Source organism: Phyllostomus discolor, chromosome 13 (assembly GCF_004126475.2).
Source record: "Phyllostomus discolor isolate MPI-MPIP mPhyDis1 chromosome 13, mPhyDis1.pri.v3, whole genome shotgun sequence".
NCBI lineage: Eukaryota > Metazoa > Chordata > Mammalia > Chiroptera > Phyllostomidae > Phyllostomus > Phyllostomus discolor.
Window position 1 is genome coordinate 66,637,957 of NC_040915.2, and position 64,273 is coordinate 66,702,229.

At 50.4% G+C, this 64,273-nt stretch overlaps 1 protein-coding gene across 2 annotated transcripts; it reads right to left on the reverse strand.

Moving 5' to 3' along the window:
* Positions 1–23,756: 23,756 nt before the first annotated feature.
* KCNJ1 (potassium inwardly rectifying channel subfamily J member 1) lies at positions 23,757–51,931 on the reverse strand. 2 transcript variants are annotated; one of them, XM_036013964.1, is made up of 2 exons: positions 51,718–51,931; positions 23,757–25,328 (listed from the first exon to the last, which is right to left on the reverse strand). In XM_036013964.1, exon 2 carries the CDS (start codon positions 25,305–25,307, stop codon positions 24,189–24,191), a length of 1,119 nt encoding a protein of 372 aa, XP_035869857.1. In that variant the 5' UTR covers positions 25,308–25,328; positions 51,718–51,931; the 3' UTR covers positions 23,757–24,188. The 2 variants fall into 2 exon arrangements, with proteins under 2 accessions (XP_035869857.1, XP_028384323.1); XM_028528522.2 differs by lacking the exon at positions 51,718–51,931 and adding an exon at positions 27,518–27,768.
* Between the last annotated feature and the right edge of the window lie 12,342 nt (positions 51,932–64,273).

Genomic DNA, 64,273 nt, shown 5'->3' on the forward strand with positions numbered 1-64,273 from the left:
CAGGTCGCCACCGCAGAATCCCCGAGCACCATTCGCCCTTCACTAATTGCCCAGCTCTTGTCTTTTGCAAAAGGATCCCATTCAGAAATATCTATTGCGCTCAATTGCCATGCACCTGTAGCCTGGAACACTCCGATGGCCTTTCCCCGACTTTTGAGGCTTGGACAACACTGAGTATTACAGGCCAGTTACTTTGTAAAATGGCCCTCAGCCTGGGCTCTCTGGTTCTCCTGCATGATCAGATTTAGGCGAGGGGTCACATCAGGAGTCATACCGCTCCTTCTCGTCGCAGCCTGCATGTAGCCCATACATTCAGCTTATGTCATTATTGATGCAGTTTATTTCGGTGGTTTGCTTGTGGTGGTGTCCGCTAGACTTCTCCACGTGAAGTTTCTCTCCCTCCCCTTGTAAATCATAAGTACGTTGTGGGAATGTACTTTGAAATTATGTAAATATCCCATTCATCATCAAGTTTCAATGTATTCATTCATTTATTTATATCCCTAAAGACTTGTGGTTTCCTACCTTATTCAGTGGATATGATAGGTGCTTATTCTTATGTATTTTGAGGATTACATTGTCCCAGCGGAAGGCTACTCGACTTGGCTTCTGTGTCCCCCGCTGTGTCCCCATCAGTCTTTGAGCACTTCCACAACACGCTGGGAGCTCCCTGTCCCCACCCTGGAGTCAGCCACTTCTCCAAGGATCGCCGGTGCTTTTTGTGTGACTTCTGGTTTTTCCAAGAACTAAAATCACCTTTGAAAGGGGAGAGATTTCAGACCATCAGTGAGATTCAGGAAAATACAACAGGGCAGCTGGTGGACACTGGGAGAACTATGTGAGGTCCCAAGGTGCCTACTTTGAAGGGGACTGAGGTGCCATTGTCCTATGTACAATGTTTCTTGTATCTTCTTCAATAAATGTCTTTATTTTTCACATTACATGGCTGGATACCTTCTGGAAAAACCACACACACACACACACACACACACACGCACACACAATCTAGTTCTATACGAACAGTTATTAATAAATACTTAATAAACAATAATACAAGAATAAACTCTGCATTTCCCTTACCCACAACTGTAAACTTACTTTTGCTCCACCCTCTGTGTGCGTGCATACATATGTGTATATACATTTATTATAGAAATTGTCCAGAAAGCTCCACAGTCTGCCATCTACAAGCTGAAGAACCAGGAAAGCAGATTCTGTATTTCAGTCCAAGTGAGTTTAAAGGCCTGAGAATGGGAGGTACATGGAGGAAGCCCCGGTCTGGTTCTCAAACCAGGAGTCTGAAAGCCCAAGAACCAGATGTGCCAGCGTCCAAGGGCAGAAGAAAGTGCGTGCCTCAGCTCAAGCAGGGGAGGAGAACCCAGCCCTCCTCCCCTTTGTGTTCTGTCCAAGGCCCACAGATTGGGTGAGGTTTACCCACGTGGGTGAGGGTGACTTCCTTTACTCAGCCTCCTCTTTCAAACACTAATCTCTCCTGGAAACACCCTCACAGACACACCCAGAAACAATGTTTCACCAGCTATCTGGGCACCCCTGAACCCCATCAAGCTGGCACACAAAATTAACCATCCTATATACAGAGACACTTACATCTGCATTTATTTCTATATCTGCCTGCATACATTGAACACTGGAGCTCATGCTGATACATCCATTTCCAGTCTAACACCATGGAGTTCACCCTAGTTTTTCCCTTTCCCTATTTGTGATTCTTTTGTTTAACAATGAGAAACACGGTTTCCAGTCATCATAATTCAGTACTTATCAGTCCCTCTCGGCTGCATCGCCAGGCCCAGGTGACACATTCCCAGTGTCTTTCCCTGCCTTGGCTCTCAATTCCCACCCTGCCACCCCCACTGCATGGGCACCCTCCTCCACGCACCGTGACCTGGGCTGTGCCTCCACACGGGTGTCCTCCTAACCCTGTTCAAGTCTGATACCCACGCCAGGCCACCCCGCTGCGGGGGCACCCCACTCACCTGCCCAAGCCCTGGCTCCCATGGCAGGTCTCTCCCTACGCGCTGGAGAGCTCTCCCTGCTCCACTTGGGCACTCACGCCGCACTCCAGAGTCCTCTATGTGGGTGCCCTTGTCAGCCTCTCCAGGCCCTGAGACCACTGTACTCTGATACATCACTCTGTTCCACCTATGGATTCAGGAATAAATATTCCAGGATGGGAAGCAGAAGGGAAGGAAGGGAAAGGAAAGAGGAGAAAGAAGGGGTGGCGTGGAAAAAGGAAGATCCACGAACGTACATTTAAGACCTCACATATCTCGTCAACGTGTGTATGTGCTGGCTGTGCGTGGAGGCAAGGGGCTACCAGATTCCTTAAATTGTGGGGTTTGCTGCCTCTGCATCCCCGCATCCGAATGTGTGTGTGTACGCAGGGACACACACCTCTGTGCCTTTCCAGATGCAGAATCTGGAGAAAGGTTAGAGATAGGGAAGGGAGTTAGCCAAGGAGGCTAATGAACCAAGGGGCTATTTGGAGAAAATGAAATAAAGGTCTTCTAAGTATCCAGCGGAGAGACCGGAAGGAGGCAGAGAGTGGGATGCCACTGGTGAGCGTGGAAAAGCAGCGCTCTGCAATGCGCTGCCGGTGTTTGCTGGTGGGGGCTGGGGCAGAAATGGTGCGGCTTTGTGGTTGCCTTTGGATGCTGGGTGGCCCTCAGACACGGCGATTAGAGACCCCAGATCCATCACGTTTGGATGTCTGCATGCTCCACTAGACCTGAGGGACAAAAAGGGCAGGACCTGTGTCTAACTTTTTTTTTTTTTTTGAATTCCTAGTGCCAAGCAAGTGCCTGGCTTTAGAGAAGGGTCTGACCCATGCCTGCTGTCTGTCTAACTGCCCTGGCTGGGCAGAAACGTCCAAAGCCCAGCTGCCCAGCAGTTCTGAGAGGCAGGGCCAGGGGTCTGTGCTGCTCCGTCACAGTTAACTCCAGAGATGCGTAGAGAAAATAAAGCACATGGGCGAGATGTTCGAAGTGTAAGCCCAGAGCACTGTTACAATTTGCATGGCAATTTTTGCTGAGTCAGGATTTGGTGCTAGCTAATCGGTTTCCCCAGAAGACTTCTTGCCCCACTGATTGTGATATTACCTCGAGACTCCAGCTTTTGGAAATGTTTAATCAGGTGTCACATGTATTCTGGCAATATTTTCCAGACACCTCAGCTTTTTCTGACGGCTTTCTCTTCTTTTGCCCTTCCTGTCTTTTCAGGAACATCTATTTATCTGGTGTTTTTCTGAGTAGCAAAGTTTAGTCATTTAAAAACCTCATCATAGAATATATGGCCACCAGGATACCATTTTGCATCAGGCATGCATTTGAGAACCTTAAAATGTGGAGAACGCAAACTCTATCCAGAAGTACTTTGTCTGTAAGGAAGAAGTATAAACGTCACTTACTTCTGAAAAGTGCCATTAGTTGGTTTATAGCTTAAACATGCTTTCAAAAGAACATTCCTGATGATTTTCAATCTTTTCCTTTCACACTGAATCTTTACAAACAGTAGCAATCACCTGATGAGAATGCAAGACACAAAACTCCAATGGCTCTAATTTTTCAAGTGGCTTCAGCTAGCAACCAAATGCAAGGATGGCCACTCACATTCACAGCCAGCCCCGGAAGGAAGGCTGTGGGCAGGTGGGAGCGAAGAGAGTGCAGTAGAAGAAATCAGGGTTTCCACCTACGCAACGAATGACGTGGCCAAGGACCCAGGCATCACTAAGCTGCCCTGCACACTTCGGAGACTTGCATTCCTCGAAGATGCCAGCCCCGTCCTTATGGGGAGGTTTGGCTAATATTCTGAGCAGGGTTTCCAGAAGACAGGAAGTACCATAAAAATCACATTCACATGGAATGTGCACTTAGGTTAAGTCTTCCTTTACAAGAAATGTCTAGTTTTCAGGAGCTCAGTTATTCAGTTCATTGAGGGTTCGTTACAAATGACCCCCAGCTCCACACTGACGAATGCCCAGAAGACAACGAAGGGAAAGCTGGAGTCAAAACTGCGGCGGGGCCTGGTAACTCACGTGCAGCCGGTCCCTGGAGGAAGTCTGTTTCACCTCCAACATGTTGGGTAATTACAGCAGACGGATCAATGTCCTTCATACATGAAGACCTGCTGGCTTTCCTGGGAGAAACTATGACAAAAAGACAGGGGGACTGGTACTAGGTTTTCCAGGACCTAAGCATAACAATCTTAATGCAAACATACTAGTTTACTCAGACTCTCAGCATCTTTAGAAGGTGAAAGCCATCCCTCACTAAATCTTCAGTCATACTGGTCTCTGTGAGGAAACATGGAATTTCCTGGTCTTAGTGGATTTATGACCACAGATCCAGCTGCAGATGACCCAGGTCATCAGTGCTGGCTGTACAGCAAATTTAATTATCCTAAATTCCGACACGCCACCCTCTTCCTGTCCCTCAACCCTTTCTCATCATAACCTTTTCCTGGGCCATCAACCCCCACCAGGGTGTCTGAGCCCAAGTCTGGTCTCTCGGCAAGCTCAGCGCTGAGAATCAACGCTGAGGACATCTCACCAGAGGGAGAAGGCCCCGTTCGTGTTGAAGAGCAGTGACGTCAGTTCAGCCCCAGCCCGGCCCGCCCAGCACAAAGACCGAGTGAATCAGTCATTTCCCCCCTCTCTGGCCATCTCCAGGGTGGGGAAAGCAGCGTTGGGGTCTGAGAAGTTACTCTCCAGGACTTCACAGTGGATCTTCTGACACTGCAGAGGGACTTACTAACAGATAAAGAAGGAAAATTCTTGAATCAGTTTTATCTGCTGCAGCTTTAACACCATTGGGCACACGGCACACCTGTCCTTGGTTTGCTCTGCCCCTGCCCCCTGCCACATACAGTTAAAGAAGAGCATGCCTACTGTATTTAGACAGACTGCACAGACGGCGGGGTCTTTGGATCTTAAGGGACAGGCACTCCCTCAAGCTTCTTCAAGTACTGGGAATTTACTGTGAAACACACAAGAGGGGGGCCCTGGCACGGTAGCTCAATTGATTAGAATGTCATCCAGACATGCCAAGGTTGCAGGTTCAATCCCCTGTCAGGGCACATATAAGAAGCAACCAAGAAATGCATCAATGAGTGAAACAACAAATCTCTCTCCCTCCCCCTCCCCCACCCCTTCTCCTCTCTCTCTAAAATCAATAAATTTTTTAAAAATGTGAAAAACTCAAGGGGATGGGGGAGACAGGGACCTTGCAAAAAGGGAAGACAGACTCATGGATCCTGATCCAAGGAATTCAAGTGGGAAAGCTCCTAGCTTCCCATGACTAAGATTCCCTCTTCAGATCTCCTTACTTGCGCTCCCACGACCGCGTGCCTGTCTCCATACTTCCCAGCTCATATGCCCAGCGAACTGCTTGCTAAGCTAATTACTGTCTCCTCACTCCGATCACCTCCAGGTTTATTTGGAGGCCATAGACTGGCTGACCTCAGGTCAGGGCCCAGTGGCAGTGGACAGAAGGGTCACATGGTACTGATCTGGCTTCTTCCCGAGGGGGCTGGGGCACATGGCAAGGCTTCCCCAGACAGGCTGGCCACCCTACTGCCACATGACACCAAACGTGAGAAGGTGGAGAGCAGCATCTCCTGGGAAAGGAGCCCCGAGCCCCAGCTTCCAGGACTTATTTGGCCTCCCCGCTTCACCTAGAAATCTTATGTTACGGAAATGCCATGTGACACATGGCATTTACAACAGGATACTGCTTCTCCACCAGATAGACCCAAACTCAAACGTGGCACTTTGTGTTGGGAGGAGCTAACATAGAGCCAAGCGTGCTGTCCATTTTCCTTGGACCCTTCCAGCGACCCGGTGAGGCCGGCATCAAGCCCAACTCACAGTTGAGGATTCGGAGGCTCTGAGGTCACCTCATGAGGTGGGCTTGGACCTGAGGCGTCAGGAGACATCCGGAGACATCCGCACCTTCTGACCCTTCACCCTGACAGGCGTCCCAGAGGAGATGAGCTGGCCCAGTGGGACAGCTGTTTCTACCTCCGAGATGAAACGCTAAGCCCTTTACAGTTTTCAAAGCATCTGCACATGCTTCCTTTTTCCTGTAACACTCATCACGGAGTATTTTACCCCTGCGCTTGTTTATTGTCTGTCTCTCACCACTGGAATGTAAGTGCCGTGAGGGCACAATTCTCTCCTCTCTGCTCCCTGCCGCATCCAATGCCTGTGTGTGTGTGGGGGGGGGGGGGGGAGTGTTCCAGTAGGTGCCCCTGGTGTCACACACCCAGTGCAGGTAAGGTATGGGAAGCCCCTCTGAGGAGCCCCGGGGCCCAGTCCTCTGGCTGTGCCTCATCTCAGAATCCTGATTTGACGAGGTAGATGTTCTCTTGGACAGAAGAGGAAGCTGCTCTTGTTGTTTCTAGAAGTCTCCCTCAGCAGTAACACTTGATCATCAGAGAAAAGTTTTTTCATGTGTTTCGTTTTGAGAAAGGTTCCTGGAAACCCTCCTTACCTCCACCCCACCACCTTGGAGCAGCCCCACCCCCACTAAGCTGGGGTGCGGTGGGTGGGGCTGGTGGGGGGGGAGGGAACCAGAGAGCAAGAGAGAACCCTGCGCCAGGTCTGAGGAGAGACAGTCACCTGGCCCAGCCCTGTCCTGACCACCCAGGTCCGTGGGGCCCCTTCCCCTTTGCCTGCACCCCCATGCTGCGCGCCGTCCCTCCCCCAGCCCTCTGTGAATCCAGCCCATTTACAATTCCCTTTGAAAAGGTCTCTGTTTGGGTGAGTTCTGTAGGCTCTGCCTAGAGAGAGGCAGATTATCTGAAAATAGGTGTTATTGATTACAACCAGGTGGTCTTTATGGAAAGGGGTCCACTTGAACCAAAATAAATATTTGCCCGCACAAAGAACAAGGCGGTCCCTGTGGGGGCTGGGCCGTGCTCAAGGCCTTTTCTGGCCCAGGGCGCGGGCTTGTCGCTGCGCAGGCCGGATTGTGTTTCCTCAGTGGGGACAGACCGCGCAGGGGGTGCCGAGGGGAAGGGGGGCGCACGAAGGGCCCGCGGGTTCCAACGCCAAGGGCTCACCGCCCAGGCCGACTGCGGGCTCGAAGCCTGGTCGGGCCTTGCAATTGTATTTTCTTTGGCTTTCTGGCGCGCTCCTTATTATTTATTTCTTTTCTCTCTGTTTTATTTTTATTTTCAAGTTGCCGGCAGGACTGGATGCCGTCCATTCACCCCGCTGCCTTGGAGCGCGGCGCGCAGACGGCGGGAGCCGGCCCAGGCTCTGCCCCACAGCCCGCCCGGCCGCCGCCGGCTCCCGGGGAGGGCCCAGCCGGGGCGCGGGCGCAGGGGGCGGGGGCAACACGGGGTGGGGAGGTGGAGACGGGGAAGGCGTCGCAGAGCACGGCGGGTTGAGGAAGGGGGCTGCGTGCTGGCATTGGGGCGTTGGGGCGTTGGGGCGGTGGGGGGTGGGGGGGGACGGAGTAGGGGGGAGGCAAGTGGGAGGGGAGTCGGGGGGGAGGCGAGGGACAGAGGCCGTGCTGGCTGCATCCCTGCCTGGCCGGGGCAACAGGAGTTCAGCTCGTCTGAGAGTCCACCCCAGTTGAGAATCCAAGTGACCTGACAGTTATAATGTGGCTTCTTGAAAGGATGATAGTAATTCCGGGTAAAATTGGGGGTCAGTTCAAGAAGCTGAATCTTCTACCCTTATTCAGGTCTCCTCTATTTCGACCTCTGTGCTAACCGTCTCTGTCTCCTGCCCAGGGTCAGCACAAACCGCCCCTCAGGGGCACCCCCAAGCGTCCCTGTCCCTCCCCAGGCTCTGAGAAGTCCTTTCTTGCTTGCCCTTCCAGATTCCAAACCTGCCTGTCAAGAGCCAGCGGTGGCTGTGTGGGCCCAGGGGAGAGAAAGAGGGCAGGAGGGGGAGGGGGAGGTCCCTCTCCTCAGTGCAGGGAGGCCAAAGCCTGAGGCCATAATCTGCCTCTTAAAGAGGCTTGGGCAGGGTCCCCATCCTCACCCCACTCCCCCTTCAGCCAAAGCAGGTTGGTTGCTCAATGCCAAGGGCAGAGGTCTGAAGGCTGAACAAGCTATGGAGCTCAAGAAGCAGGAAAGGCCTAACTCAGAGCCACTGTGGAAGGCAGACAGAAGAGCTGAGGTCAGGAAGAAGGGAGGCTCAGAGTTAACCTAGGAAGATAGAAGGTCAAGGTCGGATCACAGGAGGGCAGAGTGGTTTGGGGGACAGAGGCAAGAGAGGGTTCAAGAACGAACTCTGCAGCTGTTAAGAACCTGTACTGCCTTGATAGTGTGGGTCGGTTGGTTGAAGCATCATCCCCTATACCACAAGGTTGTGGGTTCAATCCCCAGTCAGGGCACACACCTAGGTTATGAGCGAGATCCCAGGTCTGGGCACATGCAGGAACAACCAATGGGTGTTTCTCTATCAAATCGATGTTTCTCTCTCTCTCTCTCTCTCACAAATAATAATAATAACAACAACAATAGTGTTGGGAACTGTCCTGCCTGGTATCAGAAGCTGTAACCCCAGCCTAGGTTAAGGCTGAGGGAGAGGCCTTGGAACCGTAAGCCACCTAGGAGACAAAAGCTTATCTCCCTGGCAGGAATGCTGCTTTTGCTGCTTCATTCATAACTGAACCCCAAAGCTTGGTCAGTTAGCCAAAGACGGGTAAGATTCCCCAAGGGGGGAACGACCTAAGACAGGCACAATCACATGGGAGGCCCCCAAAAGAAGGACTTTGGGGGCTACAGCAAAAGGGGGTGATGGACCCTCGCTCCGCGGCTTTGACATAGCCTGAGTCCTCATCATCGGGGAGAAAATCTCCTTATCTCTTGGTTGCCTTACTTCCCTTGCTCCACCTAAGCCTGAAACAATGACAGGGTGGTGCAGCTCTGTGCTGGAAAGGGCAGATTCCCCGGGTGATCAGGCCTAAGAAAGAACATGTAAATTACTGTGGATCCTTCTTTGTTTAGAATGCTCTCAGTTGAATGAGAAGGGTCCAAGGAGGAAGTTAGTTTGTTTTTCAAAGTCTTACAGCTCTTTGACCTTGATTCAAAATAGACCCGCAGAGTTCCTTGTTATCTATTGTTCCTTACTTCCTTGTAATGAGTACTGTACTTTACCTGAATTATTATGCAAAACGAGCCCAATAAAAGCAGGTTTGGACAGTAAATTGTCACGCTCCCCACTAGAGGGGGTGGCCATCCCGTCCCTACTTCTCCACAGAAACTAGTCTGTCTCTGTGCATGTTTTTTCTCGCGTGTTTTTGACAAGCCATCCGCAGCGTTCCGTGATCACTGCTGGCCGGTGATGCACGCATCAGCTGGCGCCCAACATGGGGCAGCAATTCGGGGCCACAGAGGTAGGACCCCGTTCAAGACCACTTGGAACCAGTGGCTCCAAAAACCCAAATTCTCAAATTAAATCCATCAAACCATGTTTTGGGATTTAGCCAACTAATATTTTCATTAAGGGCTGGAAAAATGTCCTGTTTGGTTAAACGTTGAATGTCCTGCAGCTGCTGATGTAACTCCAACTGCAATTTATCATAATAATAATAATAATAATAAAACATATCCTCCAATGAAAATTAGGGGGAAAAAAAAGACCTTGCGCGTCTTTTGGACCTGGTACTCCCTCCTGTCCGGGGACAAGTAGATGGATCCCCAGCCCAGCATCCTCTCTCCTCCCTGAAGAAGGCGTTCCTGGAGGCGGCTGCCAAGCTAGTGGTCCCGTTGCTGGCAGCGCGCTAAGCATCGTAGAACAGACTTTCAGGACAGTGATGCCGACTTAAAAGCATCTCGGCTTCTGTCTCTCCTTGGCAGTGATTTCCTCTGCTCCCCGGATCACAGCAAGAGCTGCCATTAAGTCCCACGTGGCATGAGCCGAGTGTGGCAGGCCAGTCCCTGGGCAGGTAGGATGGCTCCCTAGTCCAGAAGGGGACCCGGGGCACATGAGGACGCCGGCGTTGCCTCACTGCTCCCGCGCTCCTCCATTTGCCCCTGGGAAGTCACTGCCGAAAGGCAGCCGTGGCTGCCTTGCCTGTGTTGCCTCCCAGCCCCAGCCTTACTGGTGAGGACCAGAGAGTTAGAGTTACAGGGTGCTCCCACCCCAGGATCCAGCTGCCTGAAGACTGCAGACAAGGAACTACCTTGTCAAGGTGGAAACGGCTCAGCAGGTTCAGCGTGGGCACAGCCCTGAGTCCGGGTCCCTCTCCCAGCTCTGCTGCCCCCAGGCGCTGGGTCACTTCATCGCTGTGGGCCTCTCAGGAGGGCCCAGGTGGCAGCAGCCCATTGGATGCCCCTCTCCCAGCTCTGAGTGTAGTGCCTTTGCCTGTGCTGCCTGAGATGGGCGGCGGGGCGGGGGGGGGGGGAGCGTTTATACCCTGGAAATCAGCAAATACGGCAAACATGGCCCTCCACTCCCACCTCCCTGAAGAGCAAAGCAGCCCCCAGATTCGTAAGAAAAAGAGAGGTGCACAGTCACCCACCGAGGAACACTCCAGGTGGCAAACGGAAGCAGGGTTTTCTACAGCTAAACATGACCTCTAGGGACGTGCAGTTCATGGACTCCACCGCTCATCAGAAAGCTGGTGTCTGGCACTCCGGACTCACCTAGGGCTCTGGAGGTCCCCACCACAGAGGTCTGCAGGAGGTGCCCAGAGTTTCTGCACGGGTGACGGTGAACACACCCGGCCTGGCAGAGACCCTCGGGGATGTCCTGGTGAATGTAGCAATAGGCTCTTCAGGGGGAGGTCCGGGTTTGCCATACTTGCTGATTTCCAGGGTATAAATGCTAAGGGTGTTACACCCTTCCCCCTGACGTCCATCTCAGGCAGCACAGGCAAAGACACTGAGCTCAGAGCTGGGAAGAGGGGCACCCAATGGGATGTTGCCATCTGGGTCCTCCTGAGAGACCCACAGAGATGATGTGACCCAGCGCCTGGGGGCAGCAGAGCTGGGAGAGGAACCCGGACTTGGGGCTGTGACCCTCGTGCCCCACCACGCCTCCCTGTGCTCTTATTAGCAGAAATCATGACCACAGAGTCCCGGGGTGGGCCCCACACACTGCAGCCGTCCACCAGGGCCAGGAAGCGGAACAGGAGGCAAACCTACGTCCAACTCTCCTTCCTCCTCACTGCATGTCCTGAAGAACATGGTGGGACCGGGGAAGAGCTGAGTGCCCAGCTCCTGGGGCTGTGTCCTTGGGGGGCAAAGGACAAGGGGCAAGGGAATGACTCCGGGAAATGTGGGTACAGTCGGTATGGTCTTGGCAAATTCCGAACGCCAAATAGAAGGCACTTTGCCAGCTGGCCTTGGGCAGTTCTAACCAGGGTCTTGGAGACCCCACAGAGGCAGCCCCATGATGGGGTGGACAGCAGGGTGAGGTCCTGCTGGGAGAATCGGTTCATCTTTCGGTGTCTCACTCCCAGCCCGAAATAAGAAAACAACAGAAATTAAGTTCACAGGAAAACTACATTAAATAGCAAAAGAAGCTGCTGGTAAGTTCCTCCCAGACCCCAGAAGTTTGGAGACAAGAGGCTGCTGCCGTGTTTAGAGACCCCGTCTTGCGTGATCAGACTGCTGACTGGTCAGGCCTCCGGTGCTTCTCTCTCCTCGCTCAGGGCTCCAGTTCACAGACCCGTGGATTTAGAGTTCATCCCAAAGGGGAGGACATCCCGAGGCCCAAAGAGGTAACATAACTTGCCCAAGATTGCACAGTTATTTAGTTCCAGCACTAGAATTCAAAGCCTAGTCAGGGGTGCCCACCCCGCCACCCGTGGGCCATATGTGGCCCTGGATGGCTATGAATGCGGCCCAATACAAAATCATAAATTTACTTAAAACATTGAGATTTTTTGTGTGATTATGTGTCTCAATGTATTTAATGTGTGGCCCAAGACAACTCCTCTTCTTCCAGTGTGGCCCAGAGAGGGCAAAATGTTGGATACCCCTGGCTAGATCTTTATCTAGAACCCTAAAATTATTATACCGGAAATGCATTGTTATTATAGAAAACCTGTAAAATACAGAATATTTTAAAAAACGACAATCAAAATGATCACAATGCTGCCACACAATGATGACTGGATAATTAACGTGCATTACTTACACTTGGTTCCACCCAGACCCCTGGAGCTCGGACTCACTACATATTAGTGTCACCAGGAAAGCTTGTCAATATCCTCACGAAGGACCCAGAAATCCCAGGGCCCAGGAATTAAATCAGAACCTTGGGGCTGGGGACAGCAAGCATCAGTACTTGATGAGGCTCCCAGGTGATGCCAATGTGGGCCCAAGGTTGGGGACCACAGGCCTGGGATAATGCCCTCCCATCACTTCGCACAGCTGACTGCTCCACTGGCCCGCCCCGGAGCAGCTCCGCAGGCAGCCTTTCCTCATGGCCTTCTCTGCCCCTCCCCCTCTAGTGTTCCTTGCGGCCTGTCTCCTGATTCTGAATTGTTTTAAGTGTATGTTGGTGTTTGTTTATCTTCCGTCTCCCTCCATTGGAAAGTAAGTTCGTAAAGGTGGGTCCTGTGATGAGTTTTTCATAGCTGAGCCCCCACTCCCCTTAACAGCCCCCAGCACCGCAGGCCGGCAAAACACACTTGCTGAGTCAGCGAAGGATGGACTTGTGGTTCCCTCTCTGTCTCCCTCCATGTGTATATAAACGTATGCATAGACGTACATATGCAACAAAATTATTTGTGTTAAAAATACTTCAATTTTAAATTTAAAAATATTAAATGAACAAATAGTGTTTAATATTTTTTGAGTCAAATAGTGTTTAGTATTTTCGAGTGGTTTCCTCTTGTATGACAATAATAGGGTTTATTTGAAAGGCCAACAAAACATGTCTCTCGGCCCACCAAACGCATCTGTTGTGCGTGCTGCTGAGTAGCCCCTCCCCGGAGCGCACAGCTCAGAGGAGCCTGGCCGCTGGCGAGGGGGCTCTCGTGGTGGAACGTGTGACGGTGGAACATGTGGGGCGGCCGCCCGCGTCCAGCAGGTCGAGCTATACTGCTCCTCAGGATTTGCTTGTCTGACTTTACTGAACTTGTAATGCATTGTGACTGGGAAATTATCAAGAGTTAATATCCTTTGCCATTGGCTGGATTGTCTCTTAATGATGCTTCCAAAGACAGTAGCGCTGATAACTACCCTTGAAGTCCCCACCCCCCGCCCCGTGAGCCTTAGTTAAGTATTTTGGAGAATGTTTTTGAGGTCATACATTTCACACTACTAAAATATATTTATTTTCTCTATTATTTATTTATTTATTTATTTTAGAGAAAGAGGAAGGGAGAGAGAGAAACAGTGATTGGTCGCCTCTCGTACGTGCCCAGACTGAGGGCCGTGGGTGGGGACCACAGGCTGTGGGTGCCTGAATGGGGAGTGGAACCTGCGACCTACGTCCGTGCCCTGACCAGGAACCAAACCCGAAGCCTTTCAGGTACAGGACGACACCCCAACCGACTGAGACACCCCAGCCAGGGCTCTATGCCTTATTTTCCAAAAACAGAAGCCCAATAAGATAGTTTTGATAAAACCTGATTATGCACAATTTGAGGAAACATTTAGAATATGTTGCTGTACCCGTAAATTAATCTTGAGGCTTACTATTACTATAGTACTATCTTCTGAATGTTGTACTGCCATAAAGTTTATAGCCTAAAAGAGATTTAAAGATCATCTAGTTTTTCTGTATTTTTTTGTTTTTGTTTCTTAATGTATGTAAGAAGAACAGGGGTCAGAGAGGTCAGACACTTGGCCTGAGATGCTCAAGAGAGTTTGAAGCAAAACAGAAAACCGAAGTCTCTCTGGCTTCCAGTCTAATGTTCTGCCCACTGCACCGCCAGCCTCTCAAACCTGTCACTGCTTCTTCAGAAAGTAACCCCATCACCCAAAGAGGCCTCACATCCACAGAAGACAATAGTGTTTGCTTTCTAAACAGTATTTAATATTTTTGATTCACACTCATTTCACCTCACATTTTGTCTAAAACCATCATGTGTTTTGACATGTGGTTTGCGATGTGCTGTGCTCTGCTATCCTGGACTGTGGGCACATGTTTCCTCTTCCTGAGTCGCCCCCTCTCTTGGCCCTCACCCTCCACGCCCCCCACGCACGGCTCACTCTTTCTAACGCCTGCGGTCTCACCTTGCCCTCCGCTGCTCAGGCAGGCTCCCCTGGGCGCCCCGGACTAGGCTGGGTCCCCTTGCACCCCCTTTGACAACTGGGTTCCCATCAGCTGTTCCTACAATGCGAGTCCCGTGGAGCCTCTGGCGTGTTTTGTTTTCCAGCGTGTTCCCAGGACTTTGCCGAGGGCCCGAGTATTTGTCGCAAGTAGCACAGGAGTTTGCCCTGTTGAGTGGTCCATTCTGCACAGGCACGATTTCCCTACTGTGGTAGGTACACTCACGTTGTTCCTCACTACACATGACCCTGTGGCAAACAGCTTCGTGAATGTCGTTATGTGAATGAAGCTATTAGGAGTCTGCAGTAAAGATAATCCCGTAAATTGGAATCTTGCTTTATGATTAACACGTTTTCCCAAAGGAGCTTCTCCACAAGCTTGTCTGGTTATCAGCTCATCTTCCAGGTGAGACAGCTAAGACACAGAGAGCTTAAGTGACTTGCCAAATTCCTAAGAAAGGTCGGCGGGAACCCAGGCCTCCCGGACACCGGAGTTGGCCTGTTACTGAGGAAAACTCAAGAGTTCTGACACAGCATGACCTGTGCTTGCGTGGGTGGGCTGTTCCTGCCTCCTAAGGTTGTGATGAGGCTTCAGTAAGAAAACATATATAAATGTTTATTTTAAAAAACATTTTATTTATTTATTTCTAAAAGGAGGAGAAGGGAGGGAAAAAGAAAGGGAGAAAAATATCAATGTGTGGTTGCCTCTCACATGGCCCCAGGCATGTGCCCTGACTAGGAATCAAACTGGCAGCCCTTTGGTTCACAGCCTGCACTCAGTCCACTGAGCTACACCAGCCAGGGCTAAATGTTTAATACACAGCTGTATAACCAGCTCTGCCCTTGCTAGCTACACAGGGAACTTGGGCAAACATCTTAATCTCTCTGAGCCTCAGTCTTCTCATCTGTGATAGGGGAACTGTAATTTTATTTCAGCTTTTCTGTAGAGAAAATGTAAAACACCTGGACTCTGGCAGACTCTTAACACATTGTGACAACTTTCTCTTCGGCCATTCTATTTATTTTTCACATCCTTCACAGTCAGTTTATCAGCCCAGTGGTGATGACATGACCCGGGTATTTGGTCTCTCTTAACGCTATAAAGCTCTTAGCTTTCTGAGGACACCAGAGCCCTCGCTAGCACCTAAACCGCTGGATGCGGAGGCAACTCCTCTCCAATCAGGGCCCTCTCACTAGTGTGATCTGGAAGCGTATGGCGCCACCTCCTGGCCAGAGGCGCGCTGCAACAATGGAAAGTGCCGACTTGCTCAGGATTGAGACTGCTCTTGGAGATTCCCCTCCCTCTCACCGTCCTCTCAGGTAGGTTCTTTACCTACACCTGTTTCTGCTCTCCTAGACACCTGGTGGAATGTCTGGAGCACAGACTGGCTCAACAATCGACGCTTTCTGAGGGCCATTAATTGTTATTCACAACTGAGGCAGCGGCGGGGGGTTGGGGGGAGCTCAGAAACATTAAGAATTAGTTTTAGACAACACAGCTAGCCAATGGGAAGCTGAGTCTGACCAAGTCTGTCATCAAGCCCTAACGCTGCACTCCAGCCTTACCTCCCCTCCTTCATTACCTGTGTTTTTTCCTTCATGTTTTCAACAGCGTGCACCCTTAAGAGGCGGCCCAGGTGCAGTCTGGCTCTGCCACCACCGGTGATGAGGGGAACCGAGAGAGTCAGCAGGATAATTATGGCCTTTCAACCACCACTTTTAGTTTAACTGAAACTGACTTGCTGGTGGTCCAAACAGCCCACTAATTAGTGAATCCCCTCCTTTCCCCTTCACAGGTGTAGATGAAGTCACCTCTGCGACCCTGGACACAAGCCTCTCCCCTTTTTCTCAGGCTCCTTGGGTGCCCAGTGCAAAGGTGGGTGCACATGGCCTCTGTGTCCCTGAGGAACCAGTTTAGGGATGTAGTGCCTTCTTCCTTCCCTGGACTCTAGCCCTCGGTCCTGGCGCACAAGCCCCCGACTCTGGGTCCCTGCGCATGTTTCCTCTCTTGAAAAGTGGGACCAGTAACACTTTCCCTCCCTCCCCAGCAAGCTTGCTTCCATCTCTTGTTGCTTCTCCTCCCATCCTATACACCAGCACCAGATATATGTCCATCAAATACTTGTTAATCATGCCGTGGTCCCTCAGAGACTCTGGTGATCACTGCTAGAGCTGGGATCCCAGCTCGGGTCTGACCTGGAACCTCCTCAGACCATAGAGTGCCATGACCCCCGTATGCTAATGCACATTCCCTCCTAGAAGCCCCACGCACATGCACACCCTGTTCTTCTGCGAGTCTGGAGTGTGTGCCCACCTGCTGAACCACCTCTCTACCCACCCCCTTCCTGTCTTCCAAACCTTACCAATCCATGAAGCCCAGGTCAGCGGCCATCTCCTCCATTTGAAGCCTGCCTCTGTCTGTCTCCCGAACCCTTTTTATCTTACTTCAATTGTAGCATTTTATCGATTTAATACATTTCATTAGTTTTAACTGTAATACCTGTACACAAGCTTTTGGACACAATGGTGGGTTTGGGGCTATAATCAAAAGGCGATTATCCAGAAAGCCCCAGGAAAGGAATCTTCCTCTCCCTTGCAGAGACCAACCCTCCAAGCTATGTAGTGGAGTGAGGGGGGTTTCTCTTGAGGACACCTGTTTTGACTTTAATTTCAATGAGGTTTGATCCTTAAAGAGCGGCCAGTCCCCAGCAGATTGTCTCCCACTGAGAAGGATGGTTCTGAGATCCCAGCTCCCTCCCCAGCTCAATAGGCAGAGCAGCCCTGCAGGCACTCTGCAGAGGGAGGCAGGCCTTCAGGAATGCAAAACAGGCACAGCCACTATCTCTCCTGCTCCCAACAGCACAGCAGGGCATGGGCCTCCGGAGCAAGACCCCAGCAACTCTTGCAGAAGCATTAGCTAAGAGAAAGGGGGGGGGGGGGCGCTGGTGGGGGGGGGGGGGGGGCTGGGGGCGCGAGGAATCATTGGTACAACAGATGTTGGAATTATACCCCCATACAGTGATGGGCAGGATACAAGGAAAGTGAACAAAACCCTGCAGGTCAGTGTTTCTGGAATGCTACCTTTTGTGTAAAATTGGGGGGATATAAATAAATACGTATTGCTTGTATTTTTCCAAAGAAACAGCAGCTACATGACAAAATTAATAAGAATGATCATCTTTACATAAGAGGGGTGGAACAGAGAGTAGGAATGGGTCTCCTAAACTGTTCTATGATTTTTGAAACCATATCAACTCTTTGCATAATTAATAAAAGAAAACAGTTAAATTAAAAAAAAAAAAAAGGGAAAACAGCCCTGGCTGGTATAGCTCAGTGGATTGAGTGTGGGCCTGCAAACCAAAGGGTCACCAGTTCAATTCCCAGTCAGGGCACACGCGTGGGTTGCAGGCCAGGTCCCCAGTGGGGAATCTGAGAGAGGCAACCACGCACTGATGTTTCTCTCCCTCTCTTTGTCCCTCCCTTCCCCTCTTCTAAAAATAAATAAATAAAATCTTTTTTAAAAAGGGAAACAAAAAACAAGCTCTAATAATTGGAAATAAACAGAAACAAATGAACTCAACTCCATGTCGAGACAGTGCATAATCACACAGGGAAGAGAACTACTTCAGGTGACTTTAGATCGGTTTGTGGACTGCAAAGGCCTACGAGGATGTATTATAAAGCATTTTTTAAAAATCCCAAATAATTTTAAAACTATGATTAATAGTTTTATTGCTAACCGTAATGCCCATACCATTTTGGGGGAAAACAGTTATAGGCATGTTGTATTAGGCAAAAACATGACTTTCGTCACCATCAGCAGTTCTCCAGGTTGGCTCTGGCCCGCCAGCCTGGTTTGAGCCCTTCAGTCTCCTTCACTGTAGCAGCAGAAACCAGCCTGGCGTCCTTGTTCCCATGTCCCAAGGACCTGATTCGTGGTAGGATTCATGAGCACCTGTCGGGTCGAAGTGAAGTTCAAGGCACCAGGATTCTCCTCGCATGGCCCCAGTGAGCCAGTCCTACATGTGATAACCCTCTGAAACCTGTCGCCTGTCCCCGGAGGCCTCCTCTGTTCGTGGTCCCAGTGCCACCCAGGACTCCGCTTCCTCGGCCTCTGTCTACTGTGGACCAGGGTTCAAACCCATGTTCCTGCCCTATTCTGTCATGTCAATAGTCATTTTTAAAAAGATTTATTTATTTATTTATTTATTTATTTATAGATAGAAGGGATGGGAGAGAGAAAGAGAGGGAGAAAAACATTGATCTGTTTACTCTTGCATGCACGCGACCGGGAACCAAACCTGCAACCCAGGCACGTGCCCTGACCAGGGATCGAACCCACGACCCTTCACCTTGTGGGATGATATCCAACCCACAGGGTGATCGATCAGTCATTTACGTTTTACACAGGGATTTTTACACCGATTATTTCATCGACTCCTCCTTTAACCATACTTTAAAGCTCTGTTTTACAAATAAAGAAACAGAGTTGATGAACTTGTCTGTCAAGGCCCCGCTGCTAGTGCGTGGTGTAGCTCTGTCAAAAGTTTTGGGGACAGAGGTGGAGTCAAGCCCGTCGCTGACCCAGCTGGCTGAAGCAAGCCGGGGATCACCTCTTTCCCTCGCTGACTCGGAGACCACTTACTGACTAGGGGATCCTGAGCTGGTGCTGTGAGCACGAGGTGAACAGAGAAGGCAGATCCTGTTCTCCATTTTCCCATCGGTCAAAATGGGAATGACATGTCTCCAGGTCAAATGAAGGATTGCTCAGAGATCGAAATAACACGCCTATGTAATTAGAATGCAAACAGTACACATGTGATATAGGAGGACAGTTTCCACCAACGGACTAGGCAGAGCTTTCGGACACCCGTGCCACTTCCAGATGCCAAAGGGGCAGACGACCCAGAGGCCCCCGCACAGCACTGCCTCTTCCTAGAGCACGGAAGTCCAGAGCTGTTTACCAAGCACCCGCCTGGGCTCTCCCCGTGCTCAGCGATGAGGGGCTTCTCCCAGAGTGTAAGACAGAACCAGGAACACGTGTCAACCATCCAAGGGTTCTAGGTAATTGATGCCCCAAGAGTGCTCTCACGGGTGATCTGTGGTAGGATGTAGACTCGGGTGATTTTAAATTCATGGGCTCTCAAGACACACAGATCGGGGCTGGGGCCCTGCCCTGCCATTTGCTAGCTCGTGACTCTGGATCAGTTCCTTATCTGAGTTGCTTCCAGTCAAAAATAGGTGGAAATGACACCCTGGCCAGGTAGCCCAGTTAGTTGGAGCATCGTTCCACACACCAAAGGTTGCAGGTTCAATTCCCAGTCAGAGCACACACCTAGGTTGTGGGTTCAATCTCCTGTTGGGGCTCGAACAGGAAGCAACCAATTGATGTTTCTCTCTCACATAAATGTTTCTCTCTCTCTCTCTCTCTCTCTCTCTTCCCCTTCCTCTCTCAAACCAATAAACATATCCTCAGATGAGGATTTTTTAAAAAATAGGGATAATACTAGTGCCTCAGAGTGTTTCTGGGAGAATTAAGGGAGGTCATGTACGCCTAAAACAGAACCTACCACCCAGCAGGGACTTGGGGAGTAGCCCCTAGAGCCAGTCTCTTCTGCTATCACAAGTCCTGGGGTTTCTCCCTCGCTCGGAAGATACGACTGTCTTCTAGAACACCCAGTGCAGTGGAGGGTCAAGGGTGTGTGGGACGGAGACGTGGAGCGGCCCGCACCAGCGCCTCCTCTGCAGCCCCGGAGCACATCTCCCCCTGGAGGGCTCAGCTCCAAGGAGTCCAGCTGGGTGCATCTGGCTGGGGAGATTAAATTATTTTTGAATTCCTAACTGAATGTTCTTTTAATGGAAACTTAATGACAGGCATTGAAATAGATTTCCTCCATAACCCCTCCTTGCCGGGGAGCCCCCCCACCGAGGCCCTGTGTTGCGCAGTTCCCGATAACCTTTATTCCCTACCCCTGGACTTTTATCTCCCCAGTGACAAACAGCCCTCGCTGGACAGAAAGAGGAAATTCCAGTCATTGTTCTCAAACTTCTGGCTTCCAAAATAAAATGCTCTATCTCCCCTGTCAAGCTTTGATTGACACACACTTCCTGTAATGGCAGACAACAACGGCCCAGGGGCGGGGCCGGGGCTCCTTGGCCTTCTTTGCTTCAGAGGTTTGCAGACCTTTGTTCTAAACGGGGGAAGACTCCCCGTGCTGTTCACTGCATCACCCTGTTTAGGACGCGTCTCCCATTTTATGGAACATCTCCAGGGAAGGCGCCCCTCCATGGCCCACACAACCCGCCGGGGAAGTTCTGTGCTGGCCCGTCACACACCCATCAGCCATGCAAACAGACACTCTAATCGCCTCACTTCTTAGACTTGGCAACTGAGAGAGGATCTTTCCCTCACCCTTTCTCTCTTGAGGAATCAATTGTTCGACGGCCTCCCAAATCTTAACTCTTAACTAGTGGGGCTTGAGCCAACCTAAGTCCAGGAAGATAAACCAGGATCAGACTCTCCAAGTCAAAATCCCCATAGCAACAGAGATAGATGAGGCCAGTCGAGTGGAATCAGCACCAAGGGAAACTCGGACTGTGGTAATGCATCACGGGATGCAGTCTGGTTTTTTTTTTTTCCCCTGAAAGGAATAAGCACTGCTGCATTCCTTGTAAAATGGATAAATCAGTAAATTTAATAACATGGCCTGTAGCAGTACGGATGTAGTCAGATCCTACTGGGAATGATGGTGCCACATTAGAACAAAAGGCCTGCCTTTAGCACTGCCAAGTTAGCCTTCTGGAACCTTCTCGTTCTCGTGTATGTTGTTACTCACCGAGCTCCTATGCCCTTGATAACCCTTTCTCTTTAAATGCTCAGGGATTTTATGATGCTTTGAGGTTCCGGCCACCCCTTAGAACTACCAACAGGCACCTGGGGAAGGGTACTTCCCAAGGGCTTTTCTGGATGTCTGTTCACAGTCGCCAGAGGGCCAGTGGGAATTTACATTAAAAAGGAGACTCCAAGGGGCAGAATGCCTTAATTCTAATAAAGGAGTATTTGGAAGCAGGCAAGCTTCCATCAAATAACCCAGAAACAAATGCCAATCATAGAACTTTCGGTTGTCATTCAGCATTCATGACAAGCAAATGAAACAGATTGTTTTGGATCAGTTCATCTCCAGCAGCCCCCAAGTCCGCTGCTAATGAGAAGAACAGACCAGGAAGAGTGTGTTCTGACGTGAAGGACCAAGTCCGTGCATCTTCTCTCCAGCTTACAAAGGGAGGAAAGAGTCATAAGCCTTGTTATGGTGGGCCAGCAGAGAATTCTAGCTCCTCCAGCCTGAGACGCCTGATTTCCTTTGTTTTCATCAGTAGGTTCCAATGTGATGCTGACACACAGGCACAGAGTGATCTTCTGTGTGGGCCAGCTGTGTCTGCTGTTTTGACCACTGACTAATGGTCCAACTGTGGACCCACCAGACTTCCCACTGGGCTTGGTCCAAAAGATCAGGCTGTGTGGATGGATCTGTACAAGTGCAACCAACCCCAGGCCCAGCCCAACAAAGCCACCCCTACCGACAACTGCTGGCCGCTGCCCCACCATGTGCAAAGACTCACACTGGAGGGATGTGCTGGAGCTGCTCGGGAAGGGCATGTCTGCAGCCAGGGTCATTTCCTCCCCGGGAAGCTGAAGCCCAGACAACATATGCATCCTACTTGCCATCTCCCCACCCCTTCCACCACTCCCAGGAGAAAGCCCACCCTCAGCAAGGGGATTTCCATCAGCTGGTCTGTCGCAATGGATGCACAATAACTCACAGCTTTGGAAAGAACGTGCACAGTTCCAGAGATTTAATATATTAATCAACATACTGAAAACATTTTGATTCCTAAGCAGCTTTGAGTACCATCCTTTCTAGAATACATTCAAAATAACAGGTGGGGAATTAAATAAGACATTCACAGTAAAACCTTCCCCTAGAGGTCAATCCTAATATTAAGTTGGTTCCTTGTAGAACACGCAGTATCGGCCTTACAGAAAGGAAGGCCTGGCCCTTCCCTCACAGTGAGGCCACATGCCATTCCTTTCCCTTTCATCCTCCTCCTTTAGAAACAACATTTCAATGCAAACCCCAGCAGAAAAAGACAAGACACAGTTTTTTCCCAGGAGCCTCAGAGGCACTTTCCCTTTTAAGCTGACATTACTCCGTCAAACTCCTCATTGCTTTCTTGGAAGATCAAGAGATACCGTTTTAACATATTTGCAGCTCCTTACCCCATAATACAACTTAAAAAAATATCACTACTATTTTCACATCAACCATTCTTTCTTGCAGGGACAAGTATTCATTGAGATTCTGAAGTGGTGACTTAGCTTCTGTGTAAATACACCATGAGAGTGTCTGGGCCGAAGCCCAACTTGGGCAGCAGTGTGCGGGTGCACCGCAAGGCAAGCTGGGCTCACTGCTCTTCTCCTCGGACTGAGCCTTCCCATACTCTTCCAGAAATGCAGCATCACCCAGACTGAGGTGGAAGCTTCAAGGACCAGGGCTTGAAAAGGTCAAAGTCACAGGTATTTTTTGTGTAACAGTCTTTTCTTATTCTCTTTGATTGGTTCAGCTCCTCCCAACTCAGGAGACAATTTTTCCTTTGATAAAAGTCAATGTTAAAATAAAAATCACTTGCAGATGACATGATATTGTATATGGAGAATGCTAAAGATTCCATTAAGAAATTAGTGGAACTGAACAATTAATTCAGTAAAGTAGTGGGATACAAAATAAATACCCAGAAATCAGTTGCATTTTTATACATCAATAACAAACTATCTGAAGGGAAAACTAAGAAAGCAATCCCACTTACAATTGCATCCAAAAAATAAAATACCTAGGAATGAATTTAACCGAGGATATAAAAGACCTGTTCTTGGAAAATTATGAGAAACTGAAGAAAGAAATTAAAGAAGATACAAATAAGTGGAAGCACATACCGTATTCTTGGATGTGAAGAATTAACATCATTAAATGTCCATACTACCCAAAGCAATCTATAGATTCAACAGAATTACTATCAGAATACCAGTGGTATATTTCACAGAACTAGATAAAATATTCCCAAAATTTATATAGAACCATAAAAGACCCAGAATAGCCACAGAAGTCTTGAGAAAGAAGAATACGGTTAGAGGAATCATGCTGATATCAAACTATACTACAAGGCCATAGTAATCAAAACAGCATGGTACTGGCATAAAAACAGGCATGTGGATCAATGTAACAGAGTAGAGAGTCCAGAAATAAACCCAAAACTTTATGGTCAATTCATATTTAACAAAGGTGGCAAGAACATGCAATGGGGCAAAGACAGTCTATTCAATAAATGGTGTTGGGAAAATTGAACAGATTCATGCTAAAAAATAAAACTAGACCACCTTCTTATAGATGATGTATTATAGAATTATACACCTGAAACCTATATAATTTTATTAACCAATGTCACCCAATAAATTCAGGAAAAATAAAAAGAATAAAATTTTTTAAAACAACAAAAAAACCCACAAAGTGACCTATTTATTATTTGTAGAATCAAAATGACAATATGGTTTTCCCTGATCCTATGTATACCTTCTTCAAGGAGACTTTTAAAAAGATTTCATTTGATCTCATGAAACTTTTGATGATTTTGTCTGTTCCTATCAACACTGCATGATTTCAAATGCCAGTAATCATATTCAAGTTCCAAGTGAGCTCCCATGACTTCTGCATTCCAGCCCCCCGCACATACAATGCATGTTCTAATGCACTAGACTTGCACAGCTGCGTGTCTTGTAGGATCATGGTTATGGACTCCAAGGGCATTGTGCTGGTGGACTCGGAAAGCTTTTCTCTACTCTCATACCTCCAAAATGTCGATTGCTTTGTAATGCTTCTAGTCACCATGCATGTTCAAAACATCGCTGTACTCATGTGGAAAAGCCACTGTTACATTTTAGTGTCATCTGTCTCGTTGACTTCTGACAAAACGAAGTTGGGGTTGTCATAGCCTCTCTTCATCTTGGCTCTAGCATCTCTCTCATTATAAAGGCACATGGCACAGTGAGGGGTATCCACTTCCACTGTCTTACTAAAGTTATGGAAATCGACTCGGTACTTGCCTTCCTTGGTCTTGGATACTATGGGAGCGAAACGGTAGCCCCAAAGCACCTCTTCTGGGACATAAGATGTCCGGACTTGGCAGGTAGCGCTGGTTGATTCCACGGTGCCATCTAAAAACACCACTAATTCAAAGTCTTGCTGGGGAAGGGTTTCTGCTGCCATGTGGAAGAAGGGGCTATTGTGATCGATGATGTGGTAAATTGTCAGTGGGGAAATGAAGAATAAATTTTCATTCCCAGCGTCAACTACGAAGTTGATATTGGTCTGGTCCAAAATAATGGTCTCTCCCTCGGGAGTGACTGTGGTCTTCAGAAGCTTCCCATATATGTGACTGCCAATGAGGAGGCTCTTCCTAAGATTAGCCACTCGAATTAGGAGACAAAGCTTTCCACCCCGCTTACTGATCACCGCATTCTTACTGAAGGTAATGGTCTTCGCACGCTTTTTGGGTCTGGAGATCTTGGCTAAAATGGCACCACACATGAAGGAATTGATCATGACTCCAAGTATAGACTGGAAGATAAGCAGGAAAATGGCAGTGCCGCACTGCTCCGTCACACACCTGAATCCATACCCAATGGTCACTTGCGTTTCCAGAGAAAACAGAAAAGCCGAGGTCAGACCATTAATATTCTCCACACAAGGGGTGTGGTTGGCAAATGGATGGAACTCAGGGAGGTCTTTGTGAATATAGGCCACGGCGTACCACAGGAGGCCGAAGAGGAACCAGCTCCCCAGGAAGGCCGTGATGAAGATGGTCATCTTGTATCTCCACTTGAGGTCAAGCACGGTAGTCCAGATGTCCACAAAGAAGATCAGCCTCGTCTGTGCCTCCACGTTGCCAAACTCGATGTTGCACCTTCCGTCTTTGGAAACCAGCCTCGTTCTTCGCTGAGAATGCCCAAAAAAGCGAGTGACGAACCATTTCCGAAGATGTTTGAACATTCTTTCTGTCAACGCCTTGATCTGAAAACACATCAAAGAAAAACAAAACAAAACAAAATTATATTTGTAGCAGCAGTGACGTCGGTGACTCACATAAAGAGTTACTTATGTATGAAAAGACATTCCAAACGATCTGGAATCTGACCATTTGGGCAAGCTGACAAGTTCCTTCTGGATACCACAATCCTATTTTCAATAGAAACTTTCCACCAGAGACCATGTGGCTCAAACATAAAAGGGAAAATAATTCCAATAAGATAGAAATGGAAGGAACCTAAGAGGGTTCCTGACCTCCCTTGCACACAACCTTAAAAATGTTTGTAATAACCACCATCAAGAGCTGTACTATGACTTTCTGATATAATTCTTTTAAATGAGCTCTCCTTTTTAAAAAAATGTAAATGTAATGGTATGTTAAGCAAGAAGCTTGATGCACCATTTATACTTTTTGTGATATATAAAAATAAAAAACTATGAAAAATAACAGCTCATCAAATATACTGCCCAAACCACGTTGTATAGTGCTATTGGTACTTACACACCAAGAGGAACCCAGATTCAATTCAGTCCTCTCACACATTAAATGAAGGACTGGAGACTCAGAAAGTTTCAATGACGTAGTCAAAGTCAAAGTCACATATGTAATGAGTGACAGAATGACAACTAGAGCTTAAGGTCCCCTGCTTTCAGTCCAGAGCCTCTCCCATACCGCGTCTCAAGTATGACATTTTCTCTTCTAAACTTAAATTTCTCCAAAACATTTTAAGACAAGTATCAATCAACTTCCTTTTGGTTTTAATGCTCAACACTGTTTAGAACAAAGTTCCTCAGCATGGTGTGGTCCAGTCCTACCGCATCATCTCCGAAGTTTCCTCAGGGCATCTACAACCCTGTTTCCACTCCCTCTTTGTGGCGTGCCAAGATCCCCCCGAAAGTAGCAGGATGGTCACCATCAGTCAGTACCGCCCATGTCCTCCCCTGCTCCCGAGCTGCAGGAACACCGGGCTCCGGTGCACATAGTGATTCTGTCAGGGAAGCCCCACGTTTCATTCATCCCTCTTTCCCAGCTGCTAGCACACTCTATGTATTAGTATTGATTTTAAAAAAACATAAAGGGACTCATTCAGTCAATGAATTAAGCCCTTCAAATACAATCTGATCAATGGCCTCCTGTTGATGACATTATCTTGCCTCCCATTTTACAGCAGGGAGTGAGGGGATTTCCCCCTAAACAGCCAACAACGATGAGACCAAGGGGTCATACACATGAGCTTACCTTGTCCTCTAGGTGTGCCCCCCCACTCTAAGGTTACTCACCCCAGTTAGCAGTGTCTTCGTGGTATTTTTAATTAAATGCAAATGTGTTTCTAAAATAGATTTCAAAATCCCCCTTCAACAATGTGTTTATTCATACAAACTAGGAAGCGAAACCAACTTAGTGATAAACTTTAAACAAAACTGATATTCCACAGTTTCTTGCTTAAGGTCTTGAACCAGATCTTGAACCAAGCTCAAGAACTCAACACCGAGTAGAAGCGGCAGGAGAAAACCACAGCTGGGGTGATTTGAAATTCTGAGGACAGGTTCTAAAGATACATATATTTTAAAAAGCTACTAGGAGAGCAAACAGCAGTGCACACATTCGGAGGGGCCTGCCCCCACCCCACCCAACCCTCATTGACCTCAAGTCCTCAGAGAGCTTTCGGGGATGGTCCCAAGTTAGACTCATGGAGGGAGAAAGAGGGGCCTCGTTGCCCAGTCGCTCCCTTTCTCCACACACACCTCCTCTCCCCGTGCTGACAATCCCTCGGGTGTCCTCCCTTTCCCAGGTTCATGGAAGCGCACACTGTGTAAAAAGTTCTCCATAGAGTGGCCCTCACATAACATAGTAAATTCTAAAGCCAACAATGATCCATTGCACCCACATTCTCTTTGCCATGCATTATAATGCCAGAGATGGCTCCTAACCTGCCAACTTTCGAGGGCTTTTCCCCCCACTACTCTTCTCCTCCCGTCTCTCTTAAATTCATTTTGCTTTTGCAGATGAAGACTATTTCTGTCGTGTGAATAAGTAACCCCTGACTTATCTCTCAGGTAAGTGTGGGTGTCCATGCCTCTAGTACTAATAAAATATCATCAGCCTGGACTTGCAAAGAACTGAGACAAAGCCAGCCGGCTTCTGCTGCCTTCCCCAGATGGTTCGCACTTACCAGCATCCTAAACATGCCCCGGTCTGAAGCATCCATGGCTGCGAAAAGCAAGGACGTGGTGTTGGGAGCTGGTCTCTGTGTGCAGGCTGATTTCCTTTAGACCCAGCTTAATATAATTTAGTCTTTGGGTCAGTGGACTGATGCTAATTGGTATTAGCTTAAAACACTTCATTGAATAGTGGAGTTGTGTGGTTTAAACCAAGGCAATTGGTTGTTCTCAGACCAGGTCCCAACCCGGGGTATATATTTTATCTGTCCAACCCTCACATGGCTTGAATACCGTCATGCTAAGACATGACGAGCCACCGGCCGAGGTCCCTGGGCAGCCGACACGGGTTGTGTTCCGGCACTTCTCTCCTTTCCTTGCCACGCTCTGTGGCACTCCTGCTGTTTGCCCAAGGTCGTGCCTAATAACTTTCCACCAGAAACAATTAGTTACCATCAGTCTCCCAGCCTATTCTCTGAAACACGCGGAGATGCTGAGATTTCCAAGTGTTGACAAAGACACAGGGGAACATTTAGACATAGATGAGTACATATTTGTAAGATGAAAGTAAGATCACATAGTTGTAGGATGAAAGGAAGGTCACACCAGGAAGAAATCAGATACTGTGTTAATCTCGCTATACAACACTCCCTGTTATGTAAGACACTGAGATTTAAAGGCAGACTTTATTTTGGGATTTATGTGATAAAATCTGGCATTTAGCGAAGGTACTTTTCTCATGTACTGTTGATTTATTTATTCAAAGAGTGAGAAAAGTTATACCTAGAGAATGCAAGACTACAGGATAAATCCATCATTCACCCAGCACACCCTTTATCCACAGCACATATCCAGCTTTGCTTAGACAATGGCATTTAATCCAACCACAGACAGAGCCAATGTGCATTTTTGGAACAATCTGTTGATTTAAGATTGGCTCTGGTGTCTGGGTTATGTAACATGCACAGTTTTTAGGTTACTTTCTATTTAAATCAGTAAATCTTAATAACAAGCAAAAGGCTATATAGTAGCTAATATTTACCAAGGTATTCTTAGTGGCCAGCCAAAGCCAGTGAATTACTTAAGCATTATCGCTCTGTAAACCACCCATTCCCATAAAATGAACTTCTTGTAAGCTTTCCAAACATTGAGTGTATGCTGATTATGTAGGATTTCAGCAAACAGAGCTCTGTTCCTGTTCTCAGGGGGCTCCCAGTCGAGTAGGGAAGTGGGCTCAGTAAACGGGCATCTGCAATGTGCCTGGTTTGTCTAACACCCAAAAGAAAACCTTTTCCAGAAGATCTCTGTTAGATGGGTACCCATCCCCTGTGAAACCCCGGCAGCCGGCAAAACACTCATTGCCTCCTTGTGTGCAGAATGCATTTGTCTGTTACTCTCCGACACCGCTATGTCGACACCAGTGCGTGCTCCAGGCACCATGTGAGACACCAGGGGAGCCACCGTTTACCAAACGGACAGAGGCCTTGTCACCGTGAGGAAGCTTCCAGTCGAGGGTGGGGTGGGAGATGCCAGCCAGCGAGCTGAAAAACAGCCTGTGTGACAGTGGCCAGGAGAGGACACAGAGTGAGGGCTCTGGGGAGCAGCTCATCTCAGCGGCAGAGAAGTGCCATCCAGGCCAAAGACGGAAGGGGGCATTTAGAGGCACACTCAGTATGAACGCTATAAATGTGCTTTGATAGCTTAATTAATGTATGCATAAATGCAATGAGGTTGCTGTACTTATATGGCTCCCTATAGAGATATTTTTTAAAAGATTTTATTTATCTATTTTTAGAGAGAGGTGAACGGAGAGAAACAACAATGTGTGAGAGAAACACCAATATTGCCTCACACATGCCCCCAACTGGAGACCTGGCCTGCAACCCAGGCATGTGCCCTGAACAGGAATTCAACAGGCTGTTTTCCAGTTTATGGGATGATGCTCAATCCACTGGGCCACACCAGTCAGGGCATCCCTGCAGAGACATATGAGAAGAGACGTCCCTGTGCACATAGCACTAACGGCGGTGCACTGCTGTATCTGTGGCCCAGGCAGGGGCACCAGAAGAGGGAAAGCAGGAGCTGCAAGACACACCTGGCATGGAACAGCTAACGGTGCCAGGGACTCCACAAGCCAGGGCCACTGCACTGGGTGCTCAGTAGGCCACTTGAGGCCACTTGGTTGCAGAGCTAGAGAAAAAACTGGTAGAGAGGACAACAATCTAGATCCTTTTCCAAGACAAGTCATCACAACTCTAAGTCTGAAGTCTCTTCCATCTAACCACCCTTCAAATTCCTGCAAACAAACATATTTTCATCCTAAATCTCCTTTTCTCCATGAAAATGCACTCTTTATTGGCAGGCCACACCCATGTCAACCAAACCCACTTCATTCTAAGTGAGGTGTGTAGAGCGTATGCCCATTGATAATATTTAAAAACCCGTCCAGAGGCTGTTCTTTGGCAGGTATCTATGTGAGAACACGCTGCGGTATATCTGGGGTTTCCTCTAACACTTGACACACCGCCCCCATCTGTCCCCGCATGCTCAGCAGCCACTGTGTCAGAGACATAAGAGACGTTGCTGTGATTATCTCTTCTTTAGGATTTTAAAGGCTATCACCTCTCCATTTGGATGAAAATACACTTACTGCAGTCTGCCTTTTAGTCAAACCTCTCAAAGCCCATGCACAACCTTAGTTCCCTTCAGGAAGTTTCTGAGAGTTGGGACTTTATGTGAGAGTGTTATGGGGCCTGAGAGCAGAAGTCAGATGATTTCCTGTAGTCCCTTTGCAACAGTGGTGAAAAAGAAATTCAAGTTTGCATGAAAATGCACTGCTTTGTTTCAGATGAGTCCATTGAATCAGTCAACGCTTCTTGAGACCCTTACCATAGTGAGGCATGGAATTGGATCATGGGATAGGGTCTCGGGCTTCTTAACCAGTGTAATTGAGCAAACGTTCTATGTTTCTAGCATCTACCATGTGTTTGGTGGTAGACTAGGAAACCAAAGACATAACAGTCCCTGCTGTCAAGCTGCTCCCAGGGTAAGTAACTCAGTCACTGTAGCACAGAAGCTTCGCTGCCCTCAAAGGGTTGAGAACAGGGTTTTAAAGCAGCCATCAAAGAGGAGATCCAACAGGCTGGGTGTCAAGCTGGTACCTTTCAACACACCTTTGCTAGGAGCCCAAACAAGTGCACCTAAGGGGACTTCCTGCTTTCTGTGAAAACGGTCTCAAGCTACTAGAGGACAGCCACCCGGCTGGACCTGCAGACACCCCGAGCCCCGAGCAGCTTCACGTCATCTAGCTCCCCAAACTACCCTTCTCATATCGGAACTTACTGTGAACAGAAGGCATTGTTTCCCTTTAGTTCGGTAATTCTGAGGGAAGTTATTTCTGGTGTCTTTAGCACTATCAGGCAGCTCAGTTGGGGTCAGCATGGGTTCTAAATAGAACTTGGCAGGACCAGTGGAAACAATTTTTTTTTTGGCTGCATGGGCTTGTAAAGGGGCATCTGAGCCTCAGGACACTTCCAGGCTAGACTGCGGAATGCACTTCAGCAGCACCCCACCTTTGGGGTGGGTGTCTGCATGGGCCTTGTCCACCGTGAAGCCCAGGGTGGGAATGCCTCCAGGGCCTGGCTCCATCCAGGGAAGGAGTTTGGGAACCAGAGCCAGGGCATCACGAGGTCTGCTGGGGCCGGTGCCCGCCTCAGGCACGCCATGCTCTGCAGGTATCTCTGGAGCCAGCTGGTCCAGCAGCACTGTCTGAATACCAAAGAGCTGTGACACACACGGGGACCAAGAGAGGGTGGGAGACCTGGTCCAGGGCATTCACAGCACAGGTCCCGGCAGACCGGAAGGAACTCCAGCTTGAGTAAGCACAGACATGGACTTGAACCTCAGTTCTGTCACTTAATGGCCAAGTGACCTGAGAATCCAGGAGCCTTACTGGGCCTCAGTCTCCTCTCCTGTGAAATGGCTATATTTCCAAAGGTTGTAGTATGGTTTTTTAAACACTTTATTCACTTGTTTATTTATTGATCCTCACCTGAGGATATACTCATTGATTCTGGAGAGAGGAAGGGGAAGAGAGATTAAGAGAAAGAGAAACATCAGCCAGTTGCCTCCTGAACGCACCCCAATTTAGGGGACTAAACCCACAACCCAAGCAGTGCCCTGACCGGGAAGCGAACCTGTTACCCCTTGGTTTGCAGGATAACACTCTAACCAACTGAGCCACACCAGGGCAGTATGTTTTAAATGCAATTACATATGTGAAATTCCTAAAGCATAGTAATTATGCAATAAACTATAGCAACTGTTATTATTAATTCAGAAATTGAAGTTTGGGTAGCAGTTAACCAGGAGTCACTGACCCGGACCACTTAGTGCCTAGCATGCACAGTCCAGTGGGCTGTGCTGGAGACGACAGCCAAGGGAGGGAAAAGGCTTCCCAGAGAGAGTGACCAAGGCTCTGACAATCCGTCCGCATCTATGAACTATGCCGGCATCAGAGCCCATCCTCCCAACGTGGGATAGAAGACCTGGGGATGGCAAGCATGTTTTTATGAATGATTTGTCTACAATCAGGGCAGCCACCTTATCTTAGCGAGGTGAGAACAGGGAAGAGGGAGAGAATTATCTCTGGCAAGGCTGAACAGAGGCACGGTACGAGGGCCAATGTTGCTCTTCTCTTACCGTAGACGTCCACGAGGTTTTGCTGGCACCACCGACAATATGCAATGCCCACTGAAAAGGGGGAAACAGCCCCAGCACTGGGGAGCTGGCCGGGCCCTGAGGGCTAGGTCTTGGTGCTCTCCGGTTACACCCAATTTCACAGAACATCAGCATCAGACAAGGCCACTCCATAATCATGTCTGAACACACACAAAATGCGAACATGGTCCAAACCACAAAAACAAACAAATACCCCACATCCTGGCTGAAATGAGTGGACCACTGCATCTTCACCAGTAACAGCCACGGTTTCACACCAGTCTTCTCTCCTTCAAGATAATGAGATTTATTAACACACTCAATCATAGAATTACCCCTACTTCCTGACATCTAGCCCAGAGCCAAGTGTTGCTTCCTTCAATATTCCCCAAATCACCTAAAACCAGCCCAATCCTACTTAAGTGCTAGGACTCCCTCAGTGCGGTTTCCCAGGTTCCTCAAAGCCACTTCACAAGTCAACTGGTGAGAAGCAATTTCAGAAGTCACACACATATATACTTTGCACCTACATTTGCTTTTGTATCAGGATGTAAAGAATGAAGGAAAGCACCAAAGATAAATGCAAATAGTCATTAAAATTAGTTAAAAATTGCCCTGGCTGGTGTGGCTCAGTGGATTGAGCAAGGGCTGGGAACCAAAACATTGCAGGTTTGATTCCCAGTTGGGGCACATGCCTGGGTTGCAGGCCAGGTCCCCAGTTGGGGACACAAGAGAGGCAACCACACATTGGTGTTTCTCTCCCTCTCTTTCTCCTTCCCTTCCCCTCTGTCTGGAAATAAAGAATTAAAATCTTTTTTTAAAAAAGAGTTAAAACTTTAAGTTCAGGTCTTAAAATCTATCTAGTTGACTTATTTACCTGTGTCATTCGTCATCCTGAGATAATTACACTCTCACCTCAACCTGGCACCCCAACAGAAAGTGTCAGGAGACCTGCTGTCCCCACCAGTCCAGCCAGCCAGGGAGCTCATGGAGCTGGACTCAAGCAAGGCGTCTGCAGGGACTGGTAGCCAGCATGCATTTGCTGGGGAGTTAGAAAACTATGCTAGAAGCTGACCCTTAGATCCTAATTCTGTGTTGTTTTCAATGTTGTCTCCTTATGGCTCTTTATAATGATTTTTAAAAACATTTTATTTATTTATTTATTATGAAAGAAAGGGACAGAGAGGGAGGGAAGCATCCATGTGTAGTTGCCTCTTGCACACCCCCAGCTGGGGACCTGGCCCACAACCCAGGCATGTGTCCTGACTAGGAATTGAACCAGTGACTCCTTGGTTGTCAGGCCAGCACTCAATCCACTGAGCCACACCAGCCAGGGGTCTTTATAGGGATTTCTGAAGTATTTTGGAAAAGCTAGTGTGTCTCCTGCAAACAAGGATCAAAAGGGGGAGCTTCACCTCTGCTCTGACTCAGAGTTTAAAGAGACAGCAACATATGCCTGGGTGCAGGGCGAGGGCTGACAGCAGAGTGAGAGTGGTAGAGGCCAAGAGAAAGTTGCAGAGTTGGATCCACTTGGCCTCTGTTGTAGAGACTTTCTAAGAATTTTCCCTTCTAAACTGCAGGCATCCTGCACCAGACTGAGCCAGAGTTAAGGTAAGTGAAGGCAGAAGTGAAGATGCAGAGCTAAAAATAAGCAAAGAGAAAGACCACGACTGAGAAAGTCTCTGGAGAGGGGCAACACGGCAATGAAAACTGCCCTGGAGAGCTTCGGTATCCCACTCCCAGCGACAGGAGACTGGTGCATTCTGTGTGAACAGCGCCCCCTAGAGCACAGTGCAGATGGCATCTCCTGGAGTCTCCAAGGTGCATCAGACACAACTGCAGAATCTCTCATGTGCATTAACGTATTTAATTCTCACAACGACCCTAGGAGGTGGGGAACTGAGATTCAGAGAACTTAACCAATTTGCAGAAGGTCACAAAGCAGAAAGCCAAAAGAAGGAAAGATCTAGAAGAACATAGGTCAGCCCGAGGAGCCCTTGCTTTTAAGCCCTAAGGCATCCTTTAATAGTTAATAAACAATGCAGAGCGAAGGCAAACATTTACTCAGGGCCTACTTAGTATGCACCAGGAATAGCGATTTTCCATATATTTCCTTACTTAATGGAGAGATCTCATAAAAGAGCAAGAGCTGGCAAATATCAGATCTCTTTTAGATACTTTAGATACTGAACCTGAAAGGAGAGTGAGGGTCTAAATTAGTGGAGAGGGAACGGGTTTTTAGGGACAAGACAGAGAATGAGAGAAAGCACCAGAGAGAGAGAGAGAGAGAGAGAGAGAAGCCTGGCATGGCATGTGGAAGGGTGCAGGGCCCTTGGAGAGGGCACGGAATCAACTGCACTGGATGCAATGGTGCATGTTGGTGGAGAAGGGCCTTCTGATGCCAGGCAGAGTTCAGAAATGGTGAGGATGCTACAGCAAGTAGGAAGCAACCTAAGAGGCAGCTGATGATGTTCCATTGAGCACTGGACTTACAATGGAAGGTTGGAGGTTGTCCTGGCTTGAGCTTGTGGGATCAGCCTGAAGTTACAGGGATGTCATCTTCCATGTGGAGGCACCTGAGGATACGCACGGTGAGGTTGCTGCATCTTCTACAGTCGGAAGTTTGTCCTCATGAGGATGGCCACTATGGGAGGAGGAGAACTCCCTGCCACACCACCCAGTGCACAGGGAGTATCTGCCAGTGACGGCGAGCTGAGCCCTGTGGACTCACTGCTCTAGCAGAAGGCAGAGCACCCTGGCCTGGCGTCAGTCAGTTCAGCAATACTCATTGAGTGCAAAGGTCAAGCCTAGACAATCTACTGCAGCTTACAGAGACAAGAAGACACACACTGGCCCAGTCCTGCTTCACACCAACGGTAGAGACCTGGGCAGGTGGCTCAGCCCTCCTGACCCTGCCCTGCGTGCTCTTTCCCTCACCGGGAACTCCTGGTCCTCCACTCTCCCCAGCAGGCTGACCTCTTGGTTTCAACTTAAATGTGACTTCTCAGCAAGAAACTTAAATGTCAGTCCTTCAAGAGAACAGAGCTCCTAACCACCCCTCGCCCCATTTAAGTCAAGTTGCTCCCCCACTACAATATTATATCCTACCATTCCCTTTTTATTGGTAGGATGTACAGTGATTTTTAAGTAACAGACTTGCTTCTGTGCTGGTCTGGGAGCAGTAGCTCCATCCATCCCCTCCATGGCTCTACCTCCAGTGCCCGCCTAGCTGAGGGCCCGGCCCAGAGTAGGTGCTCAAGAAATATTTGTCAAAGACAGAAGTAAACACAGTGAAGGTGTGAATGCCTTAAAGTGCTTGATTTGCAGGAGGGGCTGTGGAGAGGGGAATGGAGCCACCACCCCACTCCCATGGTGGGACTCGGTCTCCGAGCACTCGGAGAGGGTGGAAAATCGGGGTATGGACACTTGCCCTATGTGGCCTTGTGGCCTTGTGGCCTCGGGCTCCTCACCCCCTAACCTGTATCTGGCTCTCTTGCAGCCTGGCTCATGCACTGGCTCGTTCATCAGGAAAGCACTGTGCACAGCAAGCCACTCGCCTCTGTCGGAAGAATGCAGGAGGTGACATTCCAAACTTCATGTGGGAGCAAGGCTCGGAGGGGCCTTTGGGAGCTGCTGGGCATGGAAACCCCTTCTCTTGGGTTTGGAATTGGCCAAGCTGCCTTTGCCAGGACTCAGATGGGGGTGACACAGCAAACATGGTTACTGTCAGAAGGGGGAGGACAGGTCCCTACAGAACCCTGGGTGACATTTCAGTCAGCCGGGCTGGGGAACAATGGGCCCCTTCCGAGCAGGAAGTGTACTGACAAAGGCGGGTTCTGCCTCCCGGGGATTCTGACTTTAACTCGAGTTCCTGGACCCTTAAGTGCACTCGGGCTGGACCCCCCATGGGTCACTGGTGAACTCCAGTGTCCGATGAGCTCAGGACTGCAAATTAATTTGACGCAATGCCCCAGAAGCTTTCCTAGTCTCGTGGCCTTTGTTTTCATTGATATTTGAAAACAACGCCATTGCACTGAAAATGTCATTGTATGTGTCTTGACATATAATCTTACACTGAAAGCAAAATGTGGAATATTCTCAGAAGATGATATGTCAACAGAAATTGCTTGCATACAGTGAGTCATATTGCTTAAGATGTTTGATATTGAATGGAATCCTTTGCTGAATTGTTTTATAAGGTGAAGAATAATTTCTGCAGATAAGATACTCTCTCACTTGTTTGCCTTGTCAAAGTGTGTGTGTTGGGGGGAAAGTTTGTTTTTTTTTTAAACTGGACCCATCTGCAATGAAATGATTCTGAAATCTCATCTGTTGAGCCACCCACCTCAAATGTCACTGGATTTTAATAAAAGAATTTGAATGTTTACCGAAAGTTGTATTTATTGTGTGGACAGAGATTCTGGAATTAGTCTGACCCTTCTAGTTCTCTGCGGTCTGGGCTGTTATGACATCAGCTCAGTCCTTTCAGCCCAGAAATGAATGAATTCCATGTGGATTGCAGGCCTTGGGTATGCTTTTCCTGTGTATCTGCAACAAGTACACATTTTTTTAAGGAAACATATGGGATTCCAAACCTTGGCAGTTTATAAAATAAGGGAATAATTGAGCTACTGCCATAAATATAAGTGCTGGGCACCAGGATTCATGCCACTGCACCCACAGCGAAAGGGTGGTGGGTGGGCTGAGCCCAGCTGTGGTAGCGAGCAAAGCAGGGGACACAGGACAGCAGGTCCTTGCATTTGGAGGGCACACTGGATGCCTTCTGACCAGCCCTGCACTATAGCTCACGTCTGAAGTGTCCTTGTCACAGCCGCAGCAGGTGGCTGGCCAGGCAGGAGTTAGAAAGTGGGTCTGTGGGGTTGAATCTGGAGTCAGCTCTGATACCAGGTACAGCCTGGCCTCTCAGTGTGCCCATTTTTTATCTGAAAATTGGGAACATTCATATCGATCTTACAGATGGACACAAAGAACTTAGATGACACTTAGATGTGCAAAGTGATCTCGCTTTAACACTTTTGGCAATACCCCCTGCAGCTCTGATTCCTCCTTCCAGTTCCAGCCATGCACTGAATGAGAGATCCAATCCCCTCGTTATCCGTGGGGCCTTTTATTCTGGGCTTCTCTGCGCTGGTGTCCAGGCCGCAGTAGCTCTGCACTTCTCAGAAGGACCCTGAGAAGGGCAAGGCTCTGGGATCAAGCACGGGGGTTAGCTGGAGAGCCGGCGTTCCTGTAGGTTCTCCTGCACTGCCCTGGAGAGCTGCTGAGGGTCAATGATTACCAGCTTTGGCCGGGGGCCTGCCAAGCCATCACAGGTACATTAATGGGGCGGCATGTCACCCACTCTCCCATGTCCGAGTGCTTTCTGGGAAAGCCCGGGAGGCAGAGGGAAGCAGAGCCAGGAGGCTCGGTGACCCCATTGTTCCATGCCACAGAGCCACCCTTGGGCCTGAGCTTCTTGTCACCAGACACAGCCCACCCAGGACGCCCCTCAGTGCAGGGACACTGCCGCAGAGACTCCCACCCGACTCCTCCCGTGGCTGTGGAGCTACTCCAGTCATTGCCTTGGGCTGCTCTTTACCAATTCTCTGGTCTGCCAATGAAAGAAAGAAGCGTGAGTGGGACCAGGGGGTGCCACCCCAGACCTCAGGGCCAGCCAGGGCGGGGCAAGCCCGGACCCTCGCTGAGTCCCAGCTCTCGAGAGAAGGCCCAGGAGCCTGCCGCAGACCTGCTGACGCACTTCCTCTCATTCCTTTCGTTTTGTTTTTTTTTCCCCACTCAGTGGTGTGTATAATAACCTAGAAAAGGTGAAGGTACATTCCATTTTATTTCCCCTTATTTTCCCTTCTATCATAATCAACTCAAAAGAAGCCTTTCCATCTCAAAAACACTACTTAGCCTCTCTGAGCTGTGGTTTTTCATAATCAGTTGGTGATTACAATGTCTATTTGTTATGAGGATGAAATGGAAAATACACGCTTATGCAAAAACTTACACACAAATGTTTATAGCAGCATTATTCATACAGTAATAGCCAAAAAGTGGGAACAACCAAAATGTCAATCAGCTGATGAATGAAGAAATCAAATGCGGCCTGTAGATGCAACGGAATATTATGTGGCCAGGAAAAAGGGGTGCTGGTACATGTTTAGCATGGAAGACCTGGAAAGCATCGTGCTAGGGAAAGAAGCCCAATTTTGTATTATTCCTTTTATACTTACGTCTATAATGGGCCAATGAATAGAGAAAGAAAGTTAGGTCGGTAGTCACCAAGGTGTAGGGGGTGAAACAAAATGTGTCTGGATGCTTCCTTTCGAGGTGATACAGATATTCTAATGTTGAGTGTGGGACTCGGCAACCTCCCCTGCTCATCCTCATCCTTCCTCTTCACTGCTGGGTCCTCCATTCTTCCTCTTCTTGTTCTACTTCTTCTTCCAGCACCAGCCAGAAACAGGACCCAGGCCCTCGCTGGCCCCTTGGCTGAACTTGGTACCTCCCTCCTGTAGCAAGTGGCCACTGTGGTTCTAGAGGCATCATCAAAATTATTTTCTTGGTCCCAAAAGCCTGGGAGTACGGAAAGCATGTTTCCGTTTATCCTCACTCTCTTTTATTTTTAAAATCCTCATCCAAGGACATGCTTATTGATTTTAGAGAGAGAGAAATGGAGAAAGACAGAAACATCAATGTGAGAGAGAAACATCGATCAGTTGCCTCTCGCATGTGCCCCAACTGGGGACTGAACCCACAACCTAGGAACGTGCCCTGACTGGGGATGGAACCCACGACTTTTGATGCACAGGATGACACTCAACCAACTGAGCCACCCAGCCAGGGTGCTTCCCCTCACTCTGAAACAGAAGCTCTGCTAGCAGACAGAGGAACAGGTGTACTCCTGGCATCTATGGAAGAAATTCTTCTTCCCCACCTGTCCAGGTGGCAATGGGGTAGAGCCAGTGAGCAGAGTGTAGACACTTCCCACCCATCCACCCCCACGAGCTCCACAGGACTGAGCACCATGCACAATATCACCTCAGCCGGCAGCTCCAGGGCGAAGCCCCATCTCAGCTCTGCCCACTCACCCCTCACGTCTCCCAGGCCCAGGGGTGAGGCTAAGGTCGTGGGCTTGGGAACCAAGTCAGCAATCCTCCCATGCACGGCAGACCCATGGGCTCACGGGCTATCTAATGGGATGCCCCAGAGGTGGGGCAGGAGGGGGTTCCCGTGGCCGTGGCCCCAGCCTGCTGCACCACAGCTGCAGCCTCACCTTGACCTCCCACACTCACTCATCCCCTCCCAAGAGCTCGATTCATTTCCGTCTCCCTCTTCTCCTCAGCACAGTTTTTTGTTCTTATTGTTTCAAGCATTTTGCCCCTTGTTCTGTGCCTTGAGTCAGTGATGTTACTTATCCAATTCTGATGCAAAGAGACCTCTCTGGAGTTTCCGCATTGCCTTGCAGGTAAGCCAGAACCCAGAGGACCGCTTCCGACCCCTCCTTGCCTCTCACTCCCCTCCCCTGCCCGCTCTGCCCCTCACAAAAAGGAGGGACAAGGGAGCAAGAAGCAGGACTGGCATGGGGTGGGCGGGTCCTTACTGCTTCCTTGGGTGCCCGGTGGGCAGACGCGTGGAGGCCACACTTGGGGCCCCTCGAGGGACCAGAGCAAACCATCCACTGTGCGTTCCCAGAGGTCGGCCCTTTCTCAGAGGCGGGGCTGGCGTGCTTCCTGAGCAAGGGCCGCTCTCGCTCTCTGGAACAAGAAAGGTATCCCAAGCCACCTCATCTCTCTTTTCAGTTGCTTACCTTAAACCATCCTCACTGGGATTAATATAAACCGTAATGTCTGTGTGGTGATGCCCTGCCAGAACCAGATGCAGCTCTTACTAAATGCCCTAAGTAACGAATGGTTTGGGGTCGAAAGCCAAGTGCAGCCCAGTGCTCTGGAAGGGGCGAGGCCAGTCTACCTGGGGAATGCGTGCAGGCGCCCCGGAGTCTCCGGCCTTGAAGCCCAGAGCCGAGCTGGACTTGAATTCCAGCTCTGCTGCCGGCTGGTGCGTGACCGGGCCTGCTGCCGGTGCTCTCACAGAGCTAATTTCCCAATATAATCGATTAACTGGAAAACAGAGTCGCATAAAAGTCAGTAAGAAAAGCTAATGAATAACAAGGAACCTGGTGCTCACTGTAAACTGTTTATGTTAGCTTTTTTTTTGAGGTTGGGGAAGGGAAGTGTCTATCTTGCTGCTTTGCCCAGATCTAAATTTTCACTTTTCTTGTCTTTCCATCCTCCCAATAACTGTGCCCGTTTTCAATGGTGGTTTTTTCCCCACATCCTTCTAGGCCCAGCACGACCCATCTTGCTAAGCTCCTGGGCTGCCCTTGACCTTGTGGAGAGAAGACAGCAGGAAGACCACCGGGAACGGTGGAGAGATGGGCAATTGGCTTTAGCGCTGACCATGATGCTGCCTCCCCGCTAGCGCCTGGGGGCGGGGGGTGCGGTCCACTCTGCAGGCAGCACTGACTCAGCGACCGCCACCCCCAAAGCCCAGTGGTGGGGTTGGCAAAGCACAGGTGAGGTCTAACAGGTGTCCTGAAGGTAGCGAAGGGACAGGCTGGGAAGTGGTCTAGACGACCCAGCTGTAAGCGCAGCTCCTTCCACTTGTCAACAGGATGAATTCCTCTGCTTCTCTGAGCCTGGCTGCTGTCCACCCACACGGAGACGAGAACAGCGGTGCCCCAGCGCTGAGCCAGGGTCCAGTGTCAGAAGCCCCAGCACAGGGTCCAGCACTGGGAACCCGCCGTAAGGGGGGCTTCCTCCCTTGCTGAGCATGTCTGCGGAGCCCAGGTGGGGGGACCACGGCCAGAGGACAAGGGGCATTTGGGGAATAATTGTGACACTCACGTCTGGATTTGAGCAGGCAGCTGCTCTGCTGCCAGACCCAAGGACAGCCTCGGAAGTGCCTTCATGGTCTGCAAAGGAAGTGTGGGGAAGGACACGTGTCCTGCCTGGGGACATGCCAGGCCTTGGAAAGTGGTTTTGGCCTCCCTATCCCTGTCCCTCTGGGCTCATTCAAGAAACCTCTCCCACCAGAACCTCTGGGGTAGAGAGCACGGCAGGCTCTGGGCAGCTTTTGAGGGGATGTGCGAGGTACACTTTGGTATATGTAAAGCCCAGAGTGGAAGGCTTTGTTTGCCTGGCTGCTGGGGGAAAATTACTAAAGGAGGGGAGAGGCCAAGGATCAGAGAGAGGAAGATTGCTCAGAAAACGATGAGATTAGATTAGCCCAGGAAGACCCAACTGTGCCAGACCAATTGAATTTCCTCTGAGGTTAGCGTGACCAGCCCTCCAGGCCCAGAGGCAGCTGGAGCACAGGGCTGGGTGGCTGGCGCTGGCACAGTCCTTTCCCGAAGAGCTGGTAGTAGGGGTCAGACTCTATGACCTCTGGGCGGGTGTGAGAGGCGCACCCCTGCCCTGGCACGCCAGGGCGCCCACCTTGCGTTGACATTCCTCCTCTAGAAATGTTTTCTTTAACACGTTCTCCCTTTCCTTCTCAGCACTAAATACAACTTATTTTATGTTAATCTTGTTGAATTCCAGCCATCCTTAGCTCTGCAAGTACCAAGAGCACCCACTCCTTCCAGAGAAACCCTGATTCATTCTCGGTTCTTTTCTTTCTCTCACCCCCACATCCAGCATCAGCAGGCCTTGCCTGCACGTTCCCCAAACAGATGCAGGGCAGATCTGCCCCCTCGCTCCATCTCCACCACTGCCACCTTCGTCCATCACACTGGAATCGCAGTTCTGGTGACAGAAATCACCTGCTAATTTTTTGTTAATCTTCACTCAGGGATGTGTTTACTAACTTTAGAGAGAGGGGAAGGTAGAGAGAGAGGGAGGGAGGGAGGGAGAGAGAGAGGGAGGGAGGGAGGGAGGGAGAGAGAGAGAGAGAAACTTTGATGTGAGAGAAACTTCAATCTGTTGCCCCTCACACTCGCCCTGACCAGGGACCAAACCTGAAACCCAGGTATGTGCCCCTACCAGGAATCGAACAGGCGACTTTCAGATTTTCAGGACAATGCTCAACCCACTGAGTCACACCGGCCAAGGCCACAACATTTTCTTGAGGGTAGTTAGCCTGAGGGTGGTTTTCTCTCTAGCCCATGGATCAACATAACATTTGTGAGTGTTACTGTGCTCCAGACACTCTCCATGTGCACATTCAATGGTCACAGCTACCTTCACGTGACACAGAGAACATCACCATGGTCCCCAGTGTATAGAGGAGAAAATCAGAGGTCAGAGAGGCCTGGTTGTCGGTCCAAGTTCACAGGGCTGGAGAGTGAGAATGTAGCTCACTGTCATTTCAACTGGTTTGATAGGTTTCCATCTTCAGTTTAATTACTAGAAGAAACTCATTAAAATGAATCCCTTTCCGAATAATTTTCAGGGCACAGATGGAAGGCTGGAGGTACAGTCTCTCTGAAAGGTCCTCATGGCCAAGGTCGCCTGTCCCGTGTGGTTGGGGACACATGGCAGGGTGTGGGAGTTCACTCTGCAGGATGGGGCTGAGGGTCGCAGTCACTGGGCGGAAAGGGGCAGAGACTCTGGGAGGGGCTTCGCAGAGAGCATTTCATTGAATCCTCCTGGAGATCCCATGAAGTAAGTGTAATGATCTCTGCTCACTAGGGAGGGGACTGAGGCTTAGAGAGGTTGTACAGCTTCTATGAAGCAGAGCTGCGATGGGAACCCCACTGGGGTCCTTCCACCACAGTCCCTGAAGATTTGGCTCATAGATGGGCGAATTCCGGTCTAAGGTGGGCAGGAGAAGCAGTGGGCTGAGGGAAAGGACCATCCCCCAGATCTGTTCCTGGCTTTCTTCCCTTCCTTGCTGTCCTTTGGTCAATAAATATTTATTGAGAGCCTGGTGCATTCTGGGCTCTGCGCTGGGAGCTGGGGGCACAGCATTAACAAGACTGATACTCGGAAAAGTGGAGCAAGTGAAACAGACACTAATAAGGAACCAAGCAAGCAAGCAGAGTAATGGCAGATTGTGATAAGGGCTAAGAAAGCTGCAGTAGCTAGGGTGACCTTGAGAAGCACCGGTAAGCAGAAGGGCACTGAATACCAAAGATGGTGGGGGTAGCAGTGCCAAATAGAGAGGACAGGTTCTCACGCCAGACTCGGCCTTCTCTCTCAGGCCTGTCGGGCTGCCCTCCCTCACCGCCTGCACCAGCACCCGCTGGTGCCTGCAGGGGGCGCTGCTCACAGTCGTGGGATCCAGACAGGCTTAGGAAACCTGGAGAGTCCAGGAAGGAGCCCAGCCTCTATTCCAGGATGGGCACAGATCAAGCTGCAGTTTTCCCATCTGTCAAACGGCAATACTAATATCCTCCTTGCAGGGCCACTGTACAGATGAAATGAGGTAGTATTCAGGAGAAATCCGGTGGATGAGTGACAAGCTATATAAATAGAGTGAGTTGGAATTGCAGCAAGAGGGAATTCGGTTAGACATAAGGAGGAACTTTTTTACTGAAAGGATGACATGATGGTATAGTGGGTTTCTAGTGAAGAATTTACCTACACTGACAACTTAAAATAGAAAAAGCCATGGCTAGTGTGGCTCAGTGGGTTGAGCACCAACCTGTGAACCAAAAGGTCACAGGTTCAATTCCCAGTCAGGGCATGTGCCTGCATTGCAGGCCATGTCCAGAGTAGGGGGCGTGCAAGAAGCAACCACACATTGATGTTTCTCTTTCTTTCTCCCTCCCTTCCCCTCTCTCTAAAAATACAAAATCTTTCTTTAAGAAAAATAAAATACAATAGAAGCAATAATTATTGACCTCAAATAAGTGCCTGACATTTCTCAGGCTTCACGGTGTGGAATGAATACATGCAGAAATGAGTGAGTTTTTAAACACAGGCATGACTTGCAGAAGACATGGGTAAAGGAATACAGGAAGTCTCTGCTACCACCAGGCTGGGGCCTCCAGAAAATTCTCTCTGAAGAAAAGTGAAAGCACCACCAATGGGAATACTGAAAGTTAGCCCATGGCTACTGTAAGGGTGAGTCCTTGTGGCTCACTCACATCAGCTTGGCCCAGGGGCCTGGAGACACAACAGCCTGGAGCTTCTCGCTGCAGGGTGGGGCCGGTGGTGTGCAAGGAGGGTGGGAAGAAGAAAACGAACTTCAGAACTGCTCACAAAAGAGAGGCAGGGTGGCCCTGCAGTCCAGGTGTGGTGTCGACCAAAGAGCCGTGTGCACCAGGTAGCCCAGCTCTCTCCCCACTGACCAGCCTGTAGACTGAACGCACCCACAGCCCCGCCCCCCTCTGGGACATGGGGCCATGTCACCAGGCCTGCTTAGAATTGTTTGAAAAACAGAAACATGCCAACGCAATGCCAGGTTACTACTGGTCCCTCTGAGGCCAGGACAGCCAACCATGGGTGGCCCTCTCTGTGCCATGCTGCCTGCTCTTCATCGCCAGTCACAGGCGAGGCTGGAAAAGAATCATCAGCATCTGGTCTGTAGTCACCACAGTAAATGCAGGGCATTTACAGGATCTGCATTTGGAAAGTACCCTGCCTACTGTCCACCTATTAGAGTCCCCGAGGGCCCCCTCACCCGCATGGCTAAGCAGGCAAAGACAGGGGCTGGCAGAAGCCCCGCCTGGTAGTGAGGCTCCACTGGGAAGATTGACGGAGGGCCTCCCACACGAAGTGCCTCTCAGCTCAGATTGTACCTGAGGATGGATGCTTGGACCATAGGTGACCGGAAGGGGGTGGATCAGCTGGGATGGCACCGTGTACCGAAGTGCGCTGGAGCATTTAGAACAGAACAAGAGACGTGCCAGGGTGAGGAGGCAAGAGCTTTGAGTAGCCAGGCAGAGAGAGGGGCAGGGCACAGAGGGAGGGGAGGGGGTAGCCTTGGCTATTGGCTGCCTGGAGTTTGCAGCGTCTCCACCGCAGGGGTCTCTGGGGCCTCAGGCTGTGAGGAAGCAAGGGCTCCTGTGCAGTAGACCCAGGCAGCCTGCAGAGAGGCTGCACCTGGGGAGTTAGCCGGAAGTGGCTATCCCTGGTCCAAGCTTTACACTGTGTGTCATTAGAAACACATCTTTGCTATTTTGAGCCTTAGAGAGAGTGGGCTCACTGGGGAGTCACCTTGCGGTGCAAGCACACGAGGCGCAGACTCTGGGACAATAGGATGAGAATACACTTCCAAGAGCACCAAACCCTGCCCTCGCCTGTAAACAGGCAGCCCCACACCACCATCCAGAGAGACGGACAGAGGCTCCATCATTGTCTCTACAAAACCACGGTCAGCAGCTTCTTCCCATTTCCCTCTGAACCTGTCCCTGCCTCTCAACACCTCTGCCGTCCCAGCTGCTTCCTGGTATCCAGCCCACATCCTTAGGCTGCGGTTGGATTCTACTGTCATTCCGTCCTCAGTAGGTGTGAGAAAACGGGTCCCTTCCTATGTTAAAAAGCAATTTTGGCCCACAACCCCCAGCAGACCTTCTCAAATGACAGCCTGTTTTCCTGTTTCACTTCGGTGTCCCTGCTGTCGGACCGTGGGAAGGGACTGATCCGCTTCACGCCCTGACCGCTGGATCTCCCCAGCCAGGTCCCTCCAAGCGCCAGCCTGGCTGGGCCACCTGCCCTCCCCTCCCCTCCCCACACCCCTTCCCTGAGCACCACAGACACTTAAAGAAGCGCCTTTGTCTGTGAAAATCCAAATCTGCAAACAGCACCGTAGACTATAAAATACTGGGCCGAAGGAACGTGTGTATTAATAGGAAGGGGAATGAAATCCAAATGGTGGACACATTTTTGTCCACTGCTCCTCTGCCCTCTCTCCCCAGCGGACTTCATCCAGTCTTGGTCTCAGCAGTGCTGAGCATCTGTACGGGCTGCAGAGAAAACCTGGAGTTCTCCCACACAGTGGGTTTGGACAAAGGATTCGCAGACCTGGTCCAGGTAAGCCTTCTCAGGTAGGATCTCTCAAAATGACCCTTCTCCTCTCCAGCTAAAGGGAGGGAGCAGCTGGGAGAAAAGCTGAGTCTTCTCTCCTCAACCACTGCATCCCTCTGGGACTGCCAGGGACAGACTGTGTCAGAGCGACGCATCAGGTAGAATGCGCCTGTCACCCGGGGGGCCTGTCTTCCCAGCGCGACGGGAACTTGTCTAGGGTAGGGGCTGTATCTCTACACGTTAGTGTAGCCTGGCCTTGCCCACAGGTTTGCTAAGTGACCCTCCGACTTATTTCTGAATCCTGTGACTTATCTCTGAATCCGACTCAAGCCCTCTCTACTCTATGCATAATTCATCAGCGGTCCACCTCCCCGAGAGCGCCAGAATACCCTGGTGCCTGCAATGGTCGAATGCACCTTCCAGCACAAGACTGGGACCACGCTTATCTCTCCAAACATCTCAGCACGGGTCTTGGACTCCAAGGGGCTGAATTTCATGGAGTCTTTTCCTGTGAGAAGCTAACAACAGTTATTGACAGTTTGTTAGCTCTGTTGAACTCTCCAAGGACGAACGGCAGATCTGGATAGAGCCAGAACACTCCCAGGAATTTAATCAAGGGCAGCGAAGCATGAGTCTGCCCCTAGGGGCAGTCACCTGAGAGAGCGTTGGTTGTTCTAACTGCGAGACAGTATTAACCTGTTGCTTTCGATTGCGTTGTGTTGCACATTTAAATCTGCTCCCTGGGGACAGGGTGGCATGTTGCTATAGCCTGGTAGACATAATTTTTGACTTTGAGCCAAGAAACACTGGTGTTTGTGCAATTGGAAGAGAGGGAGGGTCAAGGACATGGGGGAATTCTAAAAGAATTGAAATCCGAGGCTTGTAATTTCACAGAGTATTCAAAAAGCATCTTCTCTTACAAGCAGAGGTGAGTGACATGCATCTGACTGGAATGCAGAGCTCACGAGGCTTGTTAACTGCAGGGCGCAGGATAGAGCAGACACACACATTGAGACCGTCTATTCCCCACTGAGAAATGGATTTAGGAAAATCGCAGGCTTCTTTGAGTGAGGAAATTATTGATCCAGAGCAATGCTGGGTGAATTCCGGTTTATGTTTTTCCTGGAGACTCTGAGCAGGTCATTGCGCTTCTCCAAGCCGCAGTTTCTCCATTGGTTCAATGGGTGAGCTGGATATGATGATCCCTTGGAATGATTGCTTAAACTTAATTTCAGTGCTCTGTTTTTTTAATGTAATGATGTTGGATTGAGTTTGATATTAACAGCTAGGGCCCTTAGTAAGAGTTTGCAAGAAGCAACTACTTGGAGTGGAGCACCTTTGGATTCCCAATAGTCTCTAGGTTGCTCATTGTCTGCATTGTTTTTAGTTTCTTTCTGCTATTCTCCAGCAGAATCAGGGAGCTGCATGTATATGGGCATCACTCCTTCTGCTAACTCATGGATTCTGACAAGGCAATGACCGGGAGGTTGCCACTCATTCTCTGCACATCCTTCATAATAAACCCAGCAAGGATGGCTCAGGTTCATTCCATCAGGAGTGGAGGAGAAACTCCAGTGAACCCTTTGACCTAAAGGTTATATTTTGTAGAAGGTTGACTTTTCTAGGCTCTCCTTCCTCTGTGTCTCCACTCTAAATTTTCCATCATCTTTTTAAAAAACTGATCTTATTATTTACTTATTGGAGAGGGACATCAATTTATTGTTTCACTTATGTATGCATTCATTGGTTGATTCTTGCACGTTCCCTGACCAGGGAGCAAACCTGCAACCTTGACATATTGGGATGATGCCCTAACCAACTGAGCTCCTCCCCTGCCAGGGCCATTTTTTTTAAGGTGTTTGTTTTTATTCTGTTTCATTTTTCCAACTTCCACACACTCCCTGCTTGTTCAGAAAGATTCATGAACGATGTAATTGAGCCACCCACTCTTTGCTACCTAGAGCAGAGCAGATATTATTCATGAATCATGTATTCCAGGAGACAGAGCAGGCCCGGAAAGTCTAAGGCCTTCTCACATCCGGCTTTACCTTAAGTCATCACAGTCCTATACTGCCTTCCCTCAACATGTGAAGTCAGAGTGATCTCGGTGGCCCTGAGGTGTGTGTGGATAGTGACTCTGGGCTTTCTCTCAGCCCCTTCTCAAGTTCACTGTCACCTCCACCTCTAAAGTGCCCAACTGATGTGGGGACAAGAGAAGGTGGTACACAGAAGTCTTTAAAACTAATTACTGTAGTCAACTTTCCTCAATTAATTACTGGGCAAACTTGGCTTTTGTGCCAATAAACTCATTAGTAGTGACTTGACCTAACACTGGAATGCACATTCTGGCATGCGGTTCTTCCTGGACCTCACGGCCGCTGAGCTGGAGCCGCTCTGAGTGCCCATCGGGACCCTAGGAGTCACTTCGGCTCTCGGGAGAAAGGTCCTAGGGCACCTTAACGCAGCTAGTCTGAAGTAAGCGGGTCAGGAATCAAACCCAAAAGTGCTGATTTTTCCAGATACTCTGAACTGCGTGACCTGACTTCATACTTTAAGCTCTCTTACTGCACCTGCCAAGCGGAAGGAGGAGGGCTGCATGGAGAAGCTGCGGCCCGGCAAGGGCCAGTCTGCGGCCTGGCCCTGCCACCTCCTGCCTGTGTGCTCGGCTCGGGCTCCTCAGCCCAGGGCGCCAACAGTGTTCCTGGGGCGGGGGGGGGGGGGGTAGGGTGATGTCCTGTGCACTGAGAGGTTGCCCCTCTCGGCCTCGTCTGAGGCCCAGGCACTCAGGGGGAAAAGATGCACGTTCACAGTGCCGAAAATGCTCCTTCTCCCCAGACATGCACGCCAGGCAAAAGTGCAGAAAAGCAAGAGACCGTGGGCTTGTTTCTGAGGAGGAGGCAGCTGAAAGACCAGCCCCCTGCCCCACACCATCCCCACCTCCCCCTAACATGGGAGGGCCGTCAACTCATCTCACTGTGGCCAAGAGGCCAGGGGATATGGAGGGTAGGAGTTAACGCAAAGAAAATGCTCTTCTCAAAGTTTATTCATCACTTGAACTTTGGGGAAGTTTCCTGAATGAGGTCAGTCAAGACTTAGGTTCCTATTTCAGAGCCACGCTTCATCCTAGGGGCCAATCTGCCACTGGACCTTGCATATCCTGCCTCGGAGCAACTCCTAATTGGCCTCCCTTGCAATTTCTTGCCTTGCTCTTTACAGACGAAGCAACCTTTTACAAATAGGACCTTGCATGGTCTCCCGCTATCATGGGGACGCTGCCCAAGCTCCTAAGCATCACACATAAGGTCTGTCATCACGTGGTCTCCCTCTGCAGCTTGTCTTGTCGCAGCTTTCCTCACATAACCCCACCCCACCCACCCCAGCCGTGCCACCTTGGTATTCCTTATGCATGCCACACTCTGTCAGGACTTCGTAATTTTCTTTTTGGCAAATGCTATTTCCTTGTTCTGGAATGCCCTTCCTCCGGCCCCACCAGGCCCCATCCTGCCTACCCCAAGAGTTTAGGATCATTCTTTCATGAGGTCTTCTGTAGGCAAAAGAGGAGGTCCTTCCTATGAATGCAATGATTATGCCTTCCCTGGCTGCCATGGCTCAGTGGACTGAGCACAGGCCTGTGAACCAAAAGGTCTCCAGTTCAATTCCCAGTCAGGGCACATGCTTGAGTTGCAGGCCAGGTCCCCAGTAGGGGGCACAAGAGAGGCAACCACACATTGATGTTTCTCTCCCTCTCTTCCTCCCTTCCCCTGTCTCTAAAAATAAATAGATCTTCAAAAAAAGTGATTATGTCATGACCACATTGCAGGTAACTGTCCCTGTTCATCACAGCATTTATCCTATTTCCACGTACGTAGCCGCTAGACTGACATGCTCGCTAGACTGTAAGGGCCGTGAGAACAGGGGCTGTTTGCATAATTGACCAGGGCCCAGCACAGTTCCCAAAACATCGTAGGTGCTCATTGTAAGTGTGTTGAGAGGAAATGAGGGGCAAACACTGTATGTGTAACAACAACGTCAGTGAGAAGGACGATGATGAAGAGAAGAAAGACAGTCATCATGAGCATCTGAAGTGGTAGAAGCAGGCGGAGTGAAAGCTGGGCCACACTCAGGACCAAACAGCCGAGACGAATAAGCCATCCAGTGAGATCTCTGAGGAGTGAGGGCACCTTCCACCCATGGAGGCCACAGGCCGAGGAAAAGGCAGAGCCCCAGCATCAAAGCGGAGCCCTTGGGAAACCACTGAGCTGGGGAAAGGTCCAGGGTAGATCTGCAACCTAGCAAAGAAAAAGGAATTGCTGAGAAAAGGAAAGGGGCATGCCTGAGGAATCCTGAGTCTCAACTCTGCAGAGCCAAGGATGCTTGGCACCTACAGCATGTTATGTATGCTTAAACAGCAGAGAAAACCAACTGCCACCAATAGCACCAAAGCTCCAATCGCTCACTAGTGATACACTCAACTGTGCTTCTTTGCTAGTTCAGCCCTGCACACAGGGTGACTTGCTGTGCTTTCTTACACATAAGAAAGTCCATTTTTGTGCTTTCAGTATTAAAAAAAAAACAACACAACAACCCACCCTCTGCTGGTGGATCATGCCTTCCCAGATACCCCATCATTCTCAGAAAAGCTGATGGACTTAGTGCAGCTACATTTGCACAGAACAACGTACTGTGCAACCCACAGTACGACATAAGACAACCCACACCCAGCTCATGACCAAAGGGCACCCACGGTGGGGCTGGGTAAGTCCCTGTCTACCACAGTCTCCTTATCACGGTCACTGTGTTTTACTCCATCTCATATGCCTCACTACAGGGGAAGAGACACATGTTCCCTTAAACTTGCATTACAATAGACACACTTCTTTTGAGAGATGATACACAGAACCTACAAGACAGAGATGTTTGGGGAACGAGGCTCCATGCCTCTCGTTCCTGGGATCCTATAAAGCAGAATAGTAGCATTCACTGTTGCAGAGCATTTGCCCCAGCAGGATTTAGGAAGCTGAATGAGTGTTGAGCAATCCAAATGCATCCACTGGAAATCATAAAACGAAGGAGAGGCATTTTGATGAAGGTAAGTGAAATGTCTTACTAACCTCTTTCACCCAGGCCAGTCTTTACCCTTTTCCATACTAGACCTCCTCAGCACCCATAGCCTCTACTTTCACGATGGAAAAGGCCCGAGAGAGGTTCTGCTATCACGCAAGGTCTTGCAGCAACCGAAGATGCCATCAGAGACAGGAGCCCCACACACCCGTCCACCACCAAGAGGGGAAGCTGCCAGCACCCTGCCCTCAGGATGGGCGGGATGAAGCTCACCGTGCGTAATCCACATGTGACCAGAGAAGATCAAGAGCATCAGGTGAGTGAGTTAAAACCACATTTGTATCCCCTGGGAAGTGATGGATACTGTGCTTAGTCTTGAGGTACAAAAAAAGAGGCCTGCAATTTCCACCAGATTTAACTCCTTTGTTCTACCAGGGGGCATTTCTCCTGCTTACCTCATGGATTGCTTGACAGAATATTGAGTCAGAAACTGAGTTTCTTGGTCCCCACGAAAGCAGCTGGATCCTTGATGTAAGCGAGTCCTTGCGCCTTTGATCCAAGAGGTTGGGTGTCCTGAGTGCGGGGTGCCCGAGGCCCTGTTGGCTTTTATGAGTCTGCGGGTCAGCTCAAACTGGCTGCCTACTCATCTGTATGCAACAGCTCTCCAAACACATAGTTTACTTTAGAACCGGATCCAACGAGAGTAGGCGTGGCAGTAAAATGGGCTAGATGCACCAGAGGTGTTGGGCTGCCGGCGCTAATTAAGAAAGATTTGTTCATGGAGCCGTGACTGGGAAGTAGACGGTCAGTTTGCTCAGGCTGACAGTGACCCAGTCAAATGTGAGAGGTTGAGCACGTGGGCACCACAGCTAGATGCCCCCAGGTGGGGCATTATGGGTCACCAAAGAGCCCCTCCAAAGTTTCTCTGTGACTCACTCATTGGCCATGGGTCAGGCTGACCCAACCAACCCTTGGCCATTCATCTGTCTCGCTGACCCTAGCACAATGTCGGGCTTTGCAGCAGAGGCTGTGTAGCAAAGCAGGGTGGGAACGAGGCCTCATCACAGCAACCCTGTCACCTGGGAGCCAGTTCTTAGCTTCTCACCCTCGGAGGTCTGCAGTGGGGAGTGAGATAATGTATGTAATGCACTTGGAACGCACTTGGCATTGAGTGAACTCTTGTGAAAATCAATACATCCCAAGTGTCAGGTTTCTTTCTGCCTTTCCCCACTCTCTAACCCCTGGGAGCAGGGATCTTATCTCACGCCCTCCCGAGCGGCTATCTTTCAGTCTTTCCCTGTGACGGTGCTCTCCATGGGCCATCCTGGTCACCAGCAGAGCATCAGAAAGCAGTCTCGGTAAGCTGTCGCTCTGCTTCCTGGCATAGCAGGAGGTAAGAACGGGCCACACCTCCCCCCACTGTCTGTCTCCTTCTCCGAAACGGTGTTAGGTACCAGGCTTGACCTGAGTCCACGTGATTAAAGGGGCAGGAGGAGCTGCAGCCTGCCAGTGATTCAACACCTCTCAGTTACGCTGAGTTAGTATGTCACAGTTTTCACAGGGAAGACAAAATGGGAACAAATGCATGATTACGTGGGGAAAAGAGTTTTTTTAAGAATTTTCAGTATACAAGTCTTGCACTAACTTTATTATTCTTAAGCATTTTATTGTTTTTGATGTTGTGAATAGAAGTGCTTTGTTTATGGTTTATATTTTATTGCATTCATTGAGGTGACATTGCCTAATAAAGTTACATAGTTTTCAGGGGTACAATCCTTTAACACATCATCCATACATCGTATTGTGTGTTCACCACCTAAGTCCAGTCTCCTTCCATCACCATTTATCCACCCTTTACCCTCTGCTACCTCCGCCAGCCACCTTTCCTGCTGCTAATCACCATGCAGAAGATTTTGTTCCGACACTTATAAGTGTAATTAGTTGTCAGAGCAAAGGAAAAAGAGTGGAGCAGTGTAAGTAGAACAGTTTGTATTAGGATTTCCCATGTGGGAGGGCTACTCTAGGGAGCAGCAGGACCCCGGGGGGTGGAGGGTGGGAGAAGAAGGGGATCGGTTCAAAGCTTGCGCTAAACATGACTCTTCCCTTCACAGAATGTCTCCTGTGAGCATTAGTGGTTCCCACTCTTGCTCCCCATCCCCAGCCTCACCCTTCTCTCCATGCTCCCCTGGGTGGTCCACTACGGCCTTTGCAGGTATTCCACCCCACCTCTCAGCACAGTCTCCCAAACCCAGGGTCCCCCCTCCCCGCCTGTGAGCACCCCCCCCACACCCATCAGGCGGGGACCCTGCCCATTGGCCTTGCCCACCCACAAGTGCAGCCAGCACCGTGTCAGGGCCCTGGCTCCGCTCTCTGAAGAGGCTGAGCAGGGCGCCAGCATCCACAGGCCCTGGCTGGGAGGAGGGATCTCCCCTGAGATTGACTTTGGCTGGAACCCTCCTTAAACTCCAGGGAGGGCTAGGATGTGTCAGCCTCCCCTCTGTCCAGCCTTATCCTTCACTCAAGGTCAGCCCCGAATCCTGGCGGTGGCTCAGAGGTGGCTCAGCTAGCTCCTGCCCTCCTCCCTCCCTCCCTCTCCAGGCCCTGTGAACCCCGTCTTGGCGTCTGCTTCTCCAGGGCCCTGGACTGGCGCCTGGGCTGCCCCAACCAGGTGGGAGCTGTCAGGGGGCCTCAGCAGGAGAGACGCTGGGGTCACACTGGACAATTTCCAGAGCGGGGACCCAAGAAGGCCGACTTCTGGATGTGAACTCTGGCTGTCCTCCAGAGGGCTGTAAACACACACACACGTACAAACACACACCTCTCATGGGTAAACGGTACTTCTCAGAGACCTACAGAACAAACCTCAGATGAGGAAAATAAATGTTTCCTGAAGTACCCCATTCATCTGCAAGGCAGGTACCTCCAGCACAGCAGGGCCCAAGGTCCCTGATTATGCAGACCAGGTAGTTACTTCCCTGCAGCCCCCCGCCCTGTGCCCCCACCTTCAAACAGCCCCGTGGGACCCTGAGCGAATGAGAAAAAGGCGGTTGCTAAGCAACTGGGAGAGCAGGACTTATACATTCTTTCTTCCAGTTGCAGGGTCTTGCTTATAATGTGCAAGGAAAGACATTTGACCTGGTGAAGCTGTGCACCTTCCACAAAACCAACACGACCCATCTTCTCAGCCTCTCTCCTACCCACTGTCTTCTTGCAGAAACGCTGCTCCACCTGTCTGCCGCTTCTCCCCACGCTGCTCTCACAGAGCGAGCCCTCCTCAGCTGGGGTCTGCGCCCTCCTCATTCCGGGGACTACGCCAGCCCGGCGTTTACCCCTCGGAGCGCCAGGGCCTCCCACTTCTGCACCTGCACTGCAGGGCCAGGTCCCCAGCGTGCTTTGCTTCAGTGAAATTTGGCGCATTTCAAAGACGTCCTTCTATTCATAACAAATATTCCAGCGGGAGCCATTTGGATGAACAGTAGGCTTTTAAGGTGCCTGTCTGATTTGGGGGAGATGGGCATCCCATTCACACGGGAACAAGTTCTGAGGAGCAAGAACAAAGACGAAGTGAACAGGAGAGGAGACAATACAGGCAAGGGATTCCTAGGAAGTTCAGGGAGCTGGAACACAAATGCAGGGGTGGGGGGGTCAGAGCAGCGAGAGCTGACCCCAGGTGCCTGCAGGGGAGAAGGCAGCAGAGGGCCCCAGGAGAGCTCCAGCCAGTGGGCAGGCCCAGGTACCTGGGAGAGCAGGGCTGACGTATGAGGCCGGAACACAGGAAAGTGGTCATGAGTCTCCGTCAGAAACAGGAGCCTGGGGTTTGAGGTTTACTCTGGAGAAAAGCAGATGGTGGGCTTCAGGTTCCACAGACGTTTCTATATGTCAGAATGTATCCATAACAACCACTCAGCTCGGCTGTGAACAATTTAGTCATACTGATGTAAACATTGGGTTTTGAAGCAATCAAATTAAAGTTGTTTGCTACAACTTTACAGAGAGGGTGGGTAGATGGGGAGGAGGGCCTCGGATCTGGGTGGGAGCAGGGCATGGGAAAGCCAGCTCCTCCCCTCCTGGATGAGGACGTCAATTAACAGTGTCTGACGTGGAAAAACCAAATACTCAAATAACCGAATGAGCCCTTCATCGGGAAAGTAAGGAGCAAGTATTAAAAGTATGTCTTGAACCAAAGCTGCAGCATCTGAAAGGGGTTCCCATACCCAATTCTGAGCAACTTGGGTGTGTCTGCACCTTTCGGGTGGGAGGAGAGGAGGATGAGCCCTCCCCTGACTCTGACCACGCTGGCACATGGACACCTCACCCCTCTTCTCCCACCCAGCGCCCCCACGTCTGTCTGAGGGAAGAGGCCCTCCTCTCTGAGGCCAGCGCTCAGATTTGGGCCACACTGCCCTCCCCTTGACTCTGGCTCTGAGAGGGGCTCTCATTTGGCCGCACGGACAACACTCTCTGCAGCCCCGTGTGTCCCACCGACAGGAAGGGCCAAGCAGCTTCCGCCTGGAGACGTACTGATACCCGACTGTGTCACAGAATCTAATGCTCTTTGCAAAACAAGCACGTCCACGTGTTCTTCAAACACGGTAAGCTGGAGTTTTCACTTCTCCAGCTACAAGCCTGCAAGCCGTCTCCCATCTGTCGGCAAGGGAAGAGATTCCCTGTGTCCCAGGCCACTGCCCCTCTCGGATGGCGACTTCTGAGACCCAGCAGGGGCAGCAATGCCCGTTCTGTCTCAAGCAAAACACACTGCCCACCCCTGAGGCCTCCCAGCCCCTGACCAGCATAGGACAGGGGGACTCTGCGGGAAAATGTCCTTTCCTCTGTGGGCCGTGATTGTCCTGAGACTCGCTGTCTGCTGAAAGCGTGGTGGTAATCTGAGTGTGCTTCCCGAGGGGGAGAAGTGGATCTTGGCCCCGAGGTGCCAAAAGGCAAAGAGCACGGTTATGCGGGGGAAGCCAGCCAGCCCCCCCACCCAAGGCATGAGCCGCGTTCCCCACTACTCCCTGACCCCAACGTTCTCTGCCAGCCCTTGACGAAGACAGAAAATCACTCTGCGTGGAACGCCAGGCCAAGGCACTGTAAAAAAGAAATAGAATTCAACGAAGGGAGGATTGTGATGATTCCATTTAATTCATTAAAAGCCTGTGGAGGCCATTCCTTACGAAGATGAATAAAACATGGCTCTTGCCCTTCCCTTCGAGAGAGTCACGTCTCATAGAGGGAAAGACCATCCCAAATAGAATACGGAATAAATGCACGGGCAGTGTTATGACAAGAAGAGCTTATTTCTGTTTTTTAAGCACAGTTTACATTCAGTGTCATTCTTTATTCGTTTCAGATGTACCGCAGAGTGGTCAGAGAATCGTGTGCTTTACACAGTGGTCCCCTGCAGTGTTTCACGTGCTTACTTGGCCCACGGTAGTGTCGGTTGTATTCCCTAGGCTGCAGTTTGCATCTCTGTGACTACTCTGTAACTACCAATTTGTGCTCCTTAATCCCTTCGCCCTTTTCATCCAGCCCTTCGCCGCCCCCCTCTAAAACCATCCGTCTGTTCTCCATATCCATGAGTCTGTTTCTATTTTGTTTGTTTATTTTCTATAAATTCCACATGTAGGTGAAATCATATGGTATTTGTCTTTCTCTGTGTGACTCATTTCCCTTAGCATAATGCTCTCTAGTCCCATCCATTCTATCGCCAAAGGTAAGATTCCCTGAAGGAGAGGTTATTTCTAACTGGGAAACTGGGGAAGTTTCTCAGAGACGGTGCTGTTTAGACGGGACCCTCTCCACAGGGCAGACCGCCCCAGGCGGCACAGAGACTCAGCCAGGAAGGCGGGGAAGAGACGAAGGAGAGAAGTGGCCTGAAGCCCGAGAGCAGACATGGCTTTGGGGGACAGGGACCTCTCAAGGGGAGACACGTTGGTTTAGGAGAAGACGTGTCAGAAGGTGGGACAGACAGGGCAGGGGTGGGTGGAGACAATAGACTGGAAGGACATGCTGTGCTTGGGATTTTAACCTTTAACGTGTGTCCCACGGAGTCACCACCGTGGCTCTGGGGGAGGGGACAGACACTTGGAATGCAAGAACGATGAGTCTCCACACGAGATGACACTCACAGTTCATGTCTCGCCTTTCCTACATGGAGGAATGTTGCCATGTTCACCCCAAGTTTTCATATTGACACGTATGGCTGCGTGTTTGGACATTGCTCGTCTGTTGCTGACTGACATGGGGCGGGCACGCCCTGCAAACCCAGGTCTCACAGGCAGAGACACATGCGCGCTGCTTGCGGAGCCCTGTCGCCTGTGCCAGTCGGGAAAGTGCCACTCAAGGAAGAAGAGGGGCTGGGAGGCTGTGGACCTGGGCCCGTTCCTCCTCCCGCCAGGTTTTCTAGAAAGACGCACCACCCTTCAGCAGGGCCCCAAGGCCTTCTTGGCGCTCAGTGAAACCTGGGAGACCCAGTGATTTCAGTAGGGTCCCTAAAGCAAGCGCTACATCAGTACTGGCCAGCAGCAGCAGCGTCTGCCCTCCTCCCAGCCCTTTGAGGTCGGTGGCCGCAGGGGCTTCCCTCCAGGTAGATCTGTGTCCTGAGCAGGATGGGATGTGCCGTGTCTCCCCTGAGACCCGAACCGCCCCCGGCCTCCTCCCGTCCTGCAGACTTTCAACCCTGACGTCTGCTGTCAGCAGGAAAGGGTTCTTTCCTTTGGAAGAGAGGAGACCGGAGCCGGGTCTGCTGGGCCCGCACCTTGTTCCAGCACCACGTCCTCTGCGGAGGCTTCTCCCTGACAGGTGTCACTCGGGAGAAGCAGAGGAGTGACACAGGAGGTGAGCGCTTCAGGCGAAAACACTGCCGTCTCCTCAGCGCTGCAGTGCACAGGCTGTTCCCCTTGCCTGCGTCCCTGTGAGGGAGGCAGGCACAGACGTGTGTTCCAGCCCTCGTTTCAGAGAGGAGGACACAGACACTCGGCGAGATCCATTCCGGCAGCGCCCTGAAGGCCCTTCCAACAGGGTCCCTGGCGTTGGCGGGCAGACCTGGGCTCACCCTGGCCTCAGTTCCTGTGTGAACTTGGCATTCCTAGTGTACTGGATCACGAAATGCCAAACCAGAAATCTGAAAAGCATTGCACCCCCATCTCCCCAGGTAACTGCCTTCTTGGAACGGAGAGACTCACACAACCCCTGCACGGAAAGGGAGATTAGAAGTCACCTCTGGCTCGCCCACATTTCCTGTGCTTCCCCACCTCAGTGACATCGCCCCAAACCCTGCAGACTGCTCATAGTCTTCTTAGAAGCCTGGCCCTTGCAGCCAGCGTCCGGAGGTGCCCTCCAACCAGCCACGTGGAGTAGGACCTCACCGCCTTCATCCTAGATATAATGCCCTTATTAATGCCCCCTGGGAACTCGTAAGGAGGTTCACATTGAGCTAGAGGTGACCTATGTTTTTGCTTTGTTTTCTCTCATTGACGAGTATTGAACACTCCATTTGTCTCCCAGCCTGCCCTTGGAGGACTCCTTTCCGGCTGACTCGCACAAGACTACACAGCAGTGAGTAGAGGACCCAGAACTCAGATCCAAGACTCCAACTCCACTGTGCAATGTGGGCATTAAAAGCTAAGCAAATTACAAAGATAAAACACTCCTCCAGGGTCCTTCCTGGTCTTTGAGCATCCAGCAGCGGGGCAGGGAACTTGGTGGGGCTCAGGCAGGACCCAGAGCCCCTCTCCGCAGTGCCTGGGACGCTGCCCAGGGCATGAGAGTGAAACCCAAAGTCTGTCTCGGAGAGCCCTTCTTTCTGTTCCGAAGTTTCTTTTATATTTCTCTTCTCTTTGAAATGTTTTTTATTATAACTTGAGAACTCTTTCAAAAAGGCAAACGTGGGCAACTTACTGTAAGTTTGAAAAATGCAACTATATAGAAGTAAGTCTTTGGAAAAGGATAAAAGGCATACAGGCCATCTTAGCCCCTTGAACCAAGGGGCAGCGTGCGGACTGAAGTGATGACTGTGCACAGGACAGAGGACGGCCCGCAAGCAGGGGGGCGGCTTCACCCTGAAACCCCACTTTCCATTTGAAGACCCCACCTCGCCGCTCTCCTGACCCCTGTCTCCGCATGCAGAAGCACAGACAGACAGCCACCGCCCAGAAGGCTGTCTTCCTGGGCCTCTCTGCCAGGGACACCTAACCCCTGAGCCAGCAGCCACGTCTTTCTCCCATAGTCCTGGTTGGTGCTGTTGCCGATTGCATGCATGGGCACGGCTTTCTTGAAGTTCCCGGGAGGTAACTTCTTCCTCCAGGTCATCGTTGCTTCCTCCAGAAACCCCTGAGCTCGAAAGCTACAAAACTTGATGTCTTGTCCAATGAATAAATGATGACCGAAATCGAGTTTCCTCTTCCCTTTGCCTTGCACAGCCTGCCCATGTCAGATGTCTGTTCCCCTGTAACACGTCACCAAAAGAAACGTCCTTCCAGGGGCATTAGCCAGTGTGCTCAAGGTATAGTCCCAGGTGGCACCTTGTAGTTATTTTTCTGCTGCCCTGGCACCCCAGGGTGATGGCATATCCACAGGGCACCCTATGCTCTTCTCACGTGAGGGTGACACACAGCGACCCCTATACTGTGCCAGGCTATGGCAAAGTGAGCGGAGGAGGCACCTGGCCTTTAGGGGGTTTTTGCTGGAAAGTCACCCCGGCAGCCTGGCCGGGACCGACACGCACACCCACGGAGGCCTGAGCTGAGGACAGTGCAGGGCAGCCCCCACCACAGGGCCCTCACAGTCGTGCCTCCACTCGGAAGACCGAGCATGGCTACCTGGTCACAGAGTCGGGCTGATGTCCTCCCCTTGGGGCTACAAGGGACTCTGGGAAAAGCACCCTCAGCTCCCTCAGTGACACCCAGACTTGCCGTGATCCCACAGAGCATGCAGGTCAAGCCAGGGCAGCTGACCAGAGAGGGCAGGGATGGTCCACAGTCCTGCTCTCCACACCCATCTGTCCTCCGTCCAGCAGGGGCCTGGGGTGGGGGCGTGGCAGGGCAGGGACCAGAGGGTCCTGCTGGGAGCGGTTAGGGAGCTGGAGGGAAGGGCCCGAGGATCTCCAATCCTACGTTGCAGCAACTCTGGCCAGTGGTTTTCTAGGGCTTCTCCCTTCCATCCTCACACACTGTGTTCTGCACTCTCAGCCGCTCACCATGGCCTGGGCGGCCGAGACACCAGAAGTCAAGACAAATACACTCACAAGTTGTTCCCAGCTGGTCCCAGTCACACTCTGGGCTCATTGAATACTCAGGGGACAGGGGTGGGGGTGGTGGCAGGTACAAATTCCCCTCGTGCAGATACTTGGCAGGGACTTTGGCCCGGGCTCACCACAGTAACTGATGTGAACAGTTTTTTCCCTCCGTGGTGACCAGCCCAGCATCTCACCACGTGGCCCAAAGATCCACCCGGACCTAGGGCTGAGGGACAGTCTTCAGGACCCAGAGTCCCTAAAGGACAACCCACAAACTAGGCCCCCCCCAGAATATCTAAACCTTGGGTCCCAAAGAGCGAGTCTCACCAGCCTTCCAGCTGATGTCCCTGCTGACCCTCGGGTCCCACTGTGACTTTGGGTCCTAGGTAATGAGGATTCCATTCAGGGGAGGAAAATTGCTTTAGGAGAAGGGCCCCAAATTTCAAGGTGACAGCCCCAGGAAGCTTGGGCAGCAGGAAAAACACGGAGCCTGGAGTAGAAAAATCAAGGCTGGAGAACGCCTCGGCCATTCCATCGAGGCGTGCTGCGGGGTCAGTCAGTCACTCACTCAACCCCGCCGAGCCTCAGCTTCCTCGTGTGAAAAAGGGGCAGATTCGACCTGCCTTACACAACACTGTGTAAGTGCCTCGCTGTTGCTCAGTGCTGTGGCAACACCACTATTATTATGACTATCATAATATTACTATGTGTAATAGTAAGAGCAGGTAGAACCAGGAACTAGGAAACTGTAGTTTCAGCTCTGAGTCCTCTCCCAATGGACAGGAGAGGTCAGGCGGTGTTCCCCACAATGCGACATGGGGGCGGAGCCGGGGGGTGGAGCAGCTGTCTCCAGGGGTCCTGGCGACGTAGGGGGTGTGGGTACGGGGGTGTTGGGTGACCGGGGCGCTCTTTGGAGATGGGAGAGCACAAACAGGCTGAGCTGGTTTGGGTCCTGGGGTGCGGGGCTGTGCCCGCCCTTAGGTGACAAAATCCCCACAGCGGATGCTCCTCCTGGAAAAGCACCGGCACAGCCTCGACAACAACCCTCGCAGCGGCCTCCCTTCACCTGCCTCATCCTTTGCAAAACACCGGTGTGAACATTTTCTTACGAGGCCAGTTACACAACGCCAAGGAGCGGCAGAGAAGGGTTAGTGAGGATTCGGGCCTCGAGACTCTGGGTCGGGTCCGTATTCTTGTCCTCATTCACCCAGCTGCCCTGCGATCAAGCAGAAGCGATGAGGGCACAGGTGGTTCCTGCTTCCCACCCCCATGTGTGCACCCTCCTTCCCCTGCCGACCTCTCCATCCTCCCTGGCTCACTCACCGAGCAGAAGCCAGGAGCACCCTACCCTGTGCCCGCCCCAGTCTTAGCTCACCAATCCCAGCCGGGCACCCTCACCAACAGCTGTGGGGCTTGATGTCTTCCTTTGCAAAGGGACACTGAGGCCAGTGACTGCCAGTTCTCTGGAGATAAGGAAAGCTTATTCTCTGGGGACGACTGCATTTTCTAATGTTACTGCAAAAGGAGGCAGGGTGGTCTTTTCCTGTAACCCCCCAGAGCCCCTGGGACCTCAGAAAATTTTTCAGTCTCCTAGCAGCTGTGGCCACTGTCAGACAGACTTTGGGCATCTCATTCAGAACCCGTCACCCCCCCACCCAGTGAAACCTCCCAATGCCAGAGTGGCGGAGGAGGGACTGAGTGGCTGTGGCAGGGAGGAGAGAGTTTGAACCCCCTTGAGACGAAGCCCAGCCCTCTTGGGTCTTCACTCACAGACTGGACTGATGTACCTGAAACAGCCTTGGGCACATTGTGAATCAGGGACTTTCTAGGGAAAGGCAAACCTCACTCAACAGGCTTCAATATTTCAGTCCACTGAACACGACCTTCCTTCTCGTTCAATAGCCAAGGCCAATAACCACCCAGTCCATGCGCAATGAATGGCCTTTGCTGGACCCCAGGTCCACCTCTCCATGTTGTACTCATGACAGGGCTTGCCACTGAGCTCTCCCTGTGGGGAGAGACATGTTGCCTCCCTGAGAAGTCCAGTTCCCAGCACAGGCCTAGGGCTCACTGTAAATTAATGAGCTAGCCGCCTGGTCCAGGTGTTAGGAAGCTACACTTGAATGCGTGCTCTTGGGAGTTAGTTGTGCTTATAATCAGGTAACTGACTTTGCAAAGGGGACCTTGGCAAATGTTCTAGGCTGCGTCACCTTCTGGGGTCTCTTGAAAGACAGCTGATGTGACCTCTATGGAGACACTGTAGCATCATTATTAGCTACGTGCCCTTTCTACATAAGCTTGTATAACTATTTGCTGAACTTCTACCATGAGGGTAGGCGTCCTTGCCGGCTGGGACTGCAGCCTTATTCATCACTGCACATTTAGGCCCCGGCACGGAGCCCCCAGCAGGGCAAGGGGTCAGCAAACGTCTGCAGGTGGGTGATCGAAAGTGAATGACTGGAGTGCACAGAGGACGAGTCAAAGAAATGCTTCTGCTTTTGTTCTCACCTGAAATCCCAATCAAATAACCATTTTAAAAAAAGGCATTGACCCTCGAGGGTGAGACAGACTGGACAGAAGGCAACAACACATGGCTGGAAACCAGGAAGCAGGTGACGTCTACACTTGTAGAGGGAAAAGCAACAACAACCCAGGAGCTAGCACAATGCACATGGCAGAATCCCCAAAGCCTCGGCTACCTGCAGCACCGTCCACTTCTGCAAGGGGGCGCTGGACAGCGCAGCTGAAAGAAGGCCACGGAGTGAGTCTGTGTATGAGAGACAGGAGTTAGACTTCTGGGTCCCCTTCCTGACTCAGCCCAGGCAGCAAACTTCCCCTGACCCTTTGCGGCATGGACTGGAGGTTTACTCCCTGGTAAGGACGCAGCAGAGCCCTCTGGGTGGAGGGACACACAGCACCACTAAGGATTAGCTTATCCTTTTAGTGGCCCCAAAGGAGGACTAAGTAAACCTATCCCTAGGAGATGTCAAGGGCCCCAGTTCCCTTCCTCAGATGAGTCCAGAGGTGGGCAGTCAGGACTCGGCCCTCCAAGCAGGAGATGGAAAGAGCTGTTCCTGAGAAATCCAACTATCTCCCCAAAAGGGAAAACTGCTTTCAGGGGTTCTTGCAAGGAGATGGCCCAGCCAGAGTGTCCACTAGGGGGCCTGGCAATGGTGAAGCCCCACCCCGTGGCCCAGAGCATTCTCTTCGAGGGTCACCAGATAGCTGAGCAGCTAAAACAAACATGAAAAAAATGGGGGAAACAGAGACTGAATTGGAAGAAGAAAACTTCAACTAGAAAAGATGCAACCCAAAAATCATAGTAAAGGAACCTTAAGGGAATACAAATGGGGGTTTTAGGAAATTAAAAAATACAGCAAAACCAAAAATCTCAATGGAAGGAATGAAAGGAAAACTTGAGGAAATCTTCCAGAACACAGAACAAAACAAAAGAGATGAAACTGAGAGAAAGAGATGGAAAGAAATGAGAGTTTTCTGAGGTCCAACATCCAAGTGACAGGGATTCCGGAACAAGCAAAGGGAGAGAAAAAGAGGAAGGAAAATAAGTGGCAAGACAGTTTCCCAGAAGGATGTTGCTAGAACTGTGTTGTGTATTAAAATTTGCGAAGAGAGTAGAACTTACATACCCACACCCAAAAGAGTAAATACGTGACGTGATAGGTTAACCTGGTGGGGAAATCCTTTCGCAGTCTCTACATCAATCGAATCATCACACTGTACACTTTAGAGACGATACAATTTTGTTTGTCAATGATACT

Bases quoted from the DNA above. Each gene is read 5' to 3' on its own strand.
- KCNJ1 (XM_028528522.2), bottom strand. From the start codon at position 27,553: ATGGATGCTTCAGACCGGGGCATGTTTAGGATGCTG. The intron at 25,329-27,517 runs GTAAGTGCGAAC...ATGTGTTTTCAG, and splicing joins GGGGCATGTTTAGGATGCTG to ATCAAGGCGTTGACAGAAAG.